This window comes from Amia ocellicauda, chromosome 15 (genome assembly GCF_036373705.1).
Source record: "Amia ocellicauda isolate fAmiCal2 chromosome 15, fAmiCal2.hap1, whole genome shotgun sequence".
Taxonomy (NCBI): Eukaryota; Metazoa; Chordata; class Actinopteri; order Amiiformes; family Amiidae; genus Amia; species Amia ocellicauda.
The window spans coordinates 2,652,928-2,725,016 of record NC_089864.1 but is presented as its reverse complement, the minus strand read 5'-3'; the positions used below and the strand labels follow the sequence as shown (position 1 = coordinate 2,725,016).

Genomic DNA, 72,089 nt, shown 5'->3' with positions numbered 1-72,089 from the left:
GGACGTTCTGCCACCCTAGGCAAGACAAAGAAATGCCACCCACCCCCCCAGTGACGGGTGCTGACGGTGTTTTGTTCCGGGGGAGGCGGGGGGTGCAGATGGTCTTTTATCCGCGATTCGAAACGGGGGAGGGTTCGTATGGTGTTTCTTTGTCGCTAGCGAGGGTTGGGGGGCGGGTTGGGGGGTGTGCTGAGAGGGTTTCCTTCACACTACCAGGGGGAGGCTGACGGCATTTGGGGTGCTGGAGGGCGGCAGCCAATTGTCACACTGGAGGGAGACAGCCAATTGTCAAAATGCCGCCTCAAATTCAAGTGTCGGCCTAGGAGGCTGCCTAAACTTGCCTAATGGGAGGGCTGGCCCTGGAGGGGAGGTGTGGAGGGCTGAGCTGCAGTGAGGTGGGGTGAAGGGCGCTGGGTGGAGGTGAGGTGACCTTCAGCCAGCTTCTCTAACCCAGGAGCTCAGGTCAACTCACCATGGTAACAGAAGAAAGGGATGCTCGATGTGCAATCTAGATCATTCCATGTCCCAGTGACATAGACCTGTAGGCACACTGTACCACAGTTCTCATTTCCTGCATAATTGTTGGGTTCAGTTGTGTACCAGTTGTGGAATGAGAAGTTCCTCTGGTCTGACCACTTCCAGGGATCCATGAACAAACCGATCCACACATTCTGCCCCTTCGCTGCTTTGTTTACCTCCTCATTCTCACTCCGGTTCCTCACACTGACCAGGTCTGTGTAATTCACCCTACAGAATCTCTGCGCCTCTGTCCAGCTCTTTGCTTGGTTAATCAGGACGTATCTCTGTGTGGGGTCACTGGTCTCTGTGAAGACAAAGCCCAGCTGGTTCAGACATAGGACATAACAGAAAACACAACCAATCCTAAAATGCCGAAGATCAAGTTTCTTCTTCTTGTGCTGTACATGTATGTATCACAGTTAACAAGTTTGCTGGTGGACATGTTAATTTATTGGCACATTTTGTGTAATAATATTAATAAATAAATATGCATCACTAAGTAAGTGTCAGTAGGCAGAGACATTGCGTTGTTAACCTGTGTGCTAATGTGCATAATGTACAGTAATAAATTGACTACTTGAGATGATGAAGGTACCGCAAGGGGATGATTGTGAAAGATGCTCAATAAGTGGCGTTAAGGGGAGCCTATATCAGTCTTGTGGTGGTAGAGGACCAATACAGATGATACCCAGTCCTGACAAACACAGGCCCTAGTTTTTGGTAATAAGATGAAAGCAGACAGAGGTGCTTACCTTGATAGCAAATGAAGGGAAAGCTTGTTGTGCAAGGAGCATCAACCCAGTTACCAACAGAGAACATTGCTCCACAGTTCTCATTGCCACCCCAGTTATCAGGCTGCCCAGAGGACCAGTTGCGATACTCAGACTGCCCCCCTCTGTAGAAATCACTGTCTACCAGGGACCACTGCCAGCTGTTCTTTACATAATACAGTCCTAACCAGGCCCACCCTGAATATGCCCTGTTTGCAGCATTGAGCAGTCTGTCCAGTTCTTCTGCATTGTCAACGGAGGCCAGGTCAGTGTGTTTCTCTCGGCAGTATTGTTGTGCATCAATCCAGGTGAGGGGTTTGTTCACAAAGACATACTGACGAGCAAGACACGAGGAGAGACTGCAGAGCCCTGGAAACACACAACACAACACACACAGACTGTGGGGCCAGCGGGGGCTGACAGTGGATTTGAAGGAAACTGGGAGATCAATGTGTCCTCTTGTGTCTTCAGTGTTGTGATGTTGGATATCACCGAGTGTCCTACAGCAATGCTGGTGAGTCGGTGTGGAGAGTCAGTCAGTGCTGATTCAGGGTCTCTAGTTGTGTGTGTAGCTGTGCTGGTGCTGTGGAGTCCTGGCTGTGTGACAGTGTTGCTGCTGAGTCCAGTCAGCAGAAGGACACTGGCTCAGGGCCACAGTCCTGTCGCTGTAGTGGGTGATGTTGGGGCAATACTGGGCCGTTCCTGTCAGATTGTGTGTCAGACACAGTCAGGAACACAGGGGACACTGACCTGAGAACAGCAGGATGAGAAATGACCTCCGTTCCATGATTGTGACCTGTCAGTCTGCAAACACACAGAGACAGGGGTTAGTGCTCATTGGCAGAGCAGGAGGTGGCTGGTGTGTTAACACAGGACAACACATTTCTGTTGTAAAACTCAACAACACTGAAGAGATCTACATGCCTTCCAACACAATAATGTGTTTTGGTGATATGATGCTCCATCACAGAATATCACCTCTGCACAACACTGGAGCCCTGGAGCTGGAGTGAGGCGTGTATATAATTAGCACAGTGAAAATAAAGGAATAAAGAAATTAATACATTGAAAAACAAATCTTGAAATTCATTTTGTTTACTTGTTTCCACTTTCTGAAAAAGCAGTATTGCAACAGTTATCATTTGAGTTGGGAATACTACCCAGAGGGGCATGGGTTATTGTTGTTACTCTGGGAACTCGTGACTCACTAGTAAGTTGGCCGATGTGCGTTCATTCAGGCAAACCCTCCCTCTGCCTACTTTAACTAGTGCACTGCAAAGTGTCTCTTATGCTGTTCATTTGGGAATTCACCTTCCATCTAATGAACAAAAGCTTTCCTTGTTTAATATATATCCATATATATTTTTCAGTGTACACTTGATACTTTAGCGATTAGACTGAATAACATTATTCATATATTATTTATTTGCACTGGACATGGGCTCCCTGTCATTTGTTTTGTTTAGTTTTACAGCTATTTAGTTATTTAGTTCACCACTGTAAAATACTGATACCTCAGGTATATACAGATAGGTTTAGCATTGAGATTTCTAGCAACCAGCAGCTTTCAGCAAGTAACAGGGTTGCCAGTTCTGCTTATAAACCATGGAATTGGGCTTGTCCAACCAGGCAGTCGCTTATTATTTAGCTTTGCTGCTTGTTGGTATGTGCTGGGCTTGTTTTAAGCCATGATCGATTGGTGAAAATGAGCAAAGGTGTCACAAGACATTTCCATATTGTTTGTGCTTGCTTGAATGGTGTGAAATAAGGGCGTTTGGATAAGGGCGTCTGCCAAGAAATAAAAATAATAATAATAATAATAATAATCCCCTCCAGACCACTGCGCTCCTCCAGTGCCAGAAGGCTAACTCTGCCTCTTCTCCACTCTCCCTCCTCCAGAGCCGCTCCTTCTCATCCCTGAACCCTAAATGGTGGAATGACCTGCCCACCGAAGTCAAAACCGCAGAGTCCTTGACCTCATTCCGGCGCTTACTCAAGACGCATCTCTTCCGACAGCACTTGTAATATTAGTCCTCTATCCCTGCTAGATGCACTTCAGCTTATTATGCTCCTCGCGTTCTTGATTGTTCTCCTCCTTGCTCCCTTTCCCGTAGCCCTCGTCTGTAACCCGACATCTTGACAGCACTTAGCTTTCACCGTCCAGGATGTAGGAAGTCTCTTACTGTACTTGTGTAAATTGTAAATTGGAATTTGTAAAATGTATTATTTTGAATTGCTATGTTTTAGCTAAAGTTGAATTTGTAATGATTAATGCCTTGTACTTCTCTGTATTTTTGCACTTTGATTGCACTTATGTTGTAAGTCAGCCTGGATAAGGGTGTCTGCCAAGAAATAAAAATAATAATAAAAATAAAAATAATAATAATAATAATAATAATAATAATAATAATAATAATAATAATAATGAAATGGTGTCTAATTAAAATGCATCTGTGGGACCCCATTAGAATGTTGAGCATAAGAGTTGACACCCCCCTCATAATGATGCCCCCCTTAATTATTTTTTGTTATTTTGCTTAATGCTTTAATAAGATCAGACTATGTAATTTTAAATATACTGTACACTCTCGTATTTTGTAATGCAGATATATTCAGAGATTAAAATATGGTTATTGTCACTTCGGAATTGTTTAGCCAGCTTAGAGGTCACAGGTAAGGTGCGCACAGTTTGCGTCATCAGGAGTAGACCGAGGTTGCAGTGCGACAGGAGTGCTGATTTACATGTGCTCCTATGTTTGTGATATCAGGTGAGCGACAGTGTGTTTATGTATGTAAAAGTGATATAAACTATCAAATATATACATAAGAAGCAAAAGGGAACATGTAAAGTGACAGTGAATCTTTAGCTTTAATGTAAGGTCGCTACTAAAGTATTCGAGTTGCCGAAAGTGAAGCCGAGCTAATTAGCTTTGTGTAATAAGGAGTAACCATCTGTTTAAAGTAGAATATTAACTGTGTAAGTGTACAGTGTATGTGTTGAAAATTGTGTGTGTATTACTATGCTAGAATCTATAATGTGTAAAAGATATGTTTTATTTGAAGTCATGTTGCAGGAGACAGGAGACATCGGGAGTAGACCGCGGTTGCAGTGCGACAGGAGTGCTGATTTACATGTGCTCCTGTGTTTGCGATTTCAGATGCAAAGGAAAATAAACCCCTTTTAAACCTAAGCATACCTGAAAGTCACCGTTATTGTTCAGGTGTGCAACACATTATTCTGATTGGACATCATATAGACTACATAAGTTGCATTTGCAATACTATTGATTGACCTTAATTGTTTAACCTTAATACCAGCCAACCAACACCCCCCTCTATTTTGTATTTTAAACCAATCAGCCCACACAATTGTAAAGTTAGTCAGTGGTCCCATTCTGGCACCACAGATTTACATAACTTACCTCTTCACTAGCCGCTGGTGGGAAGTACTCGATAATAAACGTGTAGGCCTACATTTTCCAGAACTCCAGCCATTGCTGATATGTTTATACGTTAATAATTTCTAATTTCTAAGTTTGTGGACATGGCAAATAAGTGGGGAAATATGGGAAACGCTACACTAAATTGTGGGAAAAAGAGTCCAGTCTGAAAGACTTGATCAGACCTGTTACCGGTGATGACACAAAGGCTCTGCGTAAGTTTTGCTAATGTAAAATTAGAGCCCACAACCCTGATTTACTACAACATACAAAACTGGAAAAACGAAGAGTCATGCCCCGTTTTCATCACAGAGAATTACAGAGATCCAAGGTATAGTCATGAATTTGATTTCAATATTTAAGTACACTGTGAGTTAAGTTAAAATCATCTGTAAGCGGTGCTAAATTAATACATTTTAGTACAATCTGAAAAGTTTCTATAAATGAACACATAGCTGGGAAGTATGGCCTAAAACGTTTCATTAGGCTCTAGACCTCCTCATTTATTTCTTTGTATGTTTTTGTTTCAAGGGTTTTCTGCCATTAAACTAGAAGAAATAAGTTCCCAGAAAGCAAGGGAATTGAAAATTGCAGCTTTTGTTTCATGCCATACCAGCATACAAACAGCTGACCACCTCGAAGAACTGGCTGAAGAATTGTGTGAGAAGGATGTGAAACTGCACAGAACCACATGCACAGCACTAATCAACAATGTGATAAGTCCTGAAACATAGAGGGATTTGCTGAAACTTATAAGTTTTCACTTATTATAGATGGAATGACAGCCATTACGAGTGATAAGCAACTGTTTAGTTATCCGCTACTTTGGAAAGTCTCTGAAGACGGTAATCTCGATGTTTCTGGGACTGATACATTTGAAGTGTGAGAACGTGTTAATTGACACTTGTGGTCTGAAATTTTCTAAATGCTTTGGAATTGGCATCAATGGATGCAACGTGATGGTCGGGAAACAATTAAGTGTACACGTGTCTCAGAGATATGGCAATGTGTATGTCATTCCCTGCAGCTTGGTGCAAGTAAAGTACATGAAACACTACCTATGAATATCAAGTACTTGGTTTCTCACACATACAGTTGGTTTTCCCACAGCAGGGAATATGCACAAGTCTACAAGCTCATCAATGATGGTACTGACCCTCTGAAAATACTACGGCTTTCAAAAAGATGGCTTGCTGTCTATGATTGCAGTGCTGGAATTCTGTCTCAATGGGATGAACTGAAATTGCACTTCCAGCTAAGCAAAGCAAAAGATAGATGCTACAAAGCTGAGATTCTCTTTCAAATGTACAGGGATCCTGTAAACAGACTGTACATAGAGTATGTGTTCCAGATTCTTCATGAGTTCAGTGCAATCAACCATTTTTTCCAACTAAAAGAAGGATGTATTTTTTTAATGCTTGGGGACCTGAATTAATTCTACTGTTCTCTTCTAGATAGATGTATAAACCCTGGATACATACCAGTGTCTGACACTGCCTTGGAAAATGTCAATCTAAATGACAAAAGTATATACCTCTCCATTGCTGCTGTGGATTTTAGTATCCAATTTCATTTATCTGCAGAAAGAGCTGCATTGGATGCTGAACAGCTTAACGGAGTGAAAATCCGATGCCACAACTTGATTGTTGAGGCTGCAATGCTGAGCCCACATAAAATTAAGAACAAAAACAATAAGTTTAATTTTTATTTTATGGTTTAATTTGTCATATACTGCAAAGTTACTACGTTTGTGTTACGTAGTTGACTAACAAGATATTGAATCCAAACCATTTATTGTCCATGTGACCGGAAATTACTCTCATGGGAGGTTGAGCTTGTTTTGGGCGTGTTTTTACACAGTTGCTTATTTGGCCTGGATTTTTTAATTGGCTATCCCTGCAGTCTGCTTATTGATATTATAATATATACACTGACTGTTATATATCTACTAGTAATATATACCTATTAGTCTGCAACTCCCTCACTGCACAACGGAGCAGCTGGGTCTGACCATGCATGCCATGCCCTGGAGGTTCCTGTCTCCTGCTCACAGTGCATCTCGAGGGCTTTTACTCTCCCTACTTCCTTGTGCAGCGATGACATATTAGACAGTATGGAAATTATGCAAAGACTGAAGCGTCTTCCCGGTTTCGGTTCAACACAAAAAAAGCAAAACACTATTGTACTCGACACAACTGATTTGCTTGCTCAGTTTCATAAATTGTGTTCAATCATGTCATCTTATCATATTTCCAGTCAATAACTGCATATATTGACTGTGGCTGTGATTTAAACCCTGTCTGTATCAATGAGGCTGTTACCACTGGGACTGTTATTTCAGTCAACTTCCTCATATTGAGGGACTGGAGAGAAAGGGAGCAGCTGGGAACAGCTCTGAGTTAAATTACTAAAGATCATTCAAAGATAGCGCAGTTTTATACTTTAGATGACAACATTTGAGTATACTCTAATATGAATATTTTTCCCCTTTCTATGTAGATTTTGATTGAATTTTTGTTTTCATCAGTTTCATCTGCCTTTTTTAATATGCAAGACTCAGAAAACATCAGACTTTGTCAAGGCCATTATTCCCAGGTGTTTGCACAGGTAAATGTCTCAGCTCATTGATTGTAGTGGGAGCTAAGAATCTAACTTTCAGCATAGATATTGAAATGTGGCACGTATTAGGAAAACACAATGGGAAATCATAAAGTACAATAAAATGCAAACCCTTACCTGCTTAGAATGTCACTGGAAAAACTTTGTTCCAGTCTGGTTCCTTGTGTCTCTGTCTCAGTGCTCTCTCTCTGTCTTTGTCTCACTGCTGCTCTGTGTGTGTCTGTCAGTGTGGTGCACTTCAGTATTAACCTGTCTGTCTCCTGGTCTGACAGCCTCTCTGCCTGGAACTACATGCAAATCTATTCTCTGTTTGTAATGTATTCCTGTCAGCGCAGCTCCAAGGGAGACTGGAAGGGATCAGTGATTTCCATAGAGAGAGGAGAGAGTGATCACATGATGCTGCCTCTCCCTGAGGCCCTGCTCACACCCTCAGGCAGGGGTCTGCAGCTCTGGGTCTCTACCCTGCTGGTTTATGTTGCAACTGAGCTCTGTCAATCAAATTGTAATCCAAAGGTTAGTCACAGTCCTTACATCACAGTCACCTTACCAAATCCATATTTCTCAGTTTCTCTCCTCCCTGTCGCTCCTCCTGACTCTTCACAACGAGTCAGCCTGTCATGTGCCCCCCCTTCTCTTTTCCCTGCCTCCTATTGGGAAGAAGACCTCCTTCGGTCACACGCTACCTACAGACCCATATTAATTGAAAAAATAAATATTCATAAACATAAAAAACATAAAACATAAAAAACATTCATAGACATAAAAGCAAAATATGTATTTCAAAGTTAAATATTTTTTTCAGATTATTCAATTTATTTTTTATTCGATTCCGGATTTAGGGTCTAGATAAATATTTTGTCAAACATTTATTTTTCAAAACGGAGATTTTGCATTTATTTATATATTTATTATTACATTTGAAATATTTATACATGTGGAAAAAGATTTTAAAAAAGTGTGCCTTGACCGCAGTCACATTCAAACTGGGAACTGTCTGCAATCAGCATATACAAAGCGGGGCTTACAAAGGTTAACTCTTACACCCTCTGCTTACAATAGCAAGCCCGGCTTCTCTACTAGTGCAGATAGGAGCGAGGCCGTAATCTACTTCCACAATATTTTGTGCGGGCAATCAAACAACTTGTGTGGCTTCCACGTATTATAGCAGTGGACCTCTGATACAACCAGAGCAGGGCCGCAGACCCACTGAAAAAAACATAATATAATACTGAGTAGCGGTGATGAAAAACAACAGTATGTTTTGCCTGGAAGCAGGAACATTCATGCTGCTTCCACATAGCACAAGAGCATCCTAGTCAACTGAACAGTACAGAGTGGAGAGCTCCATGCTGACAACTTAAAATGTCCTACAAACTAACTATATACACCACAGGGCACAGGAACCAACTCATGCGCCACCCGTGGAACACAGGATTAGTCCAGCTAACACAGGGCAATGTTTAGCTCTACTGTACTGACAAATGAACTATATACACATTGGAGCACGAGACCCTGCTCACATGCTTACTGCTGAGGACAGCAGCAGTGGTCTCTTGCTCTATGGTGCACAGCAAGAGCGGGCCATAGACCTGTTGACCAAGGAACTATAAACATAGTGAGGCAGTGAGAACAACTCCAGTGCCATCAGCTGGGAACAGTGGCAGTGAGCTCCATCCAGGATGTGCTAACAGGGGCAGACTGGGAAGAGAAATCAAAGCCAACTGATGCCAACACCGGGTTCCAAATGGAAGGAGCTGGTCTCGTCACATCCAACCTGTAGAAATGTAAGCGGCGAAGCCCAAGCTGCAGCCGCACAGATGTCTGCCAAGGGGCCAGGCCCAGAGCTGGAGGAGACCCGCATTGGGGTGCCAAAGCATGCTCTGCACCTTGGACAAGTCCGCTCTCACTTGGAGTTGCCAAGGCTCTCCGTGGAGGAGGGCGATCAGGTCTGCAAACCAGTTCTGCGAGGCCACCGTGGGGCTATCAGTAGAACTGTCACTCGTTCTCTCCTGATCTCCAGGACCACCGGGGGAAGGGTGAACAGTGGACACACGTAGAGGAGACAGCGCAGCCAGGCATGGGCTAGCGCATTGATCCCTAGGGTTCCTGAGCGGTCTGTCGGTGCCCAGACAGACGGAGCAGAGGACCTCCCCACTCCTGGCGGACAAGGTGCGTCGGCCACAAGCGGCGCAATAACTGGGGCAAGTAGCTCATCGCCGAGCGCACACACGTGAACCAGTAACGTGCAGCGGGGACACCACTCAGTGTTTGCACCAGGGGGCACGCAACAACTGAGGTACTGCCACAACAAGTGAAGCACCTAGTGGGACTCGCTGCTGTAAGTGCGTCTCCACTCGGCAATGTTGAGGACACGGGGGCACTGCAACACCAACCAGATGCAACCTTGCTGTTGCCGGACAGAACACTATGTATCCAAACACATGGGTGTAGGATACAAGCACCACGCAGGTCCGTGGGGTGAACCACACTGTGTGTGCCAGGGTTTCTGGGGACACTGGGTGACGCAGTGTCCGGGGTCCAAGGGTAGTAGGCCATCAGCCAAAGTGGGGCCTAAAACCAAGGCCTGCACACACGGACGAGGAGGCGTAGCAGAGCTTGATCCCAGCAAGCTGAGAGAGCGAGATCTCCTACAGCCGCACTAGCTGAGGGCTGTAGTGTGGGTGCAAGGCATTGGAGGAGCCCTTCGCGCAGGCGAGATCTCTTACGACACACAGAGGCTCAGGCCGGGCCTCAGATTTTACTGCCGCTGCTAGCGTATGCTAAATGCTTGTATGTCATTCAAATGAAATGCAAACCATACAATGAATATAAACCCACTGTAAAATGCATCTCAGTCGATCAGGTTTAAGCCTGTCAAGGTTTAAGCCAGTGTTTTCAATAAACCTGTCAAAACTCTTGTGAACCATCAGGGACTGGAATGAGTCCTGTTTTGAATATCGTTGTGCAGACTTTTGCAGTGATTTCCTTTTCGGGTTCAACATACCTTCACTACGTTTCACTGCACTAGGTCCATGGGAATAACAAAATATGTTATGCCCCCCCCCTGTGTCTCACAGGGCAGGATGAGTGTGAGGTCATCAGTGACTGCCAAGGGCCACAGCTAATTCTACTGCCTGAAAAGAAAAGAAACAAAGCTAATATCACAAAACATGAACAGGGAAAGAAGTGAAAAGGTGGGAGCGAAGAGACTGTGCAGACAGGCAGAGGGGGAAACTCAAGAAAGAAGCTGTGCAAGGCAACGGAATATGCCTGTTTTTTTTGTTTTTTTTTCTCTTATTATTGACAAGAGAAGGGACATTGAGAGTATAGCAGGTTGCTAAGTCTGCTGAGCCAAAGTATCCCTGATTTGACCTCACCCGACCTCACTTCATGTTTGGTGGCATAAGGAACTGCAGGCTGCGCTCGGCTGCGGCGATCCGTGCAAAACTGCGGACATCTGCACACTAACTCTGCAAGTTCGTTGCAATTTACCCATTAGTATCCCTCCCCTCAGACTAAATTCACACAGTCCTCTCCCCTTTGTTACAGGCTGTCAGCAACCTCTATTGCACAGTTTCTGTCTCGGTTCTAGTTAATTAACTCATCCACAGTTCATCACAATAGCAAATCGAAAGCACAAAAAAGAAAATAACTTAATTTCCAAAGAAGTCCCTGCTCTGCTTTCGAAGAAATCTGATACAATATGTTGTGTGATGTGGTGGGCAGCACTTCTGTATAAATACTCAGCTGACTCAGTGTGTGTGCTCTGTAATAATTCACTTGCAGGCATAGAGGCGTCACTGTGAGTACATCTCTGTCATGAATTAGAGATTCGTGTATTTTAGTAGATATCTGCATGTGTGTATATCTGGTATGTTAGTTAATGGAGAAGCGTTATTAAATTAGATACGCATATAATTGATGTTATGTGTGAACATGTTCTCAGAGTACCCCTATTACTATTGTTGTTATTATAAATACTGCATGTTGTTATACTATATGTCTCAGTAATCAGCAGTAGTAAAGACGCACTTTATTTGATGTGTACAGTGCATATAGAAAGTATTCACCCCCACCTTTCATGCATTTAAATTGTATTTCTTTCCAATTCGTTCATTTACACAACCTACTCAACACTTTGAAGAGGCAAGATAAGGTTTAATTCGTTAAATTAAATTGTGACAAAGTCGTGACGAATCCTCACTCCTCCCACAGCCAGCGAACGACGGACACACGAGGCGCGTTTCTCAAGCCGGAGTCATCCGGGCGTCCGCGGCGTGCAAACCGGCTTTCATCCGTTTTACTTTTTACACGTATGATCGCCTGCTTGTTTCGTGTGTAGAGCACATGAATGCACTGCTAAACGAGCACAGCAGCTGCAGGGAGAAGAGCAACAAAAATGGCAGCATCTCTCCGCTTTTCTGGGATAAAGGCCCGTGTGTGCGGGGGGCCGAGCCGGCGCTGCGCTCTCCTGTCCGGCCACAGGAAGGGAGCCCGGCCCGGGGGGCAGGTTTCGTCAGATCTGTGGTTACTTTGACTTTTTCTCGAAGTGTGAGTTTCGATTTGAGTAACGTCCCTGGATAAGACCCTGGTTACGAATAAATTAAATACTAACGGTGTCCTCGGACTAAACTGTTGCTGAGCGCAAACAAGTAAGTATCTTAAATCAACGGTTTATTAATAGTGTGGGTCTATATATCAGTGTTTGTGTTTGTGTATATACACACACACTTATAAAACAAATAACATGGGATGTCAATGCGACACTATTTCGTTGAATTATGGGTCATGTTCGTGATCTATTAGTTTTTAGCTCCTAGCACCGATTGTTTGTTTATTTTTGTCAGTCTTTATTTGTAGTTAAGTTTTAAGTAATTAATGAGCGCTGTGGGGAACAGACTCACCAGATAGTGCTGTCTGATGTCTTTCGCACTTCGCTTACTGTAAAATACAACTTGCATTGGCTGCGCAGGCGCACTTGTCCTGGTGCTCATGAATATGCATGAGGCCGCTACTCGAGGCATTTCTTCGTCGATAAGGCGCTCTTGTCTGTCCGGTGAAAACAACGCTGGGTGAAATAACTCGTATATGTTAAGGAGGAGCGTTTCTAATACAATTCAGGTGCATCGGGTTTTAAAAAAAGATTCTATTGTTTTTAAAAGAGAAAAGGCTTTTAAAGGCAAGTCTGCCAATTAGCTTGGGCTGAGACTGTACTTGAAACCGCATATACCCTTGTTATCCGCAGTCGGATATGGGTTATTAAAAAAACATCAAATTGTGAACTACACGCGGAATCTCGATTTTTATTTGGTATTATTTTCGTCAGGCACTGAGTCGGACTACCTACCGGCTCCACGTGACCTGTGTGTTTATCGTGTGCACTCTTTCAGGCCATTCAACACACATTTTCAGCATTGCATCGTATTTGGCAGGTGTTGAAAACCCAGACAGCAAATTAATCAGTTTTAAAACAGCGATTTGTACCTGTGTACCAAAGAAACATCCGGTAATTCGCTGCTGTTGTATTTTTTTTCTCTCCCGATACGCAACTGATTCATTAAGTTTCTGCTCTCACTCCGGTCGTTGTTGTGTATCGCAGCCCTTTTGCAGTTTGATTTTGAGTTAAGACAGCAGGCTCTGCTCCTGTTCATTCTGCTCTCGATTCATTTACCGAAAAACCACTGAATTCATTTACAAAGATCATCATGTTTCTTAACCACAGATTGACTGTACTTGAGAGGGTTGATTAAAGCATTATCTTATTTCAATATTTGGGGGGTGTGTGTTACTGAGCATCACAACTCACTTTTTGGGAAGGTTAGGTCTGAGCTGAGATGCATCCAGGAGGAGTTGGCAGAAATGAGGGGAGAGAGGTGGGGGGTGTTAATAGTTAAAATCATCTGTGTTTGTGTGTCTGTTTAACAGATTCCACTGTTTAGGAATATTCTCCTTTTAGAGGCTTTTCATTTTCTACAAACTGCAAATGAGCTGGCAGTCCTCCACTCACAGTCCCGTGTCCTCTCTCTGTAGGTCTGGCAGCAGGATGGGCTGGGCAGTTCTGTGCCTGATGTTTTGCCTGGGTAAGTTTAGTGATGACTTGAGTTTGTATGTATTGAATCACATGCTTTCTCATAGTCCACAAACCCCAGGCACAGAGGAAGCTCATATTCTCTGCAGCTGCCCAATACTTCCAATACAACTTGGATATAACACAGTGGATCATATTCACTACTGGATCCTGCTTGTTCTCTTGGTTGGGCAAAGTTCAGTGTGTCTTGAAGGTGATCTGGCCGGCCTGCACAGTGAGAGACCTCCTCAAACTGCTCTGCACCTCTCCGGGTTCCCGAGGGAATACCTGACCTGCTGTTCCCTCTGTGACAGGCTCCCCCCTTGATAAAATAAGGAAGCAATCCACTTCCTGTTGTAAAGAGGCTGGATTCAATTGAATGCACCCCATTGACCTGTCAGTCTTGCAGCTGGTTTCACATTATTCTTGGATTATTATTCCTAAAATAACATTGGTCCAAAGCTAGAGCTGATCTGGGTCTGTGAAACCACCACATTGTGCCAATGTAGCTTCTGCAGTTCAGAAGATAAGTGATGATGCAGTAGCAGTAGCAGTCTTTAGGCATCTTCATGAACATAACATTTTATAATCCTCTCACTCTCTTCTCGTTCATTTCCAGCCTCTATATCATCTACGACAGTGCCTTATGGGGAGGACTTCAAAATCCCTCTGCCCGCCGATGCTTCTGATGTGGAGTTCAGACACTCCTCAGACCACAGTGTCAGTGTGGTCTTCAGAATCAACAAGGGGACTCTCTCCTCCACCCCCCCGGGGTACCAGGGCCGAGTGTCGGTGCAGGGGGGCTTTCTGGTGGTGAAGGCGGTGACTCCCGGAGATGAGGGGAACTACACTGTGTGAGATAAAGAGCAGAATGTCTACATCGTGCTAAATCTGTGTGGTACAGGTAAGGCTCTGCAGACAATACTTTCCTGAAATATATTTTTTAATTTGTTAGCTATTGGAGATCTCTTAGGGCTCGGTGGTAGTATAATCCCTTATTGTAAACCTTATAAAATTCGCTCGGTGACCCCATTTGGGCCAGATGTGGGCCCCGCCGTCAAATGCACATTTCAGACTGCACATATCAAAACGCAGGGGTGCGACTTATAAATGTGCTACTTTCACATTTCACTTGCGAATCATTATATTATATCCCATTCGCCAGTGAACTAGAATGTTCGGCCTTGTAGCCCAGTTAAACCCTTTTGATTTTCATTGGCATTTGATTCATAACTATTGCCCAGCCCTAGTGTAAGATATGTGCAGGGCAATTAAACTACAGCTTGTCTGCATTTTCTCCCAAAAGCAATAACTTTTTATTTACAAATGTCCTCAAAAGTGTAATTTACTTCATATGTGAAAGGTATTGCAATATGAATCATAGTCAACAGATGTCAAATTTGAAATAGTTGTATAAATATCATGTATAGTTTCACCTTTATCCAACATTGTCTGAGATGGGTTTTATCACTCATTTCTTTATAGCTTTAGTGATAATTTGGATACTTTTTACTTTTTTAATTTTTAAAAGTGATTTAATTTACTTCTCAGTAAAACTGCTTTCATAGTGTTCCCCAGGATTTTCTGTAAATGCAAACACTTCTGCTAGTGGGTAGGGGGTGTAAATTCCAAACTGTACTTCAGTTCTGACTGTTTTATGTATTGTCCCCCCTGTATTACACAGGCCTTAGTAGTGTGCTATTACATTGTATAAATTAGTTGTAGTTAGCTGGTCTAATACATTTTGTATTTCGCAGTCCTGACTGGAACACTTTTCCACAAGGACTGAAAATTCAGCTTGAAAAGGAAAAGCATTGGTTGCTCAGGTTACACCTGTAATTGCAAAATATTCACTTCTTATAAACATGTCAAAGCTGCTGTAATTTTCTGGAGATGCCCATAGTGTAAATGCAGTTGTTACTTTAAACCTTTATAGTTAATTTGAAATTGTAATTACTGGAAAAAGTTGTGACAATCAGGGAAAAATAACACCTCCTTGCAAAAGTCTGACATGAGATGTTTGAGAGAGGACAGGAATGCCTATTGCTTCTCTTATGACATTTATGTAAGGCTCCTTATAGGAAGGTATTTTTTACATAGTCTAATGTTTATTTAACAAAGGTAAAAAGTTTAAAGTTATCTAATTGCAATAATTGCCACATGCACTTAAATTGTAAGATAGTTTGCTTGGCCATCTCGGTCCCTCTCGTTTGGTCTGTGTACTAATACACATTCTGCCCCCTTGCCTCCTCCCCTGTTCTTGTTGTCCACAGAATACAGCAAATCTACAAACCTGTCTCTTGCAGACAATCTGACCCTTCCTCTCCACTCCAGCGCTTCAGTAGAGGTGCTGTTTGCTGCTGCAGGAGAGGGAGCCTCTGTCTCAGTGTGCGCTGTGGAGAGGGGCGCAGTGAGCCGCCCTGGCCCCGGGTACGAGCACAGAGTGTCAGTGCAGAGCGGCTTTCTGACCCTACACTCACTCGCAGCGGCTGACCAGGGAAACTACACAGTGAGGGACTCGGGGACCAACAGGACTGTGTGTGTCGTCACTGTGAGACTGCGGGCAAATAACACAACACCAAGTAAGACGCTTTAAAAAATAAATAACAATAATAATAATAATAATAATAATAATAATGTAGACGCAGGTAGTTTTAGTGTGTGAGTTGATGCACTCCAGTGTCCGGTCAGCTGATCCATCTTCATTGTTGGGGTTCAGACTGTTTGTGTATGGTTGTCTCATATTATTACTATCACCTGTCAAAAGAAACACTTCAAAGCAACACAAAATATAATAAATACAGTAGTGCAGTATACCCCCTAGTACCTGAACACTAAAACAGGTTGAATGTGATTGGTTCAGCTAGCGTCCAGCCAGCCAGCACTTCTGTATCAATTCTCTGTCTCTCTGCAGGTCCTCGGAGTTCAGCACAGGGAGGTGGAAATCTTGACCATCTCGGACTCTATATCGCCCTTCTTTTATTTGCTGTTGTCGTCCTCTGCCTTGTCATTCATGCATTGTGTCAGAGAGATGGTGGGAGGCAGAGGAGCAAGAACAGGGCCCTTGATTTGTAGGGTGCCCGTGTGTGTATCCCGTTTTGGTCTGAATCTGACCCTTTTTTTTTTGTTTAACAAGAAAATAAAATTGAAATAATGCAACTCGTTCTCTGTTCACAGACTGTGCTGTGAGGCGAGTCCAGGCTGCCCTGCTTCTAAGGAAGGATAATCACACCTGCAGGGATCATAGGAGATCCTGCATTGTTTTGTTTTGGGGGGATGAGCATTAATACTACAGCGGTTTTTAGAGTGATTAATCCTGAGCAGTTCTACACTGATTGTGTTCTTCATAAGGCACTCAAAATGGGGATGAGACCACACTGACTTCCCTGTTGTGTGTTCAGAGCGGCCAATTCCAGAGTTCTGTCTCTGCGGTGAAGGGAAGGATGCGATCCAGGCTGTTTTGAATGTTTGTCGGCAGTACGGTTTTGTTTTTCTGTTTGTTTGTTTTTCTTTCCCCACATATCGTGCTCAAGAGAATATTATAATCCTACATTCACATTTTCATATTTGATGGCATATTGAACAAGTGCCTTGATCTCCTCAGCCACATTCAGTGCATTATTTGTGGTTTTGACTGTTGAAATCCAATCACTCTCCTCTAAATGCACTTAAATACTCAAATTTTTACCAGATTATCCAGATTACTGATATGATAACCAATCGCAATATCGGTGCACCCCTAATATAAATGTATCAGATACGCAATAATGTTATTGCGTATCTGATACATTCATATTAGGGGTGCAGTGGTATTGCGATTAGTTTTCCTATCGGCACCCGATAAAGGGAGTAACTGCATTATCGGCTATCAGATTTTTTAATTTATTTTTTGGTCATGGTAGCTAATACGGTTTACTGACAAGGATTTGTTTTGTTGTTGTTGAAGCTAAAGTGTACTGTGCTTTATTAGAATCTCTTCATATCAAAAAGCTAAATTCTAGTAGTTATTATATACATTTCAACTTTTTTTAAAAAAACTCTTAGATCTAAATGTTCTAAACAACTCTTTATGCGGTTTCATCTTTTTTGTACTTTCTTTTTAAATTCTATATTGGAAGTAGACTGGATTGTATATTTATTCTATCATCTTCCTATTCAATTTTTCACTTTTTCAATGGATAACTTGTGCAATGTGATAGGTCTGTAATACAAGATTTTTTAAATAATTGTGCCACAGTCCAATGTAATAAAATGTTCCTCTAACCCGTATTGTCTCTCTTTCTGTAACAGTGTCCCATCATTGTCTACGCTGTACACACCAGCACTCATTTTATACATGGCAGTAAGAGAGGGCCAACTTTTTGGGAGAGGCTTCACTGTCGCTTGAATTGTTCCCCACTTGCAGACCACATCACTACCTGGCTCTAATGATGAATCCCCAACTACAGACCTGCACCCTGTCACAGTGGCATTCATCACTTTCGTCCACTTATTAATAAAAACAAAGTTTGATTTTGTTCTGCCCCCAAGCGGCAATGCAAGTATGCAGGTAGCTTCAGCTGCACAGCTCCTTCCAGTCTGGTGAAAAGAAAATAGAAACTCCTCTGTCTAAAACTTCTCCAATCCTGGTCCTGGAAACAAGGTCCCCAATTCAGCTTATAGTTCACCTTCAATAACCAATTTCTGAATACTGGGAACACATGGGAGTTATTAATCAACCAAGGATCTCAAACAATGGATTTCTAAACTGTAGGGGCTGAAGGTGTTCAGATGATTGCTCTAATGGTTTCTAAATGACTGACTTTACCAACTGCTTGTTTCCAATTCAATGTTGTTAATTAATTGAACAGAAGGGTGACCACAAAAACATGCTGCAAAGGGGCTCTCCAGGATCAGATTAATGAAACTGTAATTTCCCGTCTTTGATGGGTGAAGTTGGGTGAAGTTGGGTGAAGTGCCGCAACAACATGCAAGAGATGCAGAGCTAACCACAGTGCCACGTTCTGATTCTGGGAATTGGGGTGGTGTTATAATTTCCAATAGATTGCTGTGCTGTTGTTTTGAAGCTGCTGTTATGAATAGCTTTGTGGTTTTCAAGTCTAGATCAGCAGCTTAACATTGAACTAATCTTTTCAGAATTCATTTCTTCAGCCAACTGGTTTGTAACAATCAGCTTTTATCAGGTGTTTGCTGATTTAAAGAAAACCATCAAACCTGTAGGATTGTAAAATGTGTATATATATATATATATATATATATATATATATATATATATATTAATTCAAACCACAAATGCAAATTGCCTGTTGCTGCAAAGGTAGAACCAGGCACAGTTAATTTGAAGTAAACATGATACATCATTATTAGCTGAATTCTACTCTCACACATGTTCCAGAATAAAAAAATGTAGATGTGGAGAAGAGACTTTTCGAGACGTTTCTGTGCACTTTCGTGTGTAATTGCAGTCTCTTGCTATTTCAGTTCAAAGGGTCATTTTGTGACGGTTTTGTACCTCATAGAAAGACTTTGCTCATTTATAAACAGGCTACTTCAAGGGCTGCTGAAATAGAGTCCCTTCAGAGGACAGTTTAACACAGAAGATGCCTGAAGGATGAGCAGGGACAGGGGAATCAGAAATATTTCTAAAGGTACATAAGTCATTTACAATGGTTCAAATGTAATGTGTTCCAGGACTTCCTGGGTGCAAAATATTTGCCAGCTTTGTCAAAAGAAAGAAAACCACAGTGTGTGTGTGTGCATTGAAAATATTTATTGAAAATAAATATATAAATAAATAAAATATATAAATAAATAACAGAAAACAGATTTTTGTTTACCATGCATTTGGGATTGGATTTTCATACCTTTGTGTAGTTGGTCTCCAGTGGTGCTTTGACCATCAAACTGCCATGGACAGAGGAAATGGACAGGTCACTGCTGGTGAGTTTCTCATGCGCCCATATTCATATCTCAGATAGATGGCCTAGCTTGGTGCCCCAGAACCTCAATAGCAGGCTGGATATTTCTCTGTCTTGCTGTAGTTTTGTTGTTCAAAATTAAACATTAAACTGGTTGATCATCTTTAGAATTGCTCATTATACTCTTTAAACGCATTCAACTAAATACTTATCAAGGACGTATTTTCAGTTAGTTGTAAAAAAAATCACTGATTCAGGCCGACAACAGTAAAGACTGGAGCTCATTGATCTGTTTTCATTCATCGCCGGTTCTGAGTTTACATTTTAAAATCGGTTGAGTCAACTGGATTTTCTTTTTTAATTCTCACAAGACTGAATTAGTGTTCAGCACACGACCTGCGGACATTTTTTCTTTAAATAGGATAAAAAAAAAATGTAGAAAACCTGCAGTCACATATTAGGATATCCGACTCACCACTCTCCTCTGATAAGGTTCTTTGAATGATGTCTTATTTCACGGCTGAGCAGGCCCGTCCGGGATCAGCGAGGGGAGCAGGACTCTTAACTCAGTTTGGATAGCAGAGAATTTCCCTTCGTCTTTCAGACACCACGGTTTCCCTCCCCTGGAGACCCGGGCAGGTTGGCTCAAACGCTCTAGTCAATCATCCTGTTCATAATGCCAAATTGTGCTGGAAGAAAGATTTTCTAGTTGGCAGAATGTATTACGTGCACAGGAAAAAACAGCAGAATGCAGCAACAGAAAGTATTAAACAAGTATAAAGCTGTTTTTCCAGCATTCCTTTCCCTTCCTCCACAGCCGGGGAAGCTGAGGGGCAGGAGAGCTTGCCTGGAGCTCCACCCTCACTGTGCTAGCTGGGTTGGTAGAGATGATTGGCTTTCAACAGTGAAGTTTTTTTTTTTTCTCTTCAAGGACGTACAAAGCTTATATATCCATTCTGGGACATACCCTCAAGGGGTTTGACATTTTACAAGCAGTGTCTGATTGGTCATCGAAATAACTATGACACTAATTTCATGGGCATTCTAAAATAAGCCTTCCCATCTCATCAATATTATTATCATCATTAGTCAAGAATAATAATTCTTATCCTCTAAATTGTCAGCTACATTGGAAGATCATTTGCCAATAACAAAGATAGGTTTGAAACAATTAAACTTTAATAAGAAACAAGTAGAGAATGTAAGTTGCTGATAAACTAGAAAGGAGTAACTGAGGAATTAGAAAATAACAGGTTCCCATAATTCATAAAAATAATGCAGGCAAATTAATAGTTACTGTGAGAAAACTACAGGGTCACAGCAAACAAAGCAGAGGCACGAAATGATCTCTATTTTACTCAAAAATTCTTTCTCACCTGTTACAATCTTGGGAATTCTTTAGTAAACTATATTAAATGACAATCATCAGTCTGGCCGTTATCTGCTGAAATGGTAACCATATTCTGCCAAACTGGAGCGAAGACCGGGGTGGCGAATGCGCACACAGCACCCAACTGCATACGAGCCCGTGTAAATCAGGATCAGTCACTGCGCACTGGAAACTGAGGTCGCTGGTCCCGGCCCTCATCTCAACACAACTATCTCTATCCGCAGGTTATAGACTTACACACTTCAGAATTATACACTTTGCTATCATTCACTTTATTTGTTTCTTTAAACCTGTCTAACAAACTACCTGGACACCACACAGGGTCTATGAGTGTGTATGTCTGTGTGCAGGAGTTTGTGTCCTACGTCTGCACAGTGTGTGTTGTTTAGCAGGTTGATGGGATGCAGTCTGAAGATTGAGGACACCATCAGAGAGAGAGGAGGACACGGTTGTAGAATTAAATAATGGAAAATATGTATAATAATAGTAATAAAAATAATAATAATAATAATAATTAGCAGTAGTAGTTCTATGTGTTTATTATCTTGATAAATACACCTCATCTCTGCCTGTTTTGGGGTCTGTGCAACCCTAATCCAAGACAACACAGCCCCTAAACACCAGGTGTGTCAGCAGCACAAGCACACACTCAAGCCCATACTCTCCTTCACTAGAAAGCAGACACTTCCTGCTTTTATGCTAACCCTGTGGTGTCAGTCATTCACATTTTGTTTCCAGCATTATACTGATAACTTTGAAATGAATGGGACAAAATGAGGAATGGGAAGTAAGTTAATACAGTCTATGTAAAATTAGTGGATTGGGAAAAGCCTAACCTTATATAATTAATGTATTATTATTTTTCTTTTTATAAGGTGAGGGGTTGTGCAAACATGGCCTCATTCTCAGTATATGAAAAACATGTTTAAGGACAGTCGCAGGGTTTTAACACAAGGTTTTTCTCTTCTCTCCTTAGCGTGACTTCATGTTTTTATTTTTGCTTGGGTCTAGTGCAAATAACGAAGTAGACCAGTTATGTGGTTATTCTGTAACCCAGTAGAAGTGGATTGGTTATAGAAAGACTTTGTGTGTGTGTGTGTTTTAGTTCAGTGCTCTACCACCATGGTTATGTTTTTGGTCGCTTGGTCATTTGGGTTAGCAGTTTAACAGGAAGGGTGGTTTTATGTGACTAAAATGGCTGCTGTTTTTAAATAGAAGATAAACAATGCTTTTCTTCATTATGACATATCAAATGGGTTATTGGATGCTTCCAATAGGTTTATTGTTATTATTGGTAAGTATTTCCTTATTCAATTGTGTCATTTGTGACAGAAAATCAATGCTAATTGTTGTCAATTAAATGACTTGGTTTTGAGAAGGCTATATAATTACTGATTTGGCTTCTGCATTTCTGCAAAGCACTGCTTTACACCCTTTGTGATTTTGCTGTGTTTTTATCCAAAGTTTCACGCAACCTCCCTGGTATATAAAAATACTGGCCTGGTACAGACAAGGGCCAAAATAAGAAGCTGGTTGCAAAGCTTTTAATGAAACCTAATGTGGGTCACTGAACAAACTCTTTCCTCATGATGTGTATTATATCAATTGTGTCATGCATCAACTTTCAGCACCAAACAGGCTTTTCAAATCTCTCTGAGGTCAACGTCTTGCGGTACCCCTCTTGCAAGTCATGTCAATAGTCTTTATTATGGAACCATTTTTATTTTCACCTCTGTGTCTGCAATAATAATAATAATACGTCAGTCTGGCCAGTCCCAGAGGGCCACAGTGTCATCTGGTGTCGTTATCTACTTAGCATATTCAATTTCATGCCTCAATTAGTAAACTAGTGAAAATGACTGTGTGTTCAAGGCATTTGGTGGTATATATTTTACGATACAGAACATGGTTGGCCTCCACCAAACAACATTAGTGTGTTAATATCAATGTGTAGATGTATACAGAGAGATGCATTTGTGTGTGTATGTATCTATACACATACTTGTGCACAAAATATCAGGGCCACATATGCAAGATCTCACTAAATGAATTATTTACAGGAAAAAATTAAAATCAGATTAAATGGTCAATTCACATGAAAATATGACTCTTCAAAGTCTCTTTCCCGATGCACACAGGTTAATACACAGAGGCTGTGCATAAATTAGTCATCTTTTGTTCATTTTGTGGTTTGTTTGAAACTTTAGTCATGTTAGAAATATTGTTGGAATTTGTTTTTAATGCTTCATGAACAGCCCTCAGTCTCTCTCTCAATTGTGCCCTGTCTCTCTTTCTCACCCTACTGCATCTTCCAGTCTCCTCAGTGCCTCCTGTCCCAGTCACAGTGGGCGACTCTCTGCCCTGCAATGGCAAGGCCTACAGAGGGGTCCCTGTGGGGAACGTCTCGTTTCTTTGGCAGACAACCAGTCAGGTTATTTGCGACTTCGACAAAGGCCGATTCCAGCCTGGGCCTGGGTTTGAGAACAGAGCCGAGGTTCCCCTGGAGAGGATCATAAGGGGGGACTTCTCCCTGACCCTCCACCCCACCTGCTTCTCTGATGAAGATGTCTATGAGTGCTACGGGATCCAGAGTGACAGCAAGGAGTGTCTACGGGAAGCCCACCTGTGAGTGTCAGATGAGAGCCACTGTGTTTGCTGTGAATGTGTTGGCGGCTGTGCGGTCTACAGACCTGGTGTTCCCAGCAGTGAGGTCTGCTCCCCTTGTCGGATCAAACAGTGTCCCCAAGACTTTATAAGACTTTAAAATATTGTACCATTGCAGCGCCTCTAAAGTTTGTATTCGTAAAGAGGTTAATGCCAATTGATGTCCGACAATTTCCCACTTTTATCGGGAGACCATCCTCTCTGTCTCTCTTTGTCTGGATTATAATCACCAGAGTGACGCTGCAGTCACTGCACTGAGAGCACCTCTCTCTCCTATGGGCATCACCTGAGCCTCCATCTGTACAGCAGGACAGCTGTAACAGTGCGGTTTAACCCTGCAGGCGCCTGCGCCTCTCTCCCAGTGTGTGCAGTGTGGGTTCTCTGACCCTGCGCTCACTCACAGCAGCTGACCAGGGCCAGTACACAGTGAGGGACTGCAGCACCGGCCGCACCGTCAGCATCGTCTCTGTGTCTGTGACACTGGCTGCCACTGATGGAGGTAAGGGGGTCCTAATCTATCTGACTTATTGGTGGCCGATCCTGTTCCTGCACAGAAACTGTCCAGCAGCTTCTTTAGGCTGAATCCTCAGTCACTGAAAGCCTGGATGACTGTGATAAGTCAGGCTCAACAGTTGAATCAATTATATTACCAGGCTGGGCTCAAACGAACACCAGTCCACACTTTTTCTCTCCAGCACCAGGGCTAACCAGCGCTGAACGGGCCCCTCCGTGAAGCAGCCCAGTCTGACCAGTGTGAGTGTCGCTCTGCTGGGGGGGTGTTGAGGAAAGGCCTGCACTGGTCTGTGAGCAGGAATGGGTCCAGGTTTTTATAACTGTCCTGTGCTTTCATATGGATCTGTTCTATATCAGCGTTTTATCAAAAGTATTGTGTCGTGCCTCTCTCTCTGTGTCTGTGGTAGAGTTTGCTGTGTAGAGGAAGGGTGGGACAGTATTTAAAAACAAATGCGGCTCATCAGACATTACACCTTGTTGTCTCTCTCTCTCTTTCTCTGTCTCTCTCTGTCTCTCTCTGTCTGTCTGTCTGTCTCCCCCCCAGGTTCTCACTCACCTGTTTCAATTACAAGTTGCATTGCGGTGTCTTCACTGATGGTCATAGTGATCGCAGGCTTGTGTTTTTGGTACAACAAAAGAAGCACCAATGAGAATGGACTCCAGCCAGCTCCTGACAAGGCCTCAGCACTGATCGCCAGTGGTCACCCCCCCGCCACACAGAGAGGGGGCTGCAGATGATTATTTTTAAATGATTGTTGTCCATTTCATATCTGTTCCTTTCTCCCCTTCACACAGTTCCCCCTACTGTCCAAATACTGTATACTGTGTATATTTGATTACATATGTAGAGAATGTCACCTATATTTATGATATAAGATTAATACATTTTAATTTGTTCCGTTCCGTTGTTGTTATTTTATTATTAGGTATACATGTATACCACACACATCATGCTAGTCCCTGTCTCGTCTTGCGTGATTTTTTTAGATGAATTATAAATGCTTCCAAGAACAGCACTGCATTAATCAACAAACAAGGGTATCCATATTCATCAGTATAAACAGATGTGTAGAGCTGCAATGCTTATTGGCAAGATAATGCACCGAGTCTTAAATGTGAACACCTGTCATTATACCTTGTTCTTTTTAGACTGAATGGGCGTTCATAAATCGTATGCTTGATAATTAAACTGAAACAATGTTATTGCCCATTTAACGATAGCTGTAACACAATAATTATTATAAGGAAAAATAACGCAGATATGTAGTATTAACACAATACCTTTAGTTTTATGTGGAAAATTACTTGTACCAAAATTAAACAATAATTCTCAACATAATTGTGGGAATGTATTTGTTTATTGTCAACGCAACAGAATAAAGCAGTTGTCTTTATAATTGACAAGCTGTTGGCTCTAAAAGTCTCAGTAAAGGTAAACATAACATGATATTGAGTGAATATGTTACTGATCAGTACACAGCACCTCATATGTGTTCATCTTTCTAACAATACCTGACTGGCGACCTAGTCTACTCAAAAATTGATAACAACAGTATCAACAGTGTGTATTTTCACTCACTAATAAGTATCTATGTAATGCATGCATATGAAACTACATTCAAGAGGACAGAAATGCAGCACAAGCGCCCACTTGTGCCCTCCAACTCCAACCCCACCACTGCCCCAACTGTAGAAAACCTTCTCATTAGCCCCTTTGGCCCAGAGACCTGCAGACGGCATCCTGTCTGCACAGAGACGGTAGCTCTGAGCTGTGCGGTCAGGGCAGGGCCACCCCAGTGGCTCTGAGACACTGCAGTCTGAGCTGAGGTGTTCAAATACACACTGTGGTCACGGGCTGTTCAATAACAGCAGCTCAGGACTGCACATTCGGGCTCAACCACAGAGCTGTTCGGCAGGTAGGCCTATCTATCTGTGAGACATCCAACAGTGCAGCTCAGATATCAACTCCTATTAAACCAAACAGCAGCTGTAGGAACAAAGATGTTAGTCCCCCCTTTATTGATTTATGTTTTTTTTTGGGGGGGCTACCTGTTCCATTTAATTTTACTCACATTATATTTCAATTATAATTCAAGAGGGGCACTTTAAAATCTCATTAGTTATACTTTAATACTAATTAAATAATACTGATACAAATATTTACAATTTAGTTTTCCTATATGAAGTGGAAGGTATTCGCATCCTTGATTTGAGGCAATGTTGACCTGTTTAGCTCAACAAATATAATGAATTAAACCTATTTATCCAGGTACATCTTTTCAGAGCTTGCCAAACACCAAACGAGCCCTGAGAGAAACACTACAGAATGAGAAGACATATCTCCCTGTGCATGACAGGTCTGAATGATACAGAACTCTACTTAAGAGATATAGCATTGCTTGGCATTTCTGTTGAGGAGTCACTGTACATATTAATGACCATGCTTAAGGTGTAAAAAAGCGTTCATACTCTACACACAATTTGAGTTAATACTAGAGTTAAGAGTTAAGTCAGTGTAGAATCCCCCATTTCAAAACACTTCCTGTGTTCAAATGAACATAGGCCCCTATGAATATATACATATATATGAATAGGCCTACTTTGCTGCCAATCACTTTATTCGCAGCTGTGATGCAGTTTATTGGTCAGTATAAAGTAAAGGCTGTCAGCTGTGCATCGTGCCAACAGTCGAGTGATGTCAGTTGTCGTTTTCACACCTACAAGCCCCTGACATGGAAACTCTTCGCAGCAGATTTATCCTGCTCTTCTGTCTCTGTGAGTAGAAAGGCCCCTGTTTCTCAGTAAATGTGCTGTGTTTCAGAGAATGTCTTAATGGACAGGTTGGGTTGTGATGCGTGACTGTGTTGTTTTGGTATGCTTATTGCTTTTTAATTGATAATTGTGCATATGCGTATTTATGCATTCATTTCTAATTATATTCTCCCCACAAAAGTTTAATTCCACAAATTTGCTAAATCTTCGCAAACATTCTCGGCTGAATTAAAACAGCATAATCTGCAAATCGGTAGTTTCACTCCTAAAATCCTTTTCTCAGGACTCTGGACTCCCCAAGTGGGGGACACTGCTGCTGTCCCCTTCAGCAAAGTACTGTACCTACATGGGGCCAGTTAAAACCCAATGGTTAATTTAATTATTAATAATAACATCAACAACAACAACAACAACAATAATAATAATAATAATAATAATAATAATAATAATAATAATAATAATAATAATAAGTGATTTATTTTAATAAAATGCATCATCCCAAATCACCCCATATTCTAATTTAATTGAGCAGTGATTTGAAAATTAAGCAATCAAGATATTGACCAATAGTCTATGGTGAAACTGTATCTTACTCTTTTATACTTTTGAAATGTGTTTGATTGCCATTTTTTCCCATTTACTTTATACGAATCGTGTTTAAAAAAAGTCTTAAAACTTTACAAGGTATACAGTTCAACGATTTTGACATTATTACAATTTCTCAAACACCAGTAAAAAGTACACTTCAGTTTTGCATGTTCGTGTGTTACAACTGATAATGTAATAACTCTACAATAACGTAATACATTGCAGTTTATAACGTAATATATGTCCCAATAAGGAAAAAAAAATTCCCTACTGAAAACGTAATTACTTTTTACCGATGCGTTATCTGCATGATTAAAACATTTTTTTAGGATAACGTAATAATTATATTATATTATACCGTTAATGTCATAACGCTCAAAAATGAGAACGCAACTGACATCCATTTGCATTTGTATGTATTATCTAATGTGCTACACATGAAAAGAGATGAATACAGTATTTAAAAGGTGTTTGTTCATTATTTCAAATATAATTGTGCATTACATGAAGGAATGCTTTGGCGATTATTATTCTTTGCCTTTAATGAAAACTCAGTTTACAACTGCCAACCATTTACATCTTAGTTAGTTACTGTTAGTTAGTTAATGTACTGTAGATATGTTATTATTGTATGTATTATAAAAAATATTATTATTATGATTGTATTTATTTTCATTTTGACATGTCAGAAATAGATGGCAGTTAGGTGCTCATTGCTGAGTGTAATTACATTATCGGTATAATGTTATCCTACTAAAAAAATGTAATCATGCCGGTAACGTAAAACATGCTAATAACAAAATAACGTATTATGGTATTGGTACAGAAAAGTATTACGTTATCAGTAAAGGTATGATATTATCAGTATTATTACATTATAAACTTCAACTTGTTACATTATTGTAGAGTTTTATCGGTTTTAACATACATCTTAAAAAATATTACAATTATTATTAATCATAAATCAAAATATTGCAGTTCATTAAGTCAAAATAGACGTCTCATGTTCAAAGAAAGTGCTTTCCAATTGAATTTTGAAACATCTGAAATATATTATGAAGCAGTGATAATGTTGGGCAAAAGGAGTTTAATTTATTTTAACACAGACCTGATTTTGTCATGTACGGTGGGGTGAGTATTAAATATTGTCATGTTTTCAACCAGCTCATGTCTGCTCCGGTCTGTCCCGCTGCAGGCGTCGCTCTCCGGGGGAGCCTCGCTATAGCGGCCGTGGTGAGAGCCGTCAGACCCGGGGACACCGTCACCCTGCCCTGCGACATCACACTCCAGCACGAAACCATGTGGTTTATACAGCCTGATGACACACCGCCGCTTCTGGGCATTTCAGTAATGAAAACTGCAGGAAACAAGATTAATCCTATAAGCTTTGTGGGAGACCTAGACCCGCGCTACAGCCCTGAGCTGAACTCCTCCAGCCGCTCCGTCAGCCTGAGGATCCGCAACATCAGCGACGCGGACCTGGCGCTGTACTACTGCGCTGGGAAAGAAGGAGGGAGAATCACTGTGGGCACCGGGACCAGACTCGTCTATGAGGGCGAGAGAGACATCAGCCTGCACAGCTGCGGTAAGAGAGGACAGGGACGGGACGGACAGAGGGGGTAAAGGACAGGGATGGGACGGGCTGCGGGGATAGAGGACAGGGACGGGACGGGCTGCGGGGATAGAGGACACGGACGGGACGGGCTGAGGGGATAGAGGACAGGGATGGGATGGACTGCAGGGGTAGAGGACAGGGACAGGACGGGCTGAGGGGGTAGAGGACACGGACGGGACGGGCTGAGGGGATAGAGGACAGGGATGGGATGGACTGAAGGGGTAGAGGACGGGGACGGGACGGGCTGAGGGCATAGAGGACGGGGACGGGACGGGCTGAGGGCATAGAGGACAGGAACGGGACGGACAGAGGGGGTAAAGGACAGGGACGAGACGGGCTGCGGGGACAGAGTACAGGGATGGGACGCACTGAGGGGATAGTGGACAGGGACAGGACGGGATGCAGACAGCTGGCATGTTTTTGAACTGCTCCACAGTGCAAACAACACATTATTACTCAACCTAATGGTGAAGGATTTTCTTTTCAGCATGTTTATAATAACTCGTTATAAACTGTCAGACTCACTTGTGAATATTACCGGCACAACCTATAATTGTATATCCTGCTTGCACAAATCCCTTCAGCTATGACACGTACAACTGATCACTTTACACACAGTTTCAGCATGGGAATCATAATGTTTTTTTGTCTACATATATTAATGATCACCTGTGTAATTGTATGTAGTCTATTTATTTTCCCAGAGGAAAGTCGCAATATCACCCAGAGCCCCGGTGAGACGAGCTGCCTGCTGCCGCTCTGGGTGACTCCGGTCTCGGCTCTGCTCTGCGCGCTGCTCGCCTCCACCTGTGTCTACAGCCTCGGCCACAGACAAGGCAAGAGCGCGTTACTATATCTATCCTACTGCAGGACATTTATACATCCTAAGTCAACATATGTTATCAACAACGAGAACACGATCTATTGCTGTAGCCTGTACATTGTCATGAACTTATTTATTTGTCTGTTAGTGGTTTGGATTTTGTTCACATGCAACTTGTTTCAGATTTTAGGTTTGTTTTCTTGAGCTCATAACAGGATGAGCGGCTGTCAGACTACGCCACCCTGTTGATTTGCTTAAGGGGTCAGGGTCCCCTAAATTCACTTCTGTAATGCCTTCCACAGGATCTTTTTACCAGTTTATTGGGCACAGAAATTTAATATTGGAGTCTATATTTTCATATAAAGACTATATTTAAAAGAGATAGATGTTTCCAGTAACAATTATCACATTCATGAAGATACAATCAATAAAACACAGACAAGAGCCCAACAATTAAAAGAGTCTTATACTCACAGTCACACAGAAGTGGAGTGCAGGAAAATAAATTACTAGCACACTCCAACTAAAGGCTCCCTTTTGCGTGTGTCTTTAAAAATCCCTTTCTCCATAACACCAGTCAAATATATGTTTTTTGTATTTAAATATCTCCTTAATAGTTTCTTCATTTTAGGCACTGCACTGCACTGCACAATCTCTCCAGGACTCATCAAATGTTGTTTCTTAATTAATGTGATGTCTGATCATCTTTTTTGGTGAATAAAGTTTCCAACAACTTGGAAGGCCCCGGCAATTGGTGTACTGAAGGGAGAAAAGAGGACTGTGCTCAGGTATTAACTCGTTCAAATTGAAACAAAATGCTACACCTAACTGTCAAAATATAGAAATAAAACAATAATAAATAGCTCCTAAAACTAATCAACAACTTTTCTTTTTTTTTTCACAAAGAAAGCCCAACAACTATACCTAATGGTTGTTATTATTATTATTAGTATCATATATTAGTACAATAATAATAATAATAATAATAATAATAATAATAATAATGTGTTTCACAGGAGGAAGACAGAGGGTTGAAGTCTGCTGCATTACAGATACATAACAATCCAAAACACGCCAAGAAAGAAGAAACAATAGTTTTTTACGTACTCCGGGGTTTACCCCAGTAGAAACAAGTAAAAGTTTGAATGCTGTATATTGCACTCTTTTGAATACAAGACAAAACAGCCCCTGTGTTGTGTTTAGCTTGGGCATACCACTTGCTGAATGAAAACAAGAATTAATGCGATCGGTTTTATAATTGTGTTAGACCTCTTCATGAATGCCATAGCAAAGGCTGTTACAATACCGATACATCAAGTTAACTAACGAGAGGATGGGTATCAGTGTCGTTGCATTTTTAACATTCAAAACCAAATAGATAAATAATGGGCGACCTGTAGATCTGGTTGGATGAAGTTGTTCGAGGTGTAGCGCAGTCATACAAACTCATTATGCGTGTGACGGTGTGTGTGTGATTGTGAAGGGGACGAGGCGCAGTATCTGTGTGCTGTTGAAGGCCCACGGCCAAAAGGTACGGTACGCCACTGGTTATCACACTAGCTGTAACTATATGTCAAGTCCAATAAATGCATGAAATATATATTTGACAATCTATCCTTTGTGCCTTTTGTCACTTTTGTAAGAGATCACAACATTTTGCGACACCAAACACACACAATGAAAAACATACAATGCTACTTTCAAGTTACAAATTCGTAGTAAACAAAATGCAGTGCATTGTTATCAATATTCAAGTAATTAAGTAAATCCGACATGAAAAGTTAAGTTTCGTTTCTTTGGCAGACAACCAGTCAGGTTATTTGTGACTTCGACAAAGGCCGATTCCAGCCTGGGCTTGGTTTGAGAACAGAGCTGAGGTTCCCCTGGAGGGGACTTCTCTCTGACCCTCCACCCCACCTGCTTCTCTGATGAAGATGTCTACAAGTGCTACGGGATTCAGAGTGACAGCAAAGAGGAGGAAGCCCATCTGCAGGTGTCAGATCAGAGCCGCTTTGTTTGCTGTGAATGTGTTGGCGGCTGTGCTGTCTAAAGACTTGGTGTTCCCAGCAGTGAGGTCTGCTCCCCTTGTCGGACCAAACAGTGTCCCCAAGACTTTATAAGACTTTAAAATATTGTACCATTGCAGCGCCTTTAAGGTTTGTATTCGTAAAGAGGTTAATGCCAATTGATTTCCGACAATTTCCCACTTTTAATGGCAGACCATCCTCTCTGTCTGACCAGTGTGAGTGTCGCTCTGCTGGGGGGGTGTTGAGCAAAGGCCTGCACTGGTCTGTGAAGCAGGAATGGGTCCAGGTTATTATAACTGTCCTGTGCTTTCATATGGATCTGTTCTATATCAGCGTTTTATCAAAAGTATTGTGTCGTGCCTCTCTCTCTGTGTCTGTGGTAGAGTTTGCTGTGTAGAGGAAGGGTGGGACAGTATTTAAAAACAAATCAGACATTACAGCTTGCTGTCTCTCTCTCTTTCTCTCTCTCACTCTCTGTCTGTCTGTCTGTCTGTCTGTCTCCCCCCCAGGTTCTCACTCACCAATTTGCAATGCGATGTCTTCACTGATGGTCATAGTGATCGCAGGCTTGTGTTTTTGGTACAACAAAAGAAGCACCAATGAGAATGGACTCCAGCCAGCTCCTGACAAGGCCTCAGCACTGATCGCCAGTGGTCACCCCCCCGCCACACAGAGAGGCGGAGCTGAGGGGGCTGCAGATGATTATTTTTAAATGATTGTTGTCCATTTCATATCTGTTCCTTTCTCCCCTTCACACAGTTCCCCCTACTGTCCAAATACTGTATACTGTGTATATTTGATTACATATGTAGAGAATGTCACCTATATTTATGATATAAGATTAATACATTTTAATTTGTAATAAATTATTTAAATAAACTTAAGACCATGTTCCGTTGTTGTTATTTTATTATTAGGTATACATGTATACCACACACATCATGCTAGTCCCTGTCTCGTCTTGCGTGATTTTTTTAGATGAATTATAAATGCTTCCAAGAACAGCACTGCATTAATCAACAAACAAGGGTATCCATATTCATCAGTATAAACAGATGTGTAGAGCTGCAATGCTTATTGGCAAGATAATGCACCGAGTCTTAAATGTGAACACCTGTCATTATACCTTGTTCTTTTTAGACTGAATGGGCGTTCATAAATCGTATGCTTGATAATTAAACTGAAACAATGTTATTGCCCATTTAACGATAGCTGTAACACAATAATTATTATAAGGAAAAATAACGCAGATATGTAGTATTAACACAATACCTTTAGTTTTATGTGGAAAATTACTTGTACCAAAATTAAACAATAATTCTCAACATAATTGTGGGAATGTATTTGTTTATTGTCAACGCAACAGAATAAAGCAGTTGTCTTTATAATTGACAAGCTGTTGGCTCTAAAAGTCTCAGTAAAGGTAAACATAACATGATATTGAGTGAATATGTTACTGATCAGTACACAGCACCTCATATGTGTTCATCTTTCTAACAATACCTGACTGGCAACCTAGTTTACTCAAAAATTGATAACAACAGTATCAACAGTGTGTATTTTCACTCACTAATAAGTATCTATGTAATGCATGCATATGAAACTACATTCAAGAGGACAGAAATGCAGCACAAGCTCCCACTTGTGCCCTCCAACTCCAACCCCACCACTGCCCCAACTGTAGAAAACCTTCTCATTAGCCCCTTTGGCCCAGAGACCTGCAGACGGCATCCTGTCTGCACAGAGACGGTAGCTCTGAGCTGTGCGGTCAGGGCAGGGCCACCCCAGTGGCTCTGAGACACTGCAGTCTGAGCTGAGGTGTTCAAATACACACTGTGGTCACGGGCTGTTCAATAACAGCAGCTCAGGACTGCACACTCGGGCTCAACCACAGAGCTGTTCGGCAGGTAGGCCTATCTATCTGTGAGACATCCAACAGTGCAGCTCAGATATCAACTCCTATTAAACCAAACAGCAGCTGTAGGAACAAAGATGTTAGTCCCCCCTTTATTGATTTATGTTTTTTTTGGGGGGGGCTACCTGTTCCATTTAATTTTACTCACATTATATTTCAATTATAATTCAAGAGGGGCACTTTAAAATCTCATTAGTTATACTTTAATACTAATTAAATAATACTGATGAAGTGGAAGGTATTCGCATCCTTGATTTGAGGCAATGTTGACCTGTTTAGCTCAACAAATATAATGAATTAAACCTATTTATCCAGGTACATCTTTTCAGAGCTTGCCAAACACCAAACGAGCCCTGAGAGAAACACTACAGAATGAGAAGACATATCTCCCTGTGCATGACAGGTCTGAATGATACAGAACTCTACTTAAGAGATATAGCATTGCTTGGCATTTCTGTTGAGGAGTCACTGTACATATTAATGACCATGCTTAAGGTGTAAAAAAGCGTTCATACTCTACACACAATTTGAGTTAATACTAGAGTTAAGAGTTAAGTCAGTGTAGAATCCCCCATTTCAAAACACTTCCTGTGTTCAAATGAACATAGGCCCCTATGAATATATACATATATATGAATAGGCCTACTTTGCTGCCAATCACTTTATTCGCAGCTGTGATGCAGTTTATTGGTCAGTATAAAGTAAAGGCTGTCAGCTGTGCATCGCGCCAACAGTCGAGTGATGTCAGTTGTCGTTTTCACACCTACAAGCCCCTGACATGGAAACTCTTCGCAGCAGATTTATCCTGCTCTTCTGTCTCTGTGAGTAGAAAGGCCCCTGTTTCTCAGTAAATGTGCTGTGTTTCAGAGAATGTCTTAATGGACAGGTTGGGTTGTGATGCGTGACTGTGTTGTTTTGGTATGCTTATTGCTTTTTAATTGATAATTGTGCATATGCGTATTTATGCATTCATTTCTAATTATATTCTCCCCACAAAAGTTTAATTCCACAAATTTGCTAAATCTTCGCAAACATTCTCGGCTGAATTAAAACAGCATAATCTGCAAATCGGTAGTTTCACTCCTAAAATCCTTTTCTCAGGACTCTGGACTCCCCAAGTGGGGGACACTGCTGCTGTCCCCTTCAGCAAAGTACTGTACCTACATGGGGCCAGTTAAAACCCAATGGTTCATTTAATTATTAATAATAACATCAACAACAACAACAACAACAACAACAACAACAACAATAATAATAATAATAATAATAATAATAATAATAATAATAATCACCCCATATTCTAATTTAATTGAGCAGTGATTTGAAAATTAAGCAATCAAGATATTGACCAATAGTCTATGGTGAAACTGTATCTTACTCTTTTATACTTTTGAAATGTGTTTGATTGCCATTTTTTCCCATTTACTTTATACGAATCGTATTTTAATAAAATGCATCATCCCAAATCACCCCATATTCTAATTTAATTGAGCAGTGATTTGAAAATTAAGCAATCAAGATATTGACCAATAGTCTATGGTGAAACTGTATCTTACTCTTTTATACTTTTGAAATGTGTTTGATTGCCATTTTTTCCCATTTACTTTATACGAATCGTGTTTAAAAAAAGTCTTAAAACTTTACAAGGTATACAGTTCAACGATTTTGACATTATTACAATTTCTCAAACACCAGTAAAAAGTACACTTCAGTTTTGCATGTTCGTGTGTTACAACTGATAATGTAATAACTCTACAATAACGTAATACATTGCAGTTTATAACGTAATATATGTCCCAATAAGGAAAAAAAAATTCCCTACTGAAAACGTAATTACTTTTTACCGATGCGTTATCTGCATGATTAAAACATTTTTTTAGGATAACGTAATAATTATATTATATTATACCGTTAATGTCATAACGCTCAAAAATGAGAACGCAACTGACATCCATTTGCATTTGTATGTATTATCTAATGTGCTACACATGAAAAGAGATGAATACAGTATTTAAAAGGTGTTTGTTCATTATTTCAAATATAATTGTGCATTACATGAAGGAATGCTTTGGCGATTATTATTCTTTGCCTTTAATGAAAACTCAGTTTACAACTGCCAACCATTTACATCTTAGTTAGTTACTGTTAGTTAGTTAATGTACTGTAGATATGTTATTATTGTATGTATTATAAAAAATATTATTATTATGATTGTATTTATTTTCATTTTGACATGTCAGAAATAGATGGCAGTTAGGTGCTCATTGCTGAGTGTAATTACATTATCGGTATAATGTTATCCTACTAAAAAAATGTAATCATGCCGGTAACGTAAAACATGCTAATAACAAAATAACGTATTATGGTATTGGTACAGAAAAGTATTACGTTATCAGTAAAGGTATGATATTATCAGTATTATTACATTATAAACTTCAACTTGTTACATTATTGTAGAGTTTTATCGGTTTTAACATACATCTTAAAAAATATTACAATTATTATTAATCATAAATCAAAATATTGCAGTTCATTAAGTCAAAATAGACGTCTCATGTTCAAAGAAAGTGCTTTCCAATTGAATTTTGAAACATCTGAAATATATTATGAAGCAGTGATAATGTTGGGCAAAAGGAGTTTAATTTATTTTAACACAGACCTGATTTTGTCATGTACGGTGGGGTGAGTATTAAATATTGTCATGTTTTCAACCAGCTCATGTCTGCTCCGGTCTGTCCCGCTGCAGGCGTCGCTCTCCGGGGGAGCCTCGCTATAGCGGCCGTGGTGAGAGCCGTCAGACCCGGGGACACCGTCACCCTGCCCTGCGACATCACACTCCAGCACGAAACCATGTGGTTTATACAGCCTGATGACACACCGCCGCTTCTGGGCATTTCAGTAATGAAAACTGCAGGAAACAAGATTAATCCTATAAGCTTTGTGGGAGACGTAGACCCGCGCTACAGCCCTGAGCTGAACTCCTCCAGCCGCTCCGTCAGCCTGAGGATCCGCAACATCAGCGACGCGGACCTGGCGCTGTACTACTGCGCTGGGAAAGAAGGAGGGAGAATCACTGTGGGCACCGGGACCAGACTCGTCTATGAGGGCGAGAGAGACATCAGCCTGCACAGCTGCGGTAAGAGAGGACAGGGACGGGACGGACAGAGGGGGTAAAGGACAGGGACGGGACGGGCTGCGGGGATAGAGGACAGGGACGGGACGGGCTGCGGGGATAGAGGACACGGACGGGACGGGCTGAGGGGATAGAGGACAGGGATGGGATGGACTGCAGGGGTAGAGGACAGGGACAGGACGGGCTGAGGGGGTAGAGGACACGGACGGGACGGGCTGAGGGGATAGAGGACAGGGATGGGATGGACTGAGGGGGTAGAGGACGGGGACGGGACGGGCTGAGGGCATAGAGGACAGGAACGGGACGGACAGAGGGGGTAAAGGACAGGGACGAGACGGGCTGCGGGGACAGAGTACAGGGATGGGACGCACTGAGGGGATAGTGGACAGGGACAGGACGGGATGCAGACAGCTGGCATGTTTTTGAACTGCTCCACAGTGCAAACAACACATTATTACTCAACCTAATGGTGAAGGATTTTCTTTTCAGCATGTTTATAATAACTCGTTATAAACTGTCAGACTCACTTGTGAATATTACCGGCACAACCTATAATTGTATATCCTGCTTGCACAAATCCCTTCAGCTATGACACGTACAACTGATCACTTTACACACAGTTTCAGCATGGGAATCATAATGTTTTTTTGTCTACATATATTAATGATCACCTGTGTAATTGTATGTAGTCTATTTATTTTCCCAGAGGAAAGTCGCAATATCACCCAGAGCCCCGGTGAGACGAGCTGCCTGCTGCCGCTCTGGGTGACTCCGGTCTCGGCTCTGCTCTGCGCGCTGCTCGCCTCCACCTGTGTCTACAGCCTCGGCCACAGACAAGGCAAGAGCGCGTTACTATATCTATCCTACTGCAGGACATTTATACATCCTAAGTCAACATATGTTATCAACAACGAGAACACGATCTATTGCTGTAGCCTGTACATTGTCATGAACTTATTTATTTGTCTGTTAGTGGTTTGGATTTTGTTCACATGCAACTTGTTTCAGATTTTAGGTTTGTTTTCTTGAGCTCATAACAGGATGAGCGGCTGTCAGACTACGCCACCCTGTTGATTTGCTTAAGGGGTCAGGGTCCCCTAAATTCACTTCTGTAATGCCTTCCACAGGATCTTTTTACCAGTTTATTGGGCACAGAAATTTAATATTGGAGTCTATATTTTCATATAAAGACTATATTTAAAAGAGATAGATGTTTCCAGTAACAATTATCACATTCATGAAGATACAATCAATAAAACACAGACAAGAGCCCAACAATTAAAAGAGTCTTATACTCACAGTCACACAGAAGTGGAGTGCAGGAAAATAAATTACTAGCACACTCCAACTAAAGGCTCCCTTTTGCGTGTGTCTTTAAAAATCCCTTTCTCCATAACACCAGTCAAATATATGTTTTTTGTATTTAAATATCTCCTTAATAGTTTCTTCATTTTAGGCACTGCACTGCACTGCACAATCTCTCCAGGACTCATCAAATGTTGTTTCTTAATTAATGTGATGTCTGATCATCTTTTTTGGTGAATAAAGTTTCCAACAACTTGGAAGGCCCCGGCAATTGGTGTACTGAAGGGAGAAAAGAGGACTGTGCTCAGGTATTAACTCGTTCAAATTGAAACAAAATGCTACACCTAACTGTCAAAATATAGAAATAAAACAATAATAAATAGCTCCTAAAACTAATCAACAACTTTTCTTTTTTTTTTCACAAAGAAAGCCCAACAACTATACCTAATGGTTGTTATTATTATTATTAGTATCATATATTAGTACAATAATAATAATAATAATAATAATAATAATAATAATAATGTGTTTCACAGGAGGAAGACAGAGGGTTGAAGTCTGCTGCATTACAGATACATAACAATCCAAAACACGCCAAGAAAGAAGAAACAATAGTTTTTTACGTACTCCGGGGTTTACCCCAGTAGAAACAAGTAAAAGTTTGAATGCTGTATATTGCACTCTTTTGAATACAAGACAAAACAGCCCCTGTGTTGTGTTTAGCTTGGGCATACCACTTGCTGAATGAAAACAAGAATTAATGCGATCGGTTTTATAATTGTGTTAGACCTCTTCATGAATGCCATAGCAAAGGCTGTTACAATACCGATACATCAAGTTAACTAACGAGAGGATGGGTATCAGTGTCGTTGCATTTTTAACATTCAAAACCAAATAGATAAATAATGGGCGACCTGTAGATCTGGTTGGATGAAGTTGTTCGAGGTGTAGCGCAGTCATACAAACTCATTATGCGTGTGACGGTGTGTGTGTGATTGTGAAGGGGACGAGGCGCAGTATCTGTGTGCTGTTGAAGGCCCACGGCCAAAAGGTACGGTACGCCGCTGGTTATCACACTAGCTGTAACTATATGTCAAGTCCAATAAATGCATGAAATATATATTTGACAATCTATCCTTTGTGCCTTTTGTCACTTTTGTAAGAGATCACAACATTTTGCGACACCAAACACACACAATGAAAAACATACAATGCTACTTTCAAGTTACAAATTCGTAGTAAACAAAATGCAGTGCATTGTTATCAATATTCAAGTAATTAAGTAAATCCGACATGAAAAGTTAAGTTTCGTTTCTTTGGCAGACAACCAGTCAGGTTATTTGTGACTTCGACAAAGGCCGATTCCAGCCTGGGCTTGGTTTGAGAACAGAGCTGAGGTTCCCCTGGAGGGGACTTCTCTCTGACCCTCCACCCCACCTGCTTCTCTGATGAAGATGTCTACAAGTGCTACGGGATTCAGAGTGACAGCAAAGAGGAGGAAGCCCATCTGCAGGTGTCAGATCAGAGCCGCTTTGTTTGCTGTGAATGTGTTGGCGGCTGTGCTGTCTAAAGACTTGGTGTTCCCAGCAGTGAGGTCTGCTCCCCTTGTCGGACCAAACAGTGTCCCCAAGACTTTATAAGACTTTAAAATATTGTACCATTGCAGCGCCTTTAAGGTTTGTATTCGTAAAGAGGTTAATGCCAATTGATTTCCGACAATTTCCCACTTTTAATGGCAGACCATCCTCTCTGTCTGACCAGTGTGAGTGTCGCTCTGCTGGGGGGGTGTTGAGCAAAGGCCTGCACTGGTCTGTGAAGCAGGAATGGGTCCAGGTTATTATAACTGTCCTGTGCTTTCATATGGATCTGTTCTATATCAGCGTTTTATCAAAAGTATTGTGTCGTGCCTCTCTCTCTGTGTCTGTGGTAGAGTTTGCTGTGTAGAGGAAGGGTGGGACAGTATTTAAAAACAAATCAGACATTACAGCTTGCTGTCTCTCTCTCTTTCTCTCTCTCACTCTCTGTCTGTCTGTCTGTCTGTCTGTCTGTCTCCCCCCCAGGTTCTCACTCACCAATTTGCAATGCGATGTCTTCACTGATGGTCATAGTGATCGCAGGCTTGTGTTTTTGGTACAACAAAAGAAGCACCAATGAGAATGGACTCCAGCCAGCTCCTGACAAGGCCTCAGCACTGATCGCCAGTGGTCACCCCCCCGCCACACAGAGAGGCGGAGCTGAGGGGGCTGCAGATGATTATTTTTAAATGATTGTTGTCCATTTCATATCTGTTCCTTTCTCCCCTTCACACAGTTCCCCCTACTGTCCAAATACTGTATACTGTGTATATTTGATTACATATGTAGAGAATGTCACCTATATTTATGATATAAGATTAATACATTTTAATTTGTAATAAATTATTTAAATAAACTTAAGACCATGTTCCGTTGTTGTTATTTTATTATTAGGTATACATGTATACCACACACATCATGCTAGTCCCTGTCTCATCTTGCGTGATTTTTTTAGATGAATTATAAATGCTTCCAAGAACAGCACTGCATTAATCAACAAACAAGGGTATCCATATTCATCAGTATAAACAGATGTGTAGAGCTGCAATGCTTATTGGCAAGATAATGCACCGAGTCTTAAATGTGAACACCTGTCATTATACCTTGTTCTTTTTAGACTGAATGGGCGTTCATAAATCGTATGCTTGATAATTAAACTGAAACAATGTTATTGCCCATTTAACGATAGCTGTAACACAATAATTATTATAAGGAAAAATAACGCAGATATGTAGTATTAACACAATACCTTTAGTTTTATGTGGAAAATTACTTGTACCAAAATTAAACAATAATTCTCAACATAATTGTGGGAATGTATTTGTTTATTGTCAACGCAACAGAATAAAGCAGTTGTCTTTATAATTGACAAGCTGTTGGCTCTAAAAGTCTCAGTAAAGGTAAACATAACATGATATTGAGTGAAAATGTTACTGATCAGTACACAGCACCTCATATGTGTTCATCTTTCTAACAATACCTGACTGGCGACCTAGTCTACTCAAAAATTGATAACAACAGTATCAACAGTGTGTATTTTCACTCACTAATAAGTATCTATGTAATGCATGCATATGAAACTACATTCAAGAGGACAGAAATGCAGCACAAGCTCCCACTTGTGCCCTCCAACTCCAACCCCACTACTGCCCCAACTGTAGAAAACCTTCTCATTAGCCCCTTTGGCCCAGAGACCTGCAGACGGCATCCTGTCTGCACAGAGACGGTAGCTCTGAGCTGTGCGGTCAGGGCAGGGCCACCCCAGTGGCTCTGAGACACTGCAGTCTGAGCTGAGGTGTTCAAATACACACTGTGGTCACGGGCTGTTCAATAACAGCAGCTCAGGACTGCACACTCGGGCTCAACCACAGAGCTGTTCGGCAGGTAGGCCTATCTATCTGTGAGACATCCAACAGTGCAGCTCAGATATCAACTCCTATTAAACCAAACAGCAGCTGTAGGAACAAAGATGTTAGTCCCCCCTTTATTGATTTATCTTTTTTTTGGGGGGGCTACCTGTTCCATTTAATTTTACTCACATTATATTTCAATTATAATTCAAGAGGGGCACTTTAAAATCTCATTAGTTATACTTTAATACTAATTAAATAATACTGATACAAATATTTACAATTTAGTTTTCCTATATGAAGTGGAAGGTATTCGCATCCTTGATTTGAGGCAATGTTGACCTGTTTAGCTCAACAAATATAATGAATTAAACCTATTTATCCAGGTACATCTTTTCAGAGCTTGCCAAACACCAAACGAGCCCTGAGAGAAACACTACAGAATGAGAAGACATATCTCCCTGTGCATGACAGGTCTGAATGATACAGAACTCTACTTAAGAGATATAGCATTGCTTGGCATTTCTGTTGAGGAGTCACTGTACATATTAATGACCATGCTTAAGGTGTAAAAAAGCGTTCATACTCTACACACAATTTGAGTTAATACTAGAGTTAAGAGTTAAGTCAGTGTAGAATCCCCCATTTCAAAACACTTCCTGTGTTCAAATGAACATAGGCCCCTATGAATATATACATATATATGAATAGGCCTACTTTGCTGCCAATCACTTTATTCGCAGCTGTGATGCAGTTTATTGGTCAGTATAAAGTAAAGGCTGTCAGCTGTGCATCGCGCCAACAGTCGAGTGATGTCAGTTGTCGTTTTCACACCTACAAGCCCCTGACATGGAAACTCTTCGCAGCAGATTTATCCTGCTCTTCTGTCTCTGTGAGTAGAAAGGCCCCTGTTTCTCAGTAAATGTGCTGTGTTTCAGAGAATGTCTTAACGGACAGGTTGGGTTGTGATGCGTGACTGTGTTGTTTTGGTATGCTTATTGCTTTTTAATTGATAATTGTGCATATGCGTATTTATGCATTCATTTCTAATTATATTCTCCCCACAAAAGTTTAATTCCACAAATTTGCTAAATCTTCGCAAACATTCTCGGCTGAATTAAAACAGCATAATCTGCAAATCGGTAGTTTCACTCCTAAAATCCTTTTCTCAGGACTCTGGACTCCCCAAGTGGGGGACACTGCTGCTGTCCCCTTCAGCAAAGTACTGTACCTACATGGGGCCAGTTAAAACCCAATGGTTAATTTAATTATTAATAATAACATCAACAACAACAACAACAACAACAATAATAATAATAATAATAATAATAATAATAATAATAATAATAATAATAATAATAATAATAATAATAATAATAAGTGATTTATTTTAATAAAATGCATCATCCCAAATCACCCCATATTCTAATTTAATTGAGCAGTGATTTGAAAATTAAGCAATCAAGATATTGACCAATAGTCTATGGTGAAACTGTATCTTACTCTTTTATACTTTTGAAATGTGTTTGATTGCCATTTTTTCCCATTTACTTTATACGAATCGTGTTTAAAAAAAGTACACTTCAGTTTTGCATGTTCGTGTGTTACAACTGATAATGTAATAACTCTACAATAACGTAATACATTGCAGTTTATAACGTAATATATGTCCCAATAAGGAAAAAAAAATTCCCTACTGAAAACGTAATTACTTTTTACCGATGCGTTATCTGCATGATTAAAACATTTTTTTAGGATAACGTAATAATTATATTATATTATACCGTTAATGTCATAGCGCTCAAAAATGAGAACGCAACTGACATCCATTTGCATTTGTATGTATTATCTAATGTGCTACACATGAAAAGAGATGAATACAGTATTTAAAAGGTGTTTGTTCATTATTTCAAATATAATTGTGCATTACATGAAGGAATGCTTTGGCGATTATTATTCTTTGCCTTTAATGAAAACTCAGTTTACAACTGCCAACCATTTACATCCTAGTTAGTTACTGTTAGTTAATTAATGTACTGTAGATATGTTATTATTTTATGTATTATAAAAAATATTATTATTATGATTGTATTTATTTTCATTTTGACATGTCAGAAATAGATGGCAGTTAGGTGCTCATTGCTGAGTGTAATTACATTATCGGTATAATGTTATCCTACTAAAAAAATGTAATCATGCCGGTAACGTAAAACATGCTAATAACAAAATAATGTATTATGGTATTGGTACAGAAAATTATTACGTTATCAGTAAATGTATGATGCTATCAGTATTATTACATTATAAACTTCAACTTGTTACATTATTGTAGAGTTTTATCGGTTTTAACATACATCTTAAAAAATATTACAATTATTATTAATCATAAATCAAAATATTGCAGTTCATTAAGTCAAAATAGACATCTCATGTTCAAAGAAAGTGCTTTCCAATTGAATTTTGAAACATCTGAAATATATTATGAAGCAGTGATAATGTTGGGCAAAAGGAGTTTAATTTATTTTAACATAGACCTGATTTTGTCATGTACGGTGGGGTGAGTATTAAATATTGTAAATTTTTCAACCAGCTCATGTCTGCTCCGGTCTGTCCCGCTGCAGGCGTCGCTCTCCGGGGGAGCCTCGCTATAGCGGCCGTGGTGAGAGCCGTCAGACCCGGGGACACCGTCACCCTGCCCTGCGACATCACACTCCAGCACGAAACCATGTGGTTTATACAGCCTGATGACACACCGCTGCTTCTGGGCATTTCAGTAATGAAAACTGCAGGAAACAAGATTAATCCTATAAGCTTTGTGGGAGACCTAGACCCGCGCTACAGCCCTGAGCTGAACTCCTCCAGCCGCTCCATCAGCCTGAGGATCCGCAACATCAGCGACGCGGACCTGGCGCTGTACTACTGCGCTGGGAAAGAAGGAGGGAGAATCACTGTGGGTACTGGGACCAGACTCGTCTATGAGGGCGAGAGAGACATCAGCCTGCACAGCTGCGGTAAGAGAGGACAGGGACGGGACGGACAGAGGGGGTAAAGGACAGGGACGGGACGGGCTGCGGGGATAGAGGACACGGACGGGACGGGCTGAGGGGGTAAAGGACAGGGACGGGACGGACAGAGGGGGTAAAGGACACGGACGGGACGGGCTGCCGGGATAGAGGACAGGGACAGGACAGGCTGAGGGCATAGAGGACAGGGACGGGACGGGCTGAGGGCATAGAGGACAGGAACGGGACAGACAGAGGGGGTAAAGGACAGGGACGAGACGGGCTGCGGGGACAGAGTACAGGGATGGGACGCACTGAGGGGATAGTGGACAGGGACAGGACATATATTAATGATCACCTGTGTAATTGTATGTAGTCTATTTATTTTCCCAGAGGAGAGTCGCAATATCACCCAGAGCCCCGGTGAGACGAGCTGCCTGCTGCCGCTCTGGGTGACTCCGGTCTCGGCTCTGCTCTGCGCGCTGCTCGCCTCCACCTGTGTCTACAGCCTCGGCCACAGACAAGGCAAGAGCGCGTTACTATATCTATCCTACTGCAGGACATTTATACATCCTAAGTCAACATATGTTATCAACAACGAGAACACGATCTATTGCTGTAGCCTGTACATTGTCATGAACTTATTTATTTGACTGTTAGTGGTTTGGATTTTGTTCACATGCAGCTTGTTTCAGATAGTTTGTTTTCTTGAGCTCATAACAGGATGAGCCGCTGTCAGACTACGCCACCCTGTTGATTTGCTTAAGGGGTCAGGGTCCCCTAAATTCGCTCTGTAATGCCTTCCACAGGATCTTTTTACCATTTTAGTGGGCACAGAAATGTAATATTGAAGTCTATATTTTCACAAACAGACTATTTTTTAAAGAGGCTGATGTTTACAGTAACAATTATCACATTCATGTAAATACAATCAGTAAAATGCAGAGAAGAGCCCAACAATTAAAAGAGTCTTATAATCACAGTCACACAGAAGTGAATAAATTACTAGCACACTCTAAATAAAGGTTCCCTTTTGTGTGTTTATATAAAAATCCAATTTCTCCATAACACCAGTCAAATATATATTTTTTGTATCTCCTTAATAGTTTCTTCATTTTAGGCACTGCACTGCACTGCACAATCACTCCAGGATTTGTCAAATGTTTCTTCTAAATTAATCTGATGTCTGATTATCTTTTTTTGTGAAAAAAGTTTCCAACCACTCTGAAGGCCCCGGGAAGAGGTGTACTGGAGGAAGAAATGAGGACTGTACTCAGGTATTAACTCTTTCACTGTGAAACAAAACGCTACACCTTACCGTCAAAATATGGAAATAAATCAATAATAAATAGCTCCTAAAACTAATCAACAACTTTTCTTTGAGAAAGAAAGCCCAACTACAATACCTAATGGTTGTTATTATTAGTAGTTAATTAATTATTAATAATAATAATGTTTTTTACAGGATGAAGACAGAGGCTTGAATTCTGCTACATTACAAATACATAACAATCCAAAACACGCCAAGAAAAAAGAAACAATAGTTTTTTACGTACTCCGGGGTTTAGCCCAGTAGAAACAAGTTTGAATGCTGTATATTGCACTCTTTTTAATACAATATAATACAGCCCCTGTGTTGTGTTTAGCTTGGGCATACCACTTGCTGAATGAAAACAAGAATAAATGCGATCTGTTTTATAATTGTGTTAGACCTCTTCCTGAATGGCATAGCAATGTCTATTACAATACCGATACATCAAGTTAACTAACGAGAGGATGGGTATCAGTGTCGTTGCATTTTTAACATTCAAAACCAAATTGATAAAAAATGGACGACCTGTAGATCTGGTTGTATCTGTGTGCTGTTGAAGGCCCATGGCCGAAAGGTACGGTACACCGCTGGTTATCACACTAGCTGTAACTATATGTTGAGTCCACTAAGTGCATGAAATATATATTTGACAATCTGTTCTTTGTGCCTTTTGTCACTGTTGTCAGAGATCACAACATTTTGCAACACCAAACACAAACAACAACAAAAATACAATGCTACTTCCAAGTTACAAATTCGTAGTACAAACAATGCAGCGCATTGTTATCAATATTCAGATAATTAAGTAAATCTGACATGAAAAGTTAAACAGGAAAGTTTTCTGGCACAAATTATCGTAGTCAGGTATTCATACTTCTTGATGCATTGGGCTCAAAAACGAGTTAATGTCTGCCTTTCACTCTCTGCTCACACACTCATTTTACTCTGTCAGACCACATCTTACAGCCAGCAACCCAGCCTTTCAAACCAATTCTCAAAAACCAACACTACTTCTACACAGGAGAAAGGTAGCCTACAATTCAGCCTTGAATACTGTATACTGTAGTAGCCTGAGATATACTATAGTATACTTTTATACTGTAGTAACGTGATATACTATAGTACACTATTGAATAGTGTAGTAACTTGTAATATACTACAGTACTACAGTTCTACAACAAATACTATGGTACAGTGTTGTATACTATAGTATACTGTATTACTTTGTGATGTATTATCGATATTACTACAGTACAACAAATACTATAATACACTGTTTTATACCATATTACACTTGTATACTATAGTTTACTGTAGTAATTTGTTATATAATAATAGTACACTGTAGTATATTGTAGTATCTGGTACTTACTACAGTACTACATGTACACGTAAACATACTTTCACATGCAGTCAAAGTTTCTCCAAGAGCTTTAGCATTCCAGTTTTAATTGTATGTTAAATAATAAACTGACCGCCAAGGGGAGACATTAGCTCGTTTAATGCCCCCAAAGTCAAAAGTGGAGAATTCTCATTCCAGTGCCGGAGCTGGACCAGGATGACCTGAAACAAGACTAAACCTGATTTTTGGTGATTGTTGGTTACGAAGCTGAAACGAGATTGGCTGAAGTTGTGGAGGCTCCCTCTGTTGAAGCCTTGCCCAGAGCTCATATGGGAACTCAAATTTTGTAGGCCTACTTGGTGTTGGGAATAAGAAATGTGTCATGGGGCTGCTCTAAAGAATCAGAAAGAATCACTACACTTTGGATATATTTTCCTTATTTGACTGATTTTGGATACTAAAGGATTTGTGATTAAACAGACAGCAACAGTGCAATCGTTATGGGGACAATTTCCACATTCTGCTTAATTCAGCTGTAGAAGGAAAACTCGTTATCAGTGGTGTGTGATAAGTTCACCTCCACTCACTAGAGGACAGTAGTTTCCATTCTCTTTAACGTGTCCATCGTCTCTTGTGTCTCATCCGCAGCCCTCCTCCTGCAGCTGTCAGAGTTGCGCGATTCTGCGCAGATTCTCAGTGGATGGGGCTTAGTGACGTCAGGAAGCAGCCCGCGAAGAGCACATCTCTGAATTTCTGCGCAGAACCGAGCAAAACTGCGCAGAGCTGCTGGTATCTGTGCTGCGGGACCGCGAACGTATTGTTATTGTGGCCTTGTTTGCATCCTTCCTATGTCTTGTAGTTTAGTAAATATTTTGGGAGAGCAAATTAATGCACTGCTAAACGAGCACAGCAGCTGCAGGGAGAAGAGGAACAAAAATGGCGGCATCTCTCCGCTTTTCTGGGATAAAGGCCCGTGTGTGCGGGGGGCCGAGCCGCCGCTGCGCTCTCCTGTCCAGCCACAGCAGGGGAGCCCAGCCTGGGGGGTCAGATCTGCGCTTTACTCTGACTTTGAGTCTTTCTGTGTAAAAGTTCCGATTTGAGTAACTACCCTGGATAAGAGCTGGATCCGGATTATGAATCAATTAAATACTAATGGTGTCCTCGGACTAAACTGTACAGCTGAGCGCAAACAAGTAAGTATTTATTTATTTTGGGTCTATGTGTGTGTAATAACCGTGGCAACCCAAGACATCTCTATTCGCTGGTTGGTGTCCACGCCCGTCGATGAACTAGAAAGAGAAAATAAAGTTTCATTCGGTCGAACTGGGATAACAGAGGAATGCCCTGGCAGTCGACGTCACAATCGGCTGGGAGAAGGAGGGTTTTCCCTGTCCCTCTCTATCTAAGCAGATGGGGTAGAGATTTTAATCTTTGTATTATAAGAGTTTGCATTTGTATATTTAGTTATTGTATATCTACTGCGAGGTCTTAGGGAAGCGACCGTGTACCGAACAGGAAAATGAGCCAATGATTATCCATCGGCTAGCAAGTAAATGTGCATTTATTTTGCACCCTTTAATAATAATGACATTAATATTATAATGTCCGTGGCAAGCTAAGCAAAACAGTTTTAGTATTTATGCGCTCAGTAATAACCGTGTGATGCCCTGGCCTCGGTCTTCACCCACCGCCAGGGAATAGGCCATCCACAGTGAACAACTTTAAGAAGAACTAGTATGGGACATGCTTTAAGCTAAGTTGATCATCAATTGATTGTTATTTAAGGGACGACGTGTATAAGGCCAGCTGCTGAAAACGGTCCTTAAGTGTGAAGTGGCCACCGAGCTTCTCTCGTTAACTCGGTTCCGACTTAAACCCTATCCCTATCCCTATCCCTACACCGCATGCAACAGGAGAGGCCCCTCAAGGCTGACTTGCCTGTATAATGACCCCGCACGCAGCACGAGGGAGTGGGTGGGGGGCTCCCACATCTCAAAACGTCCCATGTGCAATGAATATGAATTAACGGAGCTTTTGAAGAAACGTTTACAAACGTGTCCACATTAATTTCCCAAATTTCCCAAACGTCATGTACGTGAAGTTAATTGCACCATTACAACAGCTCGGTCGTGAAAAGGGCCACATCATGCCTGAAACAATTACATGTGGTTAACTTTGGTTTAACCCAAAACTAATATGCGATGCACTACATATGCACAACATTACCAGAGAGAGAGATGGAGGTTTGGTTAGGTTTGAGCTGAGATGTGAATGCATCCAGAAGGAGTTGGCAAAAGATGGGGAGAGAGGTGTGGGGGTGTTAGCAGTTAAAATCATAATCCTTATCTGTGTATTTAAAACGAGTCCACTGTTTGGGGAATGTTCTCCTTCAGAGTCTTTTAGTTTTTGTACAAACTTCAATAAGGTCAGCTGACAGCCCTCCACTCACAATCCTGTCCTCTCTCTGTAGGTCTGGCAGCTCAGTGGACCAGGTTGTGATGTGCTGGGTATGTCTGTGTTTGCTGTTTTCCCTGGGTAAGTTGTGCAGCTTTTCTCAGTTACAGTTGCAGTAGTCAAGGCAGAATTGATATGCCAGGGTAGGCAGCCCTGGACCTGGAGAGCCTCAGTCCTGCTCTGTTTGTAGGGCTCTCTCTCTCTCTCCCTCTCTCTCTCTATCTCTCTCTCTCTGTCAGTGGTGACTGAACAGCTGCAACACAGTTTTGGTTATTGTGTGTGTGTGTATATGTGTGTGTGTGTATATATATATATATATATATATATATATATATATATATACACACCGATCAACCATAACATTATGACCACCTGCCTAATATTGTGTAGGTCCCCCTTTTGCCGCCAAAACAGCCCTGACCAGTCGAGGCATGGACTCCACTAGACCTCTGAAGGTGTGCTGTGGTATCTGGCACCAAGACGTTAGCAGCAGATCCTTTAAGTCCTGTAAGGTGAGAGGTGGGGCCTCCATGGATCGGACTTGTTTGTCCAGCACATCCCACAGATGCTCAATTGGATTGAGATCTGGGGAATTTGGAGGCCAAGTCAATACCTTGAACTCATGATTCATCAGACCAGGCCACCTTCTTCCATTGCTCTGTGGTCCAGTTCTGATGCTCACGTGCCCATTGTAGGCGCTTTCGGCAGTGGACAGGGGTCAGCATGGGCACCCTGACTGGTCTGCGGCTACGCAGCCCCATACGCAACAAACTGCGACGCACTGTGTGTTCTGACACCTTTCTGTCAGAACCAGCATTCGCTTTTTCAGCAATTTGAGCTACAGTAGCTCATCTGTTGGATCGGACCACACGGGCCAGCCTTCGCTCCCCACGTGCATCAATGAGCCTTGGCCGCCCATGACCCTGTCGCCGGTTCACCGCTTTTCCTTCCTTGTACACTTTTGACAGGTACTGACCACTGCAGACCGGGAACACCCCACAAGAGCTGCAGTTTTGCAGATGCTCTGACCCAGTTGTCTAGCCATCACAATTTGGCCCTTGTCAAAGTCGCTCAGATCCTTACACTTGCCCATTTTTCCTGCTTCTAACATATCAGCTTTGAGGACAAAATGTTCACTTGCTGCCTAATATATCCTACCCACTGACAGGTGCCATGATAACTAGATTATCAGTGTTACTCACTTCACCTGTCAGGGGTCATAATGTTATGGTTGATCGGTGTGTATATACACTCACCTAAAGGATTATTAGGAACACCTGTTCAATTTCTCATTAATGCAATTATCTAACCAACCAATCACATGGCAGTTGCTTCAATGCATTTAGGGGTGTGGTCCTGATCAAGACAATCTCCTGAACTCCAAACTGAATGTCTGAATGGGAAAGAAAGGTGATTTAAGCAATTTTGAGCGTGGCATGGTTGTTGGTGCCAGACGGGCCGGTCTGAGTATTTCACAATCTGCTCAGTTACTGGGATTTTCACGCACAACCATTTCTAGGGTTTACAAAAAATGGTGTGAAAAGGGAAAAACATCCAGTATGCGGCAGTCCTGTGGGCGAAAATGCCTTGTTGATGCTAGAGGTCAGAGGAGAATGGGCCGACTGATTCAAGCTGATAGAAGAGCAACTTTGACTGAAATAACCACTCGTTACAACCGAGGTATGCAACAAAGCATTTGTGAAGCCACAACACGTACAACCTTGAGGCAGATGGGCTACAACAGCAGAAGACCCCACCGGGTACCACTCATCTCCACTACAAATAGGAAAAAGAGGCTACAATTTGCACAAGCTCACCAAAATTGGACAGTTGAAGACTGGAAAAATGTTGCCTGGTCTGATGAGTCTCGATTTCTGTTGAGACATTCAGATGGTAGAGTCAGAATTTGGCCTAAACAGAATGAGAACATGGATCCATCATGCCTTGTTACCACTGTGCAGGCTGGTGGTGGTGGTGTAATGGTGTGGGGGATGTTTTCTTGGCACACTTTAGGCCCCTTAGAGCCAATTGGGCATCGTTTAAATGCCACAGCCTACCTGAGCATTGTTTCTGACCATGTCCATCCCTTTATGACCACCATGTACCCATCCTCTGATGGCTACTTCCAGCAGGATAATGCACCATGTCACAAAGGTCGAATCATTTCAAATTGGTTTCTTGAACATGACAATGAGTTCACTGTACTAAACTGGCCCCCACAGTTACCAGATCTCAACCCAAAAGAGCATCTTTGGGATGTGGTACCCAGCATACCAGAGCAGAGTGTCAGTGCAGGCTGGATCTTTGCTCCTGAGGGGGGTGACAGACCGAGATGAGGGAGAATACACTGTGTGGGTTGAGGGGCAGGATGACAGCTCAACAAGCTACACCCTGAATGTCCGAGGTGGGGCACCGCAGACATTAATTTCCTGAACAGACCGCCTTCTCAGTACTGCTTTAGTTATTTATATGTGTGCTTATGTTAAGGATTTTGTCAAACTGGAACTGCCTCCCTAAAGTGAAGTTCCCCTTTAAAGTCTTCCTGGAGGTAAATGACTACTCTATGTAACTTGTGGTTCCTAGTAGTAGTAGTAGTAGTAGTAGTAGTAGTAGTAGTAGTAGTAGTAGTAGGACAGTAGTTAGATGTCACGTTTGGCACTTGTTGTCCGTCTCCCTTAGATACTGAACTAACAGATGTTTACTTTACCGATTTTACATTGTAAACGTGTTTCTTTCCACAGAATACAACAGAACCACGATTAAGGCACCAGGAGAGAATCTGACAATTCCTCTCCACTCCCAGAGTCTTGCTGAGCAGCTCAGAGCGCCCTGGCCCTGGGTACGAGCACAGAGTGTCAGTGCGGGGTGAGACTCTGACCCTGTGCTCACTCACAGCAGCTGACCAGGGAAACTACACAGTGAGGGCCTCCAGCACCAACCGCAGCATCGGGACTGTCACTGTGACCATGCAAAAAGTCTCCACCACCAAAAGTAAGAAACGGAGTGATGTGTGGAAACAAGTATTTCTGACTCTCTGCCGTTCTCTCTCTGTATATCAGTGTTATTATATTGCTCTTGATATCCTGCAGCGTCCAGCAGTCCTGAGGTAAATTATAATTACAAATGTTTTGCTGTTTTTCTGACTCTGAATTACAGTTACATTCCCTTCAATGACTATTATACTTGGAGATTAGAACAGAAGAGAAAGTAATATTAACATTATGAGCACTGACAGGTGGTGAATAACACTGATCATCTCGTTATCATGGCACCTGTCAGTGGATGGGATATATTAGGCAGCAAGTGAACATTTTGTCCTCAAAGTTGATATGTTAGAAGCAGGAAAAATGGGCAGCGTAAGGATCTGAGCGACTTTGACAAGGGCCACATTGTGATGGCTAGACGACTGGGTCAGAGCATCTCCAAAACTGCAGCTCTTGTGGGGTGTTCCCGGTCTGCAGTGGTCAGTACCTATCAAAAGTGGTCCAAGGAAGGAAAAGCGGTGAACCGGCGACAGGGTCATGGGCGGCCAAGGCTCATTGATACACGTGGGGAGCGAAGGCTGGCCCGTGTGGTCCGATCCAACAGACGAGCTACTGTAGCTCAAATTGTTGAAAAAGTGAATGCTGGTTCTGTTAGAAAGGTGTCAGAACACACAGTGCATCGCAGTTTGTTGCGTATGGGGCTGCGTAGCCGCAGACCAGTTAGGGTGCCCATGCTGACCCCTGTCCATGGCCGAAAGCGCCTACAATGGGCACGTGAGCATCAGAACTGGACCACATAGCAATGGAAGAAGGTGGCCTGGTCTGATGAATCACGTTTTGATTTACATCAAGTGGATGGCCGGGTGCGTGTGCGTCGCTTACCTGAAGAACACATGGCACCAGGATGCACTATGGGAAGAAGGCAAGCTGGTGTGATGCTTTGGGCAATGTTCTGCTGGGAAACCTTGGATCCTGCCATTCATGTGAATGTTACTTTGACACGTAGCACCTACCTAAGCATTGTTGCAGACCATGTACACCCTTTCATGGACACGGTATTCCCTGATGGCACTGGCCTCTTTAAGCAGGATAATGCGCCCTGCCACAAAGCAAAAATGGTTCAGGAATGGTTTGAGGAACACAAAAACGAGTTCAAGGTAATGACTTGGCCTCCAAATTATTAGGCAGGTGGTCATAATGTTATGACTGATCGGTGTATATGTATATTGTAATGCTAGTGACCCAACAGATTTATCCTGCGGAGGGTTTTGTTTGGATTTTGAAATCTTGAGCATGGCAGCAGGTCAACTGTAATCGTCCAGTGCAGTGCAGTCAGTCAGTGCCTTCTCTCGATCTGTGTTTCTCTCTTCTCACATAATATATTAACACACACACTCTCTCTCCTCTACTCTCCCCTCTCTCTCTGTTCATTTCTTTCTACAGGTTCTGGGAATTTAAAACAAATGCCTAAACATCGTGGCCGTTACGGATTCTATGCTGCACTATGCTGTGCTGCTCTCATTGCCTTCACCCTCGTGGCCCTGAAAATCAAATGAGCTAAACTGTGAAAGGAGTCGTTTAAAGCATCGGACCAAGGAGAAGACTTGAAAACATGATGCTTAAATAATAAAGAAAAATGGAGCACTAGGGCTGTGCCGGTGACAGATTTTTAAAGATATACTGTTGAAGAATTTACCGCAGTGACCGGTATTATTCCGAAATCTTTAAGAAGTAGGAAGAATTCAAATAAAAATAAATAAAAATAAATTTTCTTTTAACATCCCCAACTAAACCTACGCCTGTGCACGGGGGCATTTCGTTTCTATCGCGGCTGCAGGTTATTAAGCACAACTTTATTAAAAAATAAATAAAAATGCCGATATTGACAATAAATTATATTTCACCACAATGAGGCAGTGTACCTTTTACCAACACAGCCCTAGTAATCTATTAGTTTGGGATACCAGTGTGTATTGGGAAGGGATTGCTGACAGAAGGGTTGCTGGAAGTAATTGAAAACTGCTGGGCCCTACTCCTAGTAAATCTTTTTTATTGTATAGATTATGTATAGTTTCCTTTTAATACATTTACATTACTTTCAATCTGAGTTGTCTTTTTCTTAAAGTGTTGCTTTAAATGGTCTGCAGCGCAGAACCAGAACATTTTTGTTTAAAGCAGGTCTCTCAAACGAGGCGCTGTCTCTTCTGGACATTGTGCAACCCAGGTCACAGTGACTGAATTGGTCTGATCAGCTGACTGACTGAATTAATGTAATGTAAATCCACACACTGCATATGACAACGCATCTTGAATCAAAACTATAGGACTTCATGTTTTTCAAAATTATGTGGGGCTGAATGTTTTTTCTTGTTTTGGATAAAGGTGTCAGCAGCAAAGTTACATCAACATATAATAACAGATAAAAAAAAACGATTAATTGGGTGGGGGCCGGATTCAGAATGTCCTGGTGGGCTGGCCTTGGAGATCTCATGCACATAAAATAATTAAACACGTAAAATTGCATTGTTTCAAATGCAGAGATGTAGTGAACCATTTAAAAGGACGACTGTAAACGGCACATTTTCTGTAAACACAAACACAATATTACACCTGCAATTCTTAATTACAATTAACACAGAACTCCTTTGTAGAGGAGATATCTCTAAAAATGTTGTCAAATGTGGGAGAACTAAAGAACACATTTGTTCTGCTCATTAAAAGCCACCAGTATTCTACAGTGCGTACATGTGTACATGCCCTCATCACCTGGAGTGTCTGTGGGCAGCATCAGAGTGTCGGCCCGTGCTGTGAATCTCCAGTCGTACACGGGGCCAGGAGAGCCTGTTGATTGATGGGGATTCACCAGCTCTCCGGAACAGCACCATCACTGCGTCTCCGCCGTACAGTGGGAGAGAGAAGGCGTCTCTGGTCCTCAGAGTCAGGTGTTCTTCATGGGCTGGAACAGAGGAAGTGCACTGTGTGAAACCCCACGCATTGCACACAGGAGGCCATGAGCAGAATAGCTTTCACAACTGCTACAAAAACAAGACGCCAACATATGGTTGTAGTTAAAAAATGATTTCCATGTTCAGCAGCATCTTGTGTTTCTTTAAGTGCACAGTGCTATGAAGACAGTGATCACCAAGAAGCTGCAAGTATATTGCAACCAAGTAAAAGTTGCCATTGGAAGTTTGTTGAGCTTGGTGTGATGCTTCCCTCTAGAGACACTTTGTGTGTAGACTGAGCCCTCATGACCTGCAGACGCACCACAGCCGGAACACGCAGTACATACATGACACACTGATGACATTTTCTCAGACCTCTCCAGCACTCTCTCTCTCTCTCTCTCTCTCACACACACACACACACACATACACACACCCCCACACTCTCTCTCTCTAACACACTCCTTCCAAGACCTAGAAACTAAAGGTCAAGACCAAAAGCAAAATGCCATGTAGTTGGAGGGTTATTGTAATGTTTTGTCGGGGATGACTACCCCCTTGCGACGCCCCTGGTCAGGGTTAATACGATGCATCCGCTCAAACACACAGAAACTAAACCACAAAGTCTGTTTCATATCGTGAAAGCTGTCATGGATGAGCAGTGTAAGATATTCTCTCTGATCTTCCTCGTCGGTGAGCAGACCTTATTTTGCTTATTTTTATTTTCCAATTATTTCATAAAAGTTATGCATAATATAATAGCACCATTGAATGATAGCCATACCACTTATTATAAGCAATTATATATATAAATTAACGGTGACGTATTTTAGATCTGGGGTCCTCAGGCTTGGAGCGGTGGAACTTCCACTTTCATACCGGAAAACAATACGACGAAATATACACCTAAATGTGCGTTTTACTCAATTGTAAAGGTCACCCTAAATGTCATGCCAGCGGATAGGACAGGTTGCACCGAAGTGTAAAGCATAGATGAAATTGGTGAAAAGCTTATTCTGTCAAAACATGAAGCTGCGCGTCGCAGCGCATGGACATAGTTCTCAGGTTGGTATATGCTGCATTTACGTGTCCGTTTTTTATTTGAACGCCCTCCCATATTACTTTTGTATAGTCTACTTGTAACTGACGCTGTGCCGATCAATTGAGATCAGCGGAGACAATGATTGTTTTAAGGAGCGGCTTGCAGGGTTGATAGATTGGGGGGAAATCAGAGCCATGCATTAAAATATGAAGCCTGCCCTCGAACAGTGATGAAGGACCGCTGGCCAGTAATTCTGGGTTGTGTAGTTCAGTGCCTCCCGGCTGTGCTCTCTTCAGTTGTGTGTTGTGTACGGTGCTAGGCGAATTTGTGTGTATTAGGTGAGCTGGACGTTGCAGTTTACACTAAAGCGCAAAATAAAACGATTCCTGAGTTCGCTTTACACTGAAGAAAAAGTATGTCTAAGGTTTACCCCAAAAAATGAGGCAACAATTTGCAATCAATGTTTGTGTTTAAATTTAACGCCATGTACTGTTTTTAAATTTAGCCACATAAACTAAGTAAAATTTACTGAGTTTTAGCAATCACAAAGTATATCAGGTATGGTTTTCTTAATTGTACATAGTTTCTTAGTAAATTTTACCAAAATGCCTCACACACTGCAATCATTTAACAATTATGCTAAAAAGGGCAGTCACAAAGTCCTCAATGTGTTTCAGACTATGGTAAACCCATCACCAAGACCTAGAACATTTCAGCCACAAATTAAACACTGGCATTTGCTACCAAAGACATTTTTTTCAAAAGGATAGACTGGAAAATGTTAACCCTAACCGTCAAGTTTCCTCACAAAGGTTTGCGTGAGAGGAACTGCAGTGATTCTTGTGAATTCATCCGCCATCTATAGTAAAATGGCAAGAACATGAAAACAACCTTCCAAATGATGCTGACAACAATCTGAAACGTCAGTTTTTATCGTAAAATGTTTGTAACTGGACTAAAACAAACAAATAATAAAATCCATATAAATGACTAATGCTGATCCCCGATCTTATTTCACGCTCAAAAATACCTCAGAGGTTTGGCTAAAAACAACTTGTTAACTGCCAGTTCTAATGGCTAACGCAGGTAGCGTTGCTATTTAAGTTAAATAAAATAATCGAACCCGAGTTATGTCAGGGAGTTCTAATCGAACATTATATTGACAACACAATTCTATTACAGTATAAGTTGATTGTGGTGAAAAAAGATCTTACTTCATAAATCCAGGGCACAGCAGAATGTGTTGTCCTCCTTGAACAGTCGGCGCCCGTGTCTCTGGCACATTAGACCGAGACGAGCGTTAACTGCGTCCGTCGCTGATGCCAGGCGCCAATGCTAATCTTCTGGCTTTACCTGCGTTTCTGCTTAGTTAAATTTTATTGCGAAATTACAATTAATATTTAACTAATCTTCTGAAGCATAATTACAAATCTTATTTATGAGGTTAAAGTGTGAACTAAACACAATATTATCAAGTACAAAGGAGAACCAATTGTTTTTATGTAGAATTTACACCAACCATGTATATAATAATTACTGACCCTATAAATAATTTTTTTCAGTGTATAAATCACTGTATAAGTCAGTTATTTTGCCATAACAAATAGTATGTGCCAACACCCACAAATAAACACAACTTTACTGTATCGCATATAGTAAATGCTATGGATTTGTCTCTCGATTCACCTAAATAATTCTGCCACTATATGTATATTTAATAGTAATCACCATAAATTGAAAATTATACAATTATAGGGCCGATAGATATTTAATTAATAAAACAGTAATTACTAAAAACATGTTTGTAACTCTACTGGCAAAGGCTTGTATAGGAGACATGAATCATGATGCTCATCACAATATTGACGTGAGTTCCTCTGTTCAGTTAAAACTCACCCAAATAATAATCACTTCTGCACTATTATTTTTATCTATAGCATTTTTCCAATCAATCCACAATAGCTGTGTCCCACCTGAGCAGGTTGGGTGTGTATATGGCTGTTGTCCTGTTTCATAACATGCATCTCTGTCTGTCATGTGTGCAGACTGTGTGTCCTTCACCGCTGCCACCAGGCAGACAGCGGTGTGGCCCGGGGACACGGCCAGCCTGCCCTGCAGCCTGCGCTTCCAGCACGAAACCATGTGGTTCGTGCAGCGCGGCGAGGCCCTGTCTCTGGTCATTTTGGCGAATAAGAAACCACATGTACAGCTGGGCGATCATTTCAAATACGTCAAAAGGGCTGAGGGTCGCTTCTCTCTGGTGCTGAACTCCTCCAGCCACTCTGTCAACCTGAGGATCGAGAACGTCAGCCTCGCCGACCTGGGGCTGTACTACTGCTGCGAGAGGACGCAGGGGGTCATCGAAGTGGGCACGGGTATCAGACTGGTCTCTACGGGTAAGAAAAACACACATTGAACAGGAAAGCCCCTGTATCCTGCAGGTTTTCCTATATATACTGCACTGAAGGAGGGGTGATCAGGAACTGTGGAGGTAATAACACCTGGGCTGATGGAGAAGCTTTATATTGCTGCAGACAATGTTTATACTTTTGACCTTGACGGTTTTTAATGTGTTTATTTCAAGAAGTGGCTAAAAGTTACCCTGGTTTAATTGCAGTGGTGAATTTTCCAATTAATAAATCTGTCTGTCTGGCTTGAAACACCCTCATAGCAATAATAATAAATAAAACACAAGTCACGATTTCTCCAGACCCAGGGTTCGACACTGTACTTGGAATATACAGAAGCTAGAAACGTCCACCCTGAAGAATAGAGTGGCCTTGCCCTGGCTTACACTGCACTTTAGCCTAGTACTAGCTGTGTATTATCAAAATACTGCCAAGACCAACTGGTTATTAATCTTATTCTTCCACACCACTCCCAGTGGCAGACACAGAAGAAGAAAACGATGAGCATCAAAGCACACTGAAGAGCTTTTACATTGACCTGCCCAGCCTGGTCATACTGGTCTCTGTTCCTCTGCTCGCTACCTTGCTCTCCTCCTTGTGTGTCTTCTGCTTCTTCCCCAGAGCAGGTGAGCAACATTCAAGACATACAACACATGGTAAAATGCAATAATCCTAATAATAATGTTATAGTTTACAGCTTCCGACAGGGGCCCACACACCTCTCCCAGCTGCTTCAGCTCCTTTTTAAAAACTGTTTTAGTCACTTTTCTATAGCGTTGCTAATAGCCTCCATTTAAGACAAGAGACGGATCAATATAAATCAATGCCTTTAAGGAAATTTTTATTCATATCTCTTCATAATCCAGCGGTGATCTTTCTCTCTGAACAACAATGTCCTTGCGTCCCTAAGTCTCTGTTTAATGGGTATTGATCACATTTTGCAGTCCAACCCTGATTGACTAATGAGTCTGACAAAATACCTCCCAGAGGCATCTAGATCTCTAGAGAAGTGTTTCCCAACCCTGGTTCTGAGGACCCCTGCCCTTACTTAATTGAACCTTCATTGAAGTAACAATCTGCTTAGATTTGACTTATTAAATTGTGTAATAAAGGAGTTAATAAATTATTTATACAATTCAATACTAAACATTAAACCCCTACAGTTTAAAATAAATAATAGGCTCCAATTTAGGATAATATTTGTTCAATTAAGGGTTCAATTAGTAATTGAAAGCTCAATTGGAACAAAAACCAGCAGGGTCAGTGTTCCAGCAGGACCAGGACTGAGAACCACTGCTCTATAGCAGGAGTTCCCAAACTTTTTCTGCCCAAGGACCCCTTTGCCAACCAGATTCTGGCTGAAGACCCCCACGTACACAAAATGCTGCAACTGCCTCTTTATACTACATTAATAATTGGAAAAATTGAGAACATACAACCTTATTCTTAGCTGACAAGTTCAGATTAAAATAAGAGTTCAACTCACTCCTAATGGGATGGATGGGAATGTACGCTCTTTCAAAATTGATTAACTAAAATATGTATTTATTATGGAGTTTTTTTTGGGGGGGGTTGGATTTTGCCATGGACCCCCTAGCGCCCCCCTGTGGGGTCACGGAACCCAGTTTGGGAACCTCTGCTCTAGAGTATTGATTGTAACTGGAGAAACAGGAGGGACACCAGCATGGCTTCGGGCCCGTTCTTTAGCAGCCCTGTCACTGGCCTTCCTCTCCCGTTCATAGATCTTTGTATTTCACTTCTGCTATTTTCTGATGTCCTGTTATGTATTTTCAGAGAAAGAAAAATAAGCCATTCCAGGGAAATTCTGATGAATTTCTGATGCAGACACCCCAGCAAAAAAATGTAGACCAGCTGTCCTCCTAATATCACTTTATAGGAGCAAACTGTTAAATCAACTCAACATAATTCAGCCAACAGTGTTTAATCCTACTGTAAATACCACAAAAACATCCGAAAATCTCTAAAATGCATAAACCTCCTTCCAGCGATTACTCAAGACACATCTTTTCAGACAGTACTTGTAATTTAGTCATTTATTCTCCTGTAAGTACAATGTTTTGTCATACTCTTGCCTTGCACTACTAGCACTTGTATTGTTTATTTTGATTTCCCCTATGCTCCATCTCCCTTAGTTCTTAACTTTGACTTGTCTGCACTTATCAGCTTTTACAATCTAGGATATAAGACCTTATATATTGCTTACTATATCTCCTATACACTTGTCTAAATTCTAAATGTATGCCTGAACTGCACTGTATGATTATTGTATTGTACTGTATTGCACTGTATTATTGCATGTTGTATTGCTCTGATATTTTGTAAGTCACCCTGGACAAGGGCATCTGCTAAGAAATAAATAATAATAATAATAATAATAATAATAATAATAATAATAATAATAATAATAATAATAATAACTACACTACAATTCAAAAGTTTGGGGTCACTTAGAAATGTCCTTGTTTTCCATTAAAACATACATTAAATGAGTTTGAATAGGAAATATAGCAAAATGAATAGGACATCTAGTCATTGACAGGTTAGAAATAATTATTGGTAATTATTTATTATAATTGTGTCCTTCAAACTTTGATTTTGTTAAAGAATCCTCCATTTGCAGCAATTACAGCCTTGCAGACCTTTGGCAGACCTGAAGAGACACCATGTTTCCTGAAGCACCTCCACCAAGGTGGATTGGCTTGATGGGCACTTCTTACGTACCATACGGTCAAGCTGTTCTCACACCAGCTCAATAGGCTTGAGATGCGGTGACTGTGCTGCCACTTCCTTATAGACAGAATACCAGCTGACTGCTTCTTCCCTCAATAGTTCTTGCATAGTTTGGAGCTGTGCTTTGGGTCACTGTCCTGTTGTAGGAGGAAACTGGCTCCAGTCAAGTGCCATCCACAGGGTATGGCACGGTGTTGCAAAATGGAGTGATAGCCTTCCTTCTTCATGATCCCTTTTACCCTGTACAAATCTCCCACTTTACCACCACCAAAGCACCCCCAGACCCTCACATTGCCTCCCCCATGCTTGACAGATGGTGTCAAGCACTCCTCCAGCATCTTTTCATTTGGTCTGCGTCTTACGAGTGTTCTTCTTTGTGATCTGAACACCTCAAACTTAGATTCGTCTGTCCATAACACTCTTTTCCAATCTTCCTCTGTCCAGTGTGTGTTCTTTTACCCATCTTAATCTTTTCTTTTTATTGGCCAGTCTGAGATTTGGCTTTTTCTTTGCAACTTTGCCTAGAAGGCCAGCATCCCGGAGTCGCCTCTTCACTGTTGACGTTGAGACTGGTGTTTTGCAGGTACTATTTAATGAAGCTGCCAGTTGAGGAGCTGTGAGGCGTCTGTTTCTCAAACAACGTGCCATTGGAACACAGGACTAATGGTTGCTGATAATGGGCCCCTGTACGCCTATGTAGATATTCCATTACAAATCAGCCGTGTCCAGCTACAATTGTCATTTACAACATTAACAATGTCTACACTATCAATTTGATGTTATTTTAATGGACGAAAAAATTGCTTTTCTTTCGAAAACAAGGACATTTCTAAGTGACCCCAAACTTTTGAACGGTAGTGTAATACGAGCCCATTTCCTCTTTTATGTGCCAGTGGACAGTTTCCTGTTTTCTGCTCAGTGGAAAGAGAGGCACACAGCAGACCGCAGGCAACACGACCCACTCACTGCGTCTGATAAAGGGTCGTCATGGTATTTTCATTTCCTGTGACCGCACTCCTCTGCAAGATATGTGATTTTTGCTGCACCTTTTTTTTCCATATACATAGTTGTGTATTGTTAAATATATTTACTTTTGTAGAAATGTTTTAATATAAAAGTGACTGTTTCTTTTTTAAAAAACAAACAGATTGAACCTTTATTGTGGCAACTCTATAGTGACTTCTGTCCCCCTGTGTATATCACGAATAAATAAAAATACTCAGTGAAATACAGTGGATCAGTTGACAATTGAACTGAATATGTTAGATATACTTTCCTGTGCGCATATATTCACATATTCAAAAGGCAGTGAAAATAAGAGACACATAATCCACAGATGCGGTGTCATCGATGGTCATACAGCACGGTCTCTGTTTGAAAACTATTATTGATGGCTTGTACAGCTTGTACTTATAACCAGTTGTGATAAATTCATAAATAAGTATTATTATTGTTTATTTATTAGCAGATGCCTTTACCCTTCACAAGAACCATTACTTTCAAAAGTACTTGCCATCTGCTTCCATTCACACTATGCTGAGCTCCTCTGGCATCCTGCAGACTCCCATGATTCCCCATTCTGTATGAAGATGCGTTAAGAAGTCTATAGTTATATATACTGTGTGTGTGTGTGTGTGTGTGTGTGTGTGTGTATTTATTTAAATATATGTAACTTAAGAGCATCTATGCACTCTGTCATCAAACCCTTGTGTATGTATTTATGTATGTTTTGTGTATGTGTGCCATACAGAGGTTACATGGGCAAGGTAAGAGACAAAAAATAAAGAATATTTACTAAATAAAGCATTTCAGTTAATAATTTTTAAATGCAAAAAGAATACATAATAAATACATAAGTACCTTTATTCAAAATGGTTTTCAGCTCCCTTCCTCTAATCATTCCTCTGACAAAAATGTATTAAGGAAAAATAATCATCATATTTACAATGTTTTCAATTACAATTAGGTCCATAAATATTTGGCCAGTGACACAATTGTCATCATTTTGTCTCTCTACGCCACCACAATGGATTTGAAAGAAAACAATCAAGATGTGCTTTAAGTGTATAATCATGAGTCAATACTTGGTTGCAAATCCTTTGCAGTCAATGACTGCCTGAAGTCTGGAACCCATAGACATCACCCAGTGGCAGTTCTAGACCATTTTAGCTGGGGGGGCATGGCCGGGGCAACTTGTGTTTTAGGGGGGTCCATCATCATCCCCGCGGTTAGCCGAATTAACAAGGGGTGCTGACAATGTTTTGCCCGCGGTGCTAGCGAGGGGGGGAATTAACGGTGTTTGGCTGCAGTACTAGCGGGGGGGGATCTGAAAATGTTTGGTCCACAGTGCTTGTGGGGGGGCAAGCAGATCCGCCCCTGACATCACCAGATGCTGGGTTTCCTCCCTGGTGATGTTCTGCCAGGCCTGCACTGCAGTGTCTTTAGTTCCTGCTTGTTCTTGGGACATCTTGATTGTTTCCATTCAAATCCATTGTGGTGGCGTACAGAGACAAAATGATTTATGGACCTAACTGTATATTTAACTGTAAGAGTACATTACTTTATTCATCTGTGTATATTTTCTCCCCATTAAACCCCATTTGTAATTTATTAGAATCTTACTGTCATTATTATTATTATTATTATTATTATTATTATTATTATTATTATTATTTATTGGCAGACGCCCTTATCCAGGGCGACTTACAACAGTGCAATACAAAGTGTAAGAATACAGTTTAACTACCAGCATCAAACATTACAAATTCAAATTTACATTATATAAAGCAATTCAAAGTATAATACATTTTACAACTTCCAATTTACACAGGTAAGTACAGTAACTGAGATCATAAATCCTGGAAAGTAAAATCTAAGTGCTGTTATATACAATTAGGATTGATTGATCAGGATTAAGGATAGTCACATTGTAAAAAAAGATTCCAAACATGATCCCCTGGTAAAATGCTATTACTATTGCCTTTTTAGATCTATATGTTGACAATAAAATATCTGTGCACAGAAATGGAATTAGAGAATGATCAGAATTGTCAGCATGTGATCACTCTCTCTGCTCTCTATGGAAATACTGTTCCATTATGGTCTTCCCTGTAGCTGTACTGACAGGACCTCATTGTCAGAAGATAAAATAGATTTGCATGTAGTGCGAGGCAGAGAGGCTGTCAGCCCGGGAGGCACATAGGTCAATATTGCAGAGCATCACAGAGACAGAAACACAGAGAGAGACAAGCACAGACACTGAGAGACATCACTGAGATACAGACAGACAGACACAGAGAACCAGACAGGAAAAGGTTATCTTCAGTGACATTGTAAGCAGGTAAGGATTTGCAATTTATTATACTTCATAGTGCTGCAACTTTCAACTCCATCAGGGATGTAACCCTAGTGATCTCAATAACTACCATCCAATCTCAAAGCTTTCTTGTCTTTCGCTTAGTTGTGCTACTATCTGTCTGAAAAAGGTACATGTCTGGTCTTAGGTGTGGTCACAGGTTTCTGTCAGGGCCCTTGATATAAAGCACAAATGTGCTGCATTATTTATAGATCTGTTCAGGGCTGGAAAGTTTGGATTTTTGGCACTAGACAGATGACCAATAGCCTCACATTTTTACTAGCCTAATAAAAATATTACTAGACCAAAATGTCATCTTATTGTGACAAAAGCTATGTTAAGTAAATACATTTACATGGGTACATTTGTTAAAGAAAGGTTTATTGAAAAAGTATGTTTTAAAATCATTCAATTTAAATATGTCTGTACCAATTTGAAACGGCATTCAAGACAGAAAACAGGAGACACTTCTTCACACAGAGAGGCGTCACAATCTGAACAAACTCCCCAGCGATGTGGTAGCTGAAAATTTGGGAACATTTAAAGTCAGACTGGATAGGATCCTTGGATCACTTAGTTAATGGACACCAAACGAACACGATGGGGTGGATGGCCTCTCGTTTTTGTAAATTTTGTTATGTTCTTATGTTCTTAAGTGTGGAGCCCAGAACTGTCCACAGTATCCAGATGAGCTCTAACTAGTGCATTGTACAGTCTGAACATCACTGCCCTTGTTCTCAATTCTACACTTTTGACAATATACCCTAGCATTGTGTTTGCCTTTTTTATTGCTTCCCCACATTGTTTGGATGGAGAAAGTGAGGAGTCCACATAGACTCCTAGGTCTTTCTCATCACTGTTGTAGGGTTGTGTGGTTGGGGACAAACACTAATTTGTCTGACACATTATTGACATTTACACAAAAACAAAAAAATGTCCAGTTTGAACACACAGGTTGCCTTTAATCGTGTCTCATGCAGACTGACAGGCCAGTCATGGAGCGGAGGGTGTTTCTCATCCTGCTGTTCTCAGGTCAGTGTCCCCTGTGTTCCTGACTGTGTCTGACACACAATCTGACAGGAATGGCCCTGATCACATCACCTCACACTGTTGGCCCAGTATTGGCCCAACATCACCCACTACAGTGACGGGACTGCAGCCCTGAGCCAGTGTCCTTCTGCTGACTGGGCCCAGTCTCTCAGCAGCAACACTGACCAGAAACACTGTCACACAGCCAGGACTCCACAGCACCAGCACAGCTACACCCACAACTAGAGACCCTGAATCAGCACTGACTGACTCTCCACACCGACTCACCAGCATTGCTGTAGGACACTCAGTGATATCCAACATCACAACACTAAAGACACAAGAGGACACATTGATCTCCCAGTTTCCTACAAACCCACTGTCAACCCCCGCTGGCCCCACAGTTGCTGGGCCCCTGAGTGCCTCTGCTCTGAGTGACAGTCTGTGTGTGTTGTGTTGTGTGTTTCCAGGGCTCTGCAGTCTCTCCTCATGTCTCGCTCATCAGTATGTCTTTGTGAACAAACCCCTGGGCTGGATTGACGCACAACAATACTGCCGAGAGAAATACACTGACCTGGCCACCGTTGACAATACAGAAGAACTGGACAGACTGCTCAACACTGCAGACAGCGCTTCAGTGTGGAACTGGATAGGACTGTACCTTGACCTGAACAGTTGGCAGTGGTCCCTGACTGACAGTGATTTCTATAGAGGGGGGCAGTCTGAGTATCGCAACTGGTACACAGGGCAACCTGATAACAGGGGTGGTGAGGAAAACTGTGTATCAATGGGCAGTGGTGGTGAATGGTATGATGATCAATGCAAAGTGTACCATCCCATCCTTTGCTTTAACGGTCAGTCTCACTTTATTACTTCAATCTGATATTATATTAAACAAGGCAGCTGAGGTAAATGAGGGAGGACAGGAGAGGAACTGCAACCATGTTTCTCACTCTCAGCCCAGAATCACACAACTGCTCCACACAATCTCAATTCAAGTCCCTATGAAGGACTTAAAGGAAATCTATTGTATAGTCCATCACATATAAGCTCTCTGGAGTTAGTCTGGATGAGTCGTCATAACATCTAGGATAGCAGAAAAACTATGGATAAGGCAATTATAATCAAGTCAAAATGTCATGGTCTTACTCCTTGACAGTCATTTCCGTGGCTGTGCCCAGGTATGTGGGAAAAGCAATGAGGTCAGTGCTGATCTTTTATACTTTACGACAACAGAGGAGATATATGTCCTGAAGAGCATTAGCGTTAGTGGCACATGATTGTTCTTGCTGCGGACTAATTCCACTCTTTACATATTCATAAATATTTCAAATTTTAAAATCAATGCCTAAATAAGTACTAAATATATTAAGTGTTTATTGTTTGACTAAATATTTAACTAAGTCCTAAACATGGGCTTTTGCCAACAAAAAATGTACTTAAATGTACATAAATATTTAACTTTTAAATCTATATAAGTTTAAATCTATTTCATATATCTCAATCTAAATGTTGAATGTGAAATCTAAATGTAAATGTTACATACACTATCTGTCAAACATTTTAGAACACCCAATTTTTCCAGTTTGTATTGAAATTTAAGCAGTTCAAGTCTGATGAAATGGTAATGGTAATGGTACAAAGGTAAGCGGTAAACTGCCAGAGGTTAAAAAAGAAGTTTAGGTTACCAAAAACTGAAAAATAATGTACATTTAAGAGTTATGTTACTACAATGCACACATGGTTTGAAAGCTTATTCTCTTGGCTCCAGCGTGTTTCATTCTCAAACACATCCAATTTACAGTTTCCGTGTCACAGCCGTCATTCAGAGAATGTGGGTTAAATCGCAGTCTGCTCGTGGGGGGTGGGTCTCATTCAAACGTTCACAGATCACTCAGTTTCGATCGGATTTCTTTGCAAATAGCCTTGTTTTGTTCAGAACACCCTAACGATGAATTCAGTATATATTATTGATGTTCTATCAAACACAGAGAAGTTCAGATCCAATGATGTAAAATCGTTGTGTATTAGTACACTTTTAACAGAGTTTTCCATCTTGACATGTTGAGCTCTCTATGGGTGTGTGTTGCTTCTACCAAAACATGGATTGTCTTGTTTTGATCAGCAGACTGTCTGGTTCCAGAATATATAATAATTGTCAATATTTTCTGAGATTTTGTATTCCTACTCAGACCAAGTATCCCCCCCACCCCTCCTTTCAGAATGCAGAAATGTGTCCTTGTAAGGGTACCTGAGGGGTTTGTCAGCTTAAGGGATTAAATTTTGTTAAACTAAACGATTCAATGATTTGTTTATTTTATCTCCAACTGTTTATTATGCTTTATATGATTTAATTTCAGACTACATTGAAACATTAAACTGTGTAAATTTCAATTAAAACTGGAAAAATGTAGGTTTTGACCAGTAGTGTATGGAGTTTAAAAATAAATATTTAGCTAACATGCAATTAAATCCTGCCCACTCGTAATGGCTGCTTTCTTATAGCAGACTTTCTTATATGATGTCTGTAAATGGTAGTGACCGAAATGTAGTGACAACAAGTCCAATATTTGTATTATTCTGATATGATATTAACTTTGAAGGAAATGTAAAAGAATGTTGAAACTTCACTAATTAATCTTATGTTTTATGCCCTTTTGTCACAATCCATATATTTCTCTACACTTTTGAGCCTCTAATTTTACTTTCTTATTCTCGATAAATGACTGTCACACATCTGAACCCCCAGGGTGTCATATGCCTTTCCAAACATGATTTATTTGTTTCTTCATACTTTCTGTTTAACAAAATGTTAGATACAAAATTGATCTCATTCATCCCCTCTGACACACACAAAAGATTGACTTTTGAAAAGGGCTGACGTGCCAAGCAAAATCTTCTGTGTGCCATGTAACAACACAAAATAATTTAAAAACTGTGATGTCATAATCTATTTAAATGAATAGAAATATATTATGGTTCCACATGGCTAATATTTATATAGGGTATTATCAATGCACTATAAACACAGCACGGTCTGAACCAGCTGGACTTTGTGTTCACAGAGTCCAGTAACGCCACACAGAGATACGTCCTGATTGACCAAGTGAAGAACTGGACAGAGGCGCAGAGATTCTGTAGAGAGAATTACACAGACCTGGTCAGTGTGAGGAGCCAGAGTGAGAATGAGGAGGTAAAGAAAGCAGCGAAGGGGCAGTGTGTATGGATCGGTCTGTTCAGGGATCCCTGGAAGTGGTCAGACCAGAGCAGCTCCTCATTCCGCCACTGGGACACAGACGAACCCAACGGCGCAGGAATACAGCAGATCTGTGCTGGAGTGCACCTACAAAAGGACATCAGAGGGAAATGGTTTGATTCCCTTTGCAATTACATGCTCCCTTTCTTCTGTTACTATGGTGAGTTGACTTCAGCTCCTGGGTCAGAGAGGCTGGCTGAGGGTTACCTCACCTCCACCCAGTGCCCTTCACCCCACCTCACTGCAGCTCAGCCCTCCACACCTCCCCTCTCACACCAACACACTTCATCTCATCACACCTCCACCCTCCTCCTCTCCCCCACTCCACCTGGACTGATGTCACACCAGCCCCTCCTCACCTCCAACTGCTGCTCCCCTCACCTGCCTCCACACACAGCAGCTCACTGCACTGCAGCACAGCTGACATCACCTCACAGTCTCTCTCCTTCATCACTCTCTCCTGCTGGTGCTCACACAGCCCAGTCACTCTGTCCCTCACTGACAGACACACACACACCTGCTGAACACACACTTCAGAGCGTCGCCTGTAGGGGGCAGAAGGTTACGTCACTAAGGATGCTAAAGGTCTGTCAGTGTGTGTGCTGTAACGATGGATCCGTTGGTCTCCACAGAGAACAGAGAAGTAATGAAGCTGCATTTCCTGGGGAAACGTGGTGTGAACCCCAACGCACCTGCAGTGAGAGAGACACTCTTAGAGCAGGTGAGTGATGCCCTGGCTGTGACCCTGAGTGCTGAGGACCAGATGACCCTGTGACTGTGAGAGAGGGAGGGAGAGTGTGGAGACACATGGCTACAGGGGTCAAGCTTTATTATGAGCAGTATTTATTAATATGTTTCATCATTAAACAATCACTGCACAGCTCTGCTGCCTCCACTCTGTGCCTCTGGCCACAGTGCTGCTCCAGTCAGTGTGTTACTGCTGTGTTTTCAGATCAAGAGCGAATGGATCAGGCTGGGTCTGCCGGAGGACACCACACTGCGCTGGAGAGAGCAGGCGGAGGGGCAGGTTTTCCACCAGGAGGAGGGAGGAGGAGAGACACTGGAGCCCCAGTGCTAATGTGCTGACCAGCTGACACAACAATACATCACTGAGGTCTATAGGATATAATGCAGTGTGTAGCTCTATCAGTGCAGTGTGTGTACTGTCTATCTCTATCAGTACAATGTCTAGCTCTGTAATCCATTAGTTTTATTTTGCAATAACAAATAGTAGGAAGATACTGTTATGCCCCGCTCATTATTGCCTTAAGGTGATTCTTGTGGGTGGCGTTTCTGGTGCACTGCATTTGATCTATAAAGCCTCCAAGAGAAGCTCCCTCTAAAACGTTTGGTTTGTGTGTGATTGTTTATTTTTGCTTGTTTTGTTTGGAGTTTTGTTTTTTTGTTTCCCGTATTAAGAAATATATGTGTCTTTTCTTTTCAGCTTCCCATGGCCTGGATTGAAACAGGATGTGGTGTCTCATTGTAAGTCTTGTCATGTTTGTCAATTAACTGGCAAGCCAAATCAAATAATTTCAGTTTCTCCCTTTTCCCATACCTGCTCTTGATGAACCCTTTAGTAGAGTCTTGGTAGACTGTGTGGGTCCTTTGCCTAAAGCCAAGAGTGCAAATCAGTATCTTTTATCCATCATGTGTGCTTCTACCCATTTTCCAGAGGCGATTCCATTGAGGAACATAACCACTTCTTCTGTGGTGAAGGCCCTTGTTAAGTTATTTTCTGTATTTGGTTTCCCTAACGTTGTGCAATCTGATCAGGGTTCTAATGTTATATCAAAACTTTTCCAGCAGGTTTTGGATCAGTTTTGTGTAACTCATTGTCACTCTAGTGCCTACCATCCTGAAGCTCAAGGTGCTCTGGAAAGATTCCATCAAACATTAAAATCCATGTTGCGAGCTTATTGTTTCAGAAGGACTGGAATGAGGGTGTACCCCTTGTGTTATTTGCAGTTAAGGAGGTTTTTCGGGCTTCACTTGGTTTTAGTCCTGCTGAGCTAGTGTTACATTTTTTTAGATTTTGATGTTACTGTAGAACATTTTTTTTTTAAGCTTTGATTTCAAATTGTGCAAAAAATAAATTAATTTTCTTGTTCCTGGACTGTGTTGCACTTAACCCTTCTGACAGTTCATTTTAAGGAAGACCTATTGTACAAATATCCTCTCTCACTAGCTATTTAAGTGCTTAATTAAGATAATGTATTTGAAATGTAAAGCTTAACATGATTATCTGGTCTGTCCTAATTTAATAAAGTTTGATCCTGACATGCATTTATTTCAATTACACTGGCTACTACTACCACCATTGCTCTAGCACTCACTGCTACTATTAGCATTACTACTACAGACACAGACACGTAAGGATTAGGAGAAGGAAGTGAAAGATCAGAAGAGGAGCACTGTCAAGGATTTCCGTGTCATGCATCAAGGTCTCTTCATGTGGACGGTGAATCACACACACTGACATGTGACACAGTAAGATTAAATGACACATTAATGAACTGCTCCAACTACAGTATATGCAACCACTAAGAATAAATCTGACCACATACTTAATTTAAGGCAATAATTTCATGTGATTACAATTATGACAATCGTAATCATTTACCTGGCAGAGAAAAACATGAAATTAAATCCTAATAACTTTTAACAAATGTGACTAAAAATTCAAAACCATTCTCACTTCTAAATG

General features: G+C 41.3%; 2 protein-coding genes and 2 long non-coding RNA genes across 6 annotated transcripts in view; 2 read left to right on the top strand and 2 right to left on the bottom strand.

Moving 5' to 3' along the window:
* Positions 1-2,123, bottom strand: part of LOC136771805 (C-type mannose receptor 2) — a 3,969-nt gene extending 1,846 nt beyond the window's left edge. Inside the window, exons 1-3 of the mRNA XM_066724332.1 lie at positions 2,040-2,123; positions 1,272-1,658; positions 473-823 (exon numbers count right to left, since the gene is read on the bottom strand). Of these exons, the coding sequence (XP_066580429.1) occupies positions 473-823; positions 1,272-1,658; positions 2,040-2,076 (775 nt within the window). The 5' untranslated portion in view covers positions 2,077-2,123. The remainder of the gene's footprint in view (positions 1-472; positions 824-1,271; positions 1,659-2,039) is intronic.
* A 9,446-nt stretch (positions 2,124-11,569) lies between these two features.
* On the top strand, positions 11,570-17,678 carry LOC136771717 (uncharacterized). Of its 2 annotated transcripts, none has more exons than XR_010822362.1 (5): positions 11,570-12,000; positions 13,379-13,428; positions 14,035-14,319; positions 15,689-15,997; positions 16,593-17,678. It is a non-coding gene; the product is annotated as an uncharacterized LOC136771717 (long non-coding RNA). The 2 variants fall into 2 exon arrangements; XR_010822361.1 differs by having other exon boundaries at positions 16,330-17,678.
* Positions 17,679-35,064: 17,386 nt separating this feature from the next.
* Positions 35,065-57,904, bottom strand: LOC136771871 (uncharacterized). 2 transcript variants are annotated; one of them, XR_010822387.1, is made up of 3 exons: positions 57,798-57,904; positions 55,363-55,552; positions 35,065-36,548 (listed from the first exon to the last, which is right to left on the bottom strand). It is a non-coding gene; the product is annotated as an uncharacterized LOC136771871 (long non-coding RNA). The 2 variants fall into 2 exon arrangements; XR_010822386.1 differs by lacking the exon at positions 35,065-36,548 and adding an exon at positions 43,916-44,285.
* An 8,188-nt stretch (positions 57,905-66,092) lies between these two features.
* On the top strand, positions 66,093-70,460 carry LOC136772074 (C-type mannose receptor 2-like). Its single transcript, XM_066724767.1, has 4 exons — positions 66,093-66,129; positions 66,597-66,980; positions 69,192-69,463; positions 70,335-70,460. The coding sequence occupies exons 1-4, from the start codon at positions 66,093-66,095 to the stop codon at positions 70,458-70,460; spliced, it is 819 nt and encodes a 272-aa protein (XP_066580864.1).
* The last annotated feature ends 1,629 nt before the right edge of the window (positions 70,461-72,089 follow it).

What these genes read in the sequence shown, in the direction of transcription:
- LOC136772074 (XM_066724767.1), top strand. Translation starts at nt 66,093, where the DNA reads ATGGAGCGGAGGGTGTTTCTCATCCTGCTGTTCTCAG. An exon ending in TCTCATCCTGCTGTTCTCAG is followed by an intron (nt 66,130 to 66,596) that starts GTCAGTGTCCCC and finishes GTGTGTTTCCAG; the next exon opens with GGCTCTGCAGTCTCTCCTCA. An exon ending in TACAGCAGATCTGTGCTGGA is followed by an intron (nt 69,464 to 70,334) that starts GTGCACCTACAA and finishes CTGTGTTTTCAG; the next exon opens with ATCAAGAGCGAATGGATCAG.